We start from the raw sequence: 69,228 nt of genomic DNA, 5'->3' as shown, positions 1-69,228 counted from the left end.
CCCTGTTGGCTGACCACATTATCACAGATGAGGCAATTGTGAGAAATGTAATGAAACTCACCAATGATGAAAACGAGCGAGCACGAAGATTGGGTCCAATAACCCATCCCAAGCATAGTAATGCAAGCTCTGCCCAACTTGACAAACCTGACAAAGGAGTAAAAGAGCTACCTGTTCAGAAAATCAAAAATGATCCAATCATACAACTTACTGCTCGCAGATGCCATGCGCCAGTCAACACTGAGGCTACAACCTGAACATACCTGTCAATGCTTTGCAAGAGATCACACCCCACAGCGAGGAGCAAAACTTCGAGGTTGCCCCAGGTGTGTCTAAGCTGGACAACAGAACTGCACTCATTGTTTTCTCTGCGGCGAAGAGGGGCACCGGGCTCGAGGATGTCTCTGGAAGCAGAAACTGCAGGGAAACGGGAGACGGCCACTGCCAGGGGACGACCAGTGACCGAGCCTTGTATGTCCCAAAACCCCGAGGACTCCATTTTGGGGATCAAACCTGACTCTGTAAAATGTAAACACTCAACAGTATATCCCTGCTCTAAAGATCAAACCCTCTGTAAGAAAGAAAAGCAAATTGACAGTCCATCGCCACCTGGAACTAAGAAAGAAACTATAATTAAAACTCTGGGGTCGACTGCGGTGCGGGCGCCGCAAACTCTTTATTTTTCAATTACTCCGCAAAGAGACTTAGATTACTCTGCTGGTTTTGGACATTCAGATAGGATTTATACATAATTTAAAACTTTAAAGTGTCTAGTTTTTTTCTGTCCACTGCCAATAAAAACAGAATGTTGTGCTTTTCGCAATATTAAGAAAATAAACATGATGCGCGTTTTGTTCTCTCTCCCACAGTAAAGTCCTTTCAGAAACGCGTCAGAAAATTAACTGTAACTTAACGAATTCTTGTCATAGAAACAAAATATAAATGTCTACATAATGCTTGGAATGTCTCCTTTTAAATGCTGTAAGTGAGATCGAAAACAGATATTGTCATTCGGTGTAAACTGTATGAGAAGGAGGAGAGGAGAGGTACCGTCTTTCTCCTGTTACCTGTTTAACTGTAATGAGATGAGATCGCCACACCCCCGCGCCATTGAAGTGAACAAGCAGAAACATCCATATGCATAACTCGTGTCTCCTGCAATCAATGGATACGCAATCCACAACCCAGTCTCTCCATTCCTTGTTGTTTCATCCGATTGCACCAAACATGACATCTAAATCCTTATTTACTTGCGTATGTGTATCAGTATCTCCAGACACGAGTGTTTTCTACAGTTTCAAACAGTTCACGCAAGGGGAAACGCACATACACAAACACACGAGTCTGGAAATTCGACGCGGTTTTTAGAATTCTTATAAAATAGGCAATTGCAAACAGTACAATCCTTATTTAGTTGTGTCCAAGCATTTATCTCTGCACAGCAAGTTTATTAAACACAGGATCACTCCCATGTGCACACATTCATTTGTACTGCTTTCATGATCAACCCGTGAGGGAGAAATGGCGGTGGCTGCGGCTGTAAACAAACATTGATAAGTTTATCACGTGTGTCCCTTGTTGTGTTTCTACTATAATGATTACAAAAACACAAATAAGGGTCCAGACAACGATAGGCAATTCTTCTTTTGAGCTGTGTTTACTGCACAAAAGTAAACCTCTTGCTGGCCAACCAAACACTAACCCTGTGTTCATTTTTATGATAGCCAAACAGTACCTTCACCATGATTACTATGGTTTTTAAAGGTATACTTGTGGAATATATATATATATATATATATATATATATATATATATATATATATATATATATATATATATATATTGTGTGTTTACATTCTATTGAAATCCCAAGTAAACCTCATCATGGTTTTACTACAGAGAAAGTTACATTCCTGTTGAACATTCCTACAAGGCTCATTATGTGGCTCATTATTCAACTCTTGTGTTCCTCAGCTGTCAATCACTGATTATTCAGGAGCTTTCCCGCCTCCACGCATACAGCCTTTCCCAAGCAAAAGTGTCTTAGAAATTGTAAATCAATATATTGTTTTATGTGAATGAGCAGGCCAAATGGTTTTCCCATCATTTTAAAGAAAAAACTCTAGACTACTAGATCCTGTCTTGTAAAGTCTTGGGAAAGCATGTTTAAAATGAGTTTTGTGGACTTTTTGTGGATATCAGTGACTTAAAAATTTAACTTTTGCAAAAACCACGCATAAACATTTTTCTCTCAAAAATACAAACATGTACATAGATGTTGATCATATAATATTGTAGCCCAGTTTGTGCTGAACACAGTGTTATGAGACTTTTGCCATTAATATGCTTTTAAGCAACTGAAAAAGCACATATGTCAGTGGATGTCAAAACTTCCCCAGGGCCCTAAAACCCCCTTAGACCCCAGAGGGTTAAATTGATAGGAAAAAAAGCCCTGGCTCAGTGTAACTTCAATGGCCTCGCGGTAACTGCTCTGCTTGATACCGGGGCTCAAGTAAGCATGATCGACCGAATCTGGAAAGACAAATACTTACCCACTGTAGACGTGAGGCCTCTGGTGGAGCTAATGGGAATGACAGAGCATTTAGAAGTGTATGCCATCAATGGAGATCAAATACCCTTTGTTGGGTGGGCTGTTATTACAGTCAACTTGCAAGGAAACAACAACCCAGTCCTCTCAATTAATGCCCCTTTTCTGGTAAGCCAGATCCCAATCGAGAGGCCGTTGCTTGGCTTTAATGTAGTAGAGGAGCTAATTCAGGGCCAGCCAGAGCATTTAGTTCCTACCTTAGTTACATCGCTTTCCAGTACAATCGCAGTATCCAGTGAGGAAGCCAAGAATCTGATTAGTTTTGTACAAACCCCTGAGCAATGCGGACAGTGGGGGCGATTGAGAAAACAGAGATAGCGTGTTGATACCGGCAGGTCAGGCAGCATGGGTAAAGTGCAGAGTATCACCCAAAATGGATCAGTCTGGCACTGTAGCCCTTTTTGAGCAAGATGTAGACAATGTGCAGTTGGAGCAGCTGGATATGGGTGAGGGGCTTTTGGAGATCCAGAGTTCATGCGTTGCACTCCCTATCGGCAACCCCTCTACACGTGACATTACCCTGCCTCGAAACAGAATCCTAGGGTATGTCCACCCCATTGAGACAGTGTTGGAAACAGACATGCCCAATTAAACAAAGACTACTGGAAAGGTTCATGGTGCATCGGTGACAGCGGTGGATGGAAACTTGACCCTGTTGCATCCACCTGTTGATCTCAGTCATCTAAATAAGGATCAGCAAGCAGTGGTTAAGGAAATGTTGTATGAGGAGTCTGCATCCTTTGCCCGAGATGGAAGTGAGATTGGCTGCATCCCAAGTCTTAAAATGTCCATCAACCTTAAAGACGACATACCAGTGCAACGTGCCTATTCCTCAATACCCAAACCCTTGTTCAAGGAAGTAAAGGATTACATCCAAGACCTCCTAGCAAAAGGGTGGATTGTGAAATCTAAGCCCCCCTATTCAGAACCAGTAGTCTGTGTTCAGAAAAGGATGGTTCACTGCGTTTGTGTGTGGATTACCGCCTCCTTAATAAGAAGACCGTACCAGACAGACACCCTTTGCTGAGGATTTAAGACCTGATCGACACCCTGGGAGGGTATTCTTGGTTTAGCCTCCTCGACCAGGGAAAGGCTTACCACCAGGGCTTCATAGCCGAGAGTTCGAGACATGACCACCTTTATCACCACGTGGAGCCTATATGAGTGGGTAAGAATCCCTTTTGGCCTGTCCAATGCACCAGTGGCATTCCAGCGCAGTATGGAGGGGATGCTGGACAATCATAGGGATGAGTGCTGTGCTCCATACCTTGATGATGTGTTGTGTTACGCCAGGTCATTTGAGGAACATGTAGGAGTAATCAGAAAAGTCCTTCAGACTCTTAGGCACCACCGAGTAAAATTAAGGCCTGAGAAGTGCAAACTATTTCACCAGAAAGTCCGGTATGTGGGTCGCCTGGTGTCGGCCAACGGAGTAAGGATTGACCCTCACGATCTTGAAGCGGTAATAGCACTGAAGAGTCACAGACCCCAGACAGTTGGAGAGGTGCAGAGGCTCCTTGGATTCCTTGGATATTATCGCCCATTCATACAAGAATTTTCACATGTGGCCAAGCCAATCTACGAACCACCCCAGACTCAGCCAGGGGCAGCAAAGAACCAGTACAGTCAAAGAAAGAGAAAAGGTCCTCTGATGCCTTTGCGTACGGCAGTGGAATGGACCAGTGAACACCAGGAAACCCTCGACCTGCTAATAGACATGCTGGTAAACCCTCCAGTCTTGGCGTACCCAGACTTCAACCTTCCATTTGTGCTACACACTGATGCATCAGAAAGGGGCCTCGGGCCATCCTATATCAGCACCAGGATTGGAGGTTGCGGGTCATCGCATATGGCTCCAGGACCCCCTCTCCAGCTGAAAAGGGTTACCGACTGCATAGTGGAAAGCTGGAATTTCTTGCTTTAAAGTGGGCGGTGTGCGAGAAGTTTAGGGATTATTTGTTTTACGCCCCTCATTTACCATCTTCACAGACAATAATCCCTTGACCTACATCATGAGCACGGCAAAATTGAATGCAGTAGGCCATCGATGGGTGGGAGAACAAGCAGATTTTCACTTTGATATCAAGCACCGACCTGGCAAAGCCAACATTGATGCTGACACCCTGTCACGCCTTCCTCTTGATATGGAGAAATATGTTGCAGAGTGCACAGAGGATCGCTCACTAGAGGTGATATGAGCAATCTGGGATGGAACTCATGCAGCTAGGAAGAAGGATGTGGCTTGGATTGCAGCACTGAATATGGCTAATGCAAACATGGACGAATCTTCCTCCACCCCCTTGTTGCCGCTTGTAATCAAGGATGAACTCGCCAAAGCTCAATGGGATGACCCACTGATCTTTAGGATAATGGAGATGAAAGAGACATATAAGATGCCGGATGAAGAAAGTAGAAGTGTGAGGGGTCCAGCCAGGAAACTCTTAAGAGAGTGGAGCAAGATGTCGTTGGCAGATGGGTGTCTGTATTGGCACATGGTCGGAAGAAAACAGCTTGTTCTTCCAACAAAGTACAGACAACTGGCTTTAGAACACCTGCATGATAGGATGGGGCATGTAGGCCAAGAAAGAGTAATCCACTTAACCCTCTGGGGTCGGACCCTTTTTGGACACAGTCAGAGGTTCTGACATGCTCTCACATTTGGTCAGTTGCTTTAAAACACATTAATGGCCAATATCACATAACACTGTATTCAGCACAAACTGTGCTATAATAATATGTAAGATAAATGTATGTACATGTTTGTATTTTTAAGTAAATGATGTTTATGCGTGGTTAGTAAAAACAAGAAAACAAAAAGTTGCTGAAATAAGGCCAAAGAACACATCCTAAACATTTGTTAACAAGCAAAAACGTTATCTGCTCTTGTAGAGTAGAGAATTTGCTACAAAAAGATGTAAAAACCATTTAACCCACTCATTCGCATGAACAAATACATTGATTTAACTTTTGTAAGACACTTTTTGCTGTGTAAAGGCAATATGCAAGGGAGGGTCAATGGTCATGAATATTGATGTGTTTCACACCTGAGGAGACCCAACCCCCTAATGGCTCAGTGAGGAATGTTGGGACAAAAGAACTGTGACTTCTTTTGCTTGTAGTAAAAAAATAGGTTAAAATAAAGTACAAAATACTTTTTTAGTAAAATAAAAGTCTTATAGGCTTGCAAAAAAATGCTAAAAACATGAACAATACAATAGATTTAAGAAGCTTTATTATAATTATAAATGAAGAAGCTTCATTGTAATTATAAATAATAAAGTAACAATATGTATACATGTAACAATATTCTATATGACCAGTACAATATGGCTCTAATTAAAAGAAAAAGGATTCTAAATGGTCAGCTGTGAAAGTTTGGTGTGCATCTAAAAATACTTCCAAATATAAAAAATAAGGTATACATTTGTAAACCATCACACACTGTAACTCTTTGGGAATGGAGTTAAATGTTGTCGTGCCATTGTTCAAAACGTGCGGGTACCAGACGAAGTTGGTGTAGCAGACACATTCCTGAAAACATATCTTAATTAATATCATGTATTTTCAAAGTACAAAGCAACACATCAGTATTACTAATATTGAGAACTTTTTTTAATAATTAATAGGGGTGACCCCGAATAGTTGAAGATTCGATGCATCGGAGAAGCCGGATTCGACTACCAATCTCACAGTCGAATCGTTGCAGATGTGCTATGAAATGAGGATCATTCAATTTTGGCCGTATATGGGTGCACACATTATCTGATTTCACATATAACAGCTTTCTCCCAATATATTAATATACAGTATATTATTATAATGCTGCAAATAATATGTGATGTAGCAGCTTTCAATAAATATTTTTAAAATGCGTTAAATCCAACTAACAAAGCCTGTGATGGGGCTCCACGTCCATAAGAGGTTTCTATGTTAATAAACCATTGCATCTTTGTTTCTACATTTAAAAGACAAAGCTGGCAATTCTGGCAATACTTTCGTTTTTATTAATTTCTTTATTTTATTTATAAATCACTCTGGGTTATCTGATTTATCTATTTGGCTTGTGTTTTGTTTCCGTGCACTTGAGGCATTTTGCACATTTGTTCTGCACGTTGTTACTTCTGACCTTATTTTATTTAAAAAATGTATTTATTATAAACGTAAATTCTGATATAATTTAAGTCTGTACATTTTGGATTGTTTTTCGTTCTATCGACGTTGCGCTATTGCGTTCTGGCCATGTTTGCGCATGCAATTTAGCCGAAAGTGCTAGGTGCTCTACGTCTCATATTTAGAAGTTCATCGAACTAAACATTACAAAACGGATGTTTTTCGACGGGTATACGTTTTAAAATGTATTTAAAACCGAGTGGTTATCTATTATGGTCGGTGTTCACTTTCAAATGATAGCAAAGAGATTCCTGAAATAAATAATATCATCAGGTCTTTCTGTATCTAAAGTGAATACAGAGATGATCAAAGTCAAAGCAAGCAAGCATTTCTGTGCAAAATAATAAAGCGTAGTGTCTATAAATACATTAATTTCAGTATTTTTTCTTGTTATTAATTAATGTTTAAGGAATTGTATAAAAATAAGTTTTTATCATTTACAGTAACAATCACAAATTGTAATTTGTCTTTTTTTTGGTCATGGCTTTGACGCGCTTAATCTCCAAATTAAATAAAAATACTAAATTGTAGCCGGGGTTTCCAAGGCAGGATCACCATTGTTATTTTTTAGGTTTAGTTCTCAAAATGTTTTTTTGTGTGATGTTCTGTAGATCGTGGCATTAAAATGTTATGAGGAATAATTAAACAAATGTTGCCTTACATTTTACCGTATATAAATGCATCCACAGTCAAATATATACTGTTATATAACTCAGGAAGTAAAGCAGAAAATAATTGGGTACAGAGATGCGCTGTATATGTTTGTTAACGGGCCATTACCGGACATATTTATAGCTAAAAATTAACACATGACATATCTCCGGGCACATTTACAGCACATCAATACTAGGCTACATCGAAACATTTACACCCGAACAGACATGCATATTTGAGCATGATGACAATCTCCGTGCACATTTACTGTTATCATGTAAGCAACATGTCAGTAATACAAATATTGTGAATGCATAAGTTCTATGTTTATGCATAGTTTTATGCATTAAAAAATCAAGCAACACATCAGCAATACTAATATTGAGAACAGAAAAGCCGGTAAATGTAACTTTATGAATTTCGGGTTCGTTTCTGCATGCCCCCGTGCGAGTAAATGACGATGAAGCCACGTTACTAAAAAAAAAATTATTTGTATCATGTATTTTCGGAAAATACAGATATGTTTTTATATATATATATATATATATATATATATATATATATATATATATATATATATATATACATCTTGTATTTTCCAAATTACTACGCAAAACATCAGTAAAAGTCTACTAATAAAACAGAAAAGCCTGCAAATGTGACTTACCCTTTATGAATGTCCGTCGCATTTCTGCAAATGCCCGCTGAAAAGGAGAGTGATGCTGCCACACAAAAGTTTTTAATAATTAATATAATGTATTCTTCACAGTAACAAACTTATAAAAAACGTGACAGGGCCACGCATACTCGTAAGCACACATTAGACTTAATTCTGTCACTCGGGCTTAATATTAATGACATCAAAATATCACCTCAGAGTGATGCAGTTTCTGACCATTACCTTGTGTCATACACTGTACTTCTAGATAGGATCACTCAATCCACAACATGCTACAGATTAGCCAGAACAATAATTTCCACCACTAAAGATAGCTTTATTAGCACTCTTCCAGACCTGTCCCAAATTAAACATGCAGATAACTGTGATGATCTAGATATTGTAATAGAAAACCTGAACAATGTCTGTTCTAACACATTGGATGCCGTTGCTCCCATTCGAAAAAAGAGAATCAAAGAAAAGCCGCCAGCTCCATGGTATGATCATCACACCGCAGCTCTTAAAAAGGCAACTAGGAAAATGGAAAGAAATTATAGAAGCACAAAATTAGAAGTATGGCGTGCAGCATGGAAAGATAGTGTTAAACACTACAGACAGGCTATTAAAACCGCCAGATCTACCTATCTTAGCAAGCTTATAAATGAGAATCATAATAACCCTCGTTTCCTCTTTAGCACCGTTGCAAAACTGACTAGAAACAAAGAACAAACAGAAACCAATAGTAAACTCCAACACAATAGTAACGACTTCATGAACTTCTTTTCTAACAAAATTACGGCTATAAGGGAAAACATCGTAGCTACACAGGCAGCCACCACTCTACCCGTTAGTTCACTTAACACTAGACTACCACACGAACATCTTGATTCATTTAAACCTACTACAATAGAAGAGCTCTCTAAACTAGTAACGTCATCCAAATCATCGTCCTGTATATTAGACCCCGTTCCCACAAAACTACTTAAAGAGGTATTTCCTGTAGTGTCAACCCCGGTTCTAAATATCTTTAACTCATCGCTAGAAATAGGATACGTTCCAACATCTTTCAAACTAGCAGTTATTAAACCGCTGATTAAAAAACCACAGCTTGATCAGGGAGAGCTTAATAACTTTAGACCAATCTCAAATCTCCCTTTTCTTTCTAAAATATTAGAAAAGGTAGTGGCAAGCCAGTTACGCACATTTTTGACAAATAATAGTACATATGAAAAGTTCCAATCAGGATTCAGGCCCCACCATAGCACAGAGACAGCGTTGCTTAGAGTTACAAATGACCTCCTATTAACATCCGATCGTGGTGAAATCTCAATTCTTATATTATTAGACCTTAGTGCAGCCTTTGACACAATAGATCATACAATCTTACTCAATAGACTAGAAAACTATGTTGGTATCAGTGGTCAGGCGCTAGCATGGGTTAGGTCGTATCTAACCAATCGCTATCACTTTGTTTATGTAAACGAGGAAGAGTCATATCACTCCCTGGTTAAATACGGTGTACCGCAGGGATCGGTTTTAGGTCCTATCCTGTTCTCGTTATACATGTTACCTCTAGGAGACATTATCAGGAAACATAACATAAGTTTTCACTGCTATGCGGATGATACCCAGCTTTACATCTCCTCACATCCCAGCGAAACACACACGTTTTCTAAGCTAACAGACTGCCTTAGCGATGTTAGTGACTGGATGGCACATAACTTTCTTAAGCTGAACTCCAATAAGACAGAGATACTTATTATTGAACCGAATCGCTACAAACATAATATGTCAGATTACACGTTGCACATAGATGGCTGCACTGTGGTGCCATCTTCCACGGTAAGGAACTTAGGTGTGATGTTCGACATCAACTTATCCTTCGATAGTCATATCGCCAACGTCTGCCGTACAGCTTTCTTCCACCTTAGAAATATCTCGAAAATACGCCATATACTGTCTACATCTGACGCAGAGAAGCTTATCCATGCTTTTATGACCTCTAGAATAGACTATTGTAACTCGCTACTCGGGGGATGCCATGCAAATCAAGTAAACAAGCTTCAGCTAGTTCAAAACGCTTCCGCAAGGGTACTTACTCGATCTAAAAAATATGACCACATAAGCCCAATTCTGGCATCTTTACACTGGCTACCAGTTAAATATCGCATACAATTTAAAATATCACTACTCACCTACAAAGCTTTAAATGGCCTAGCACCCTCATACCTTAGAGAATTACTATCAGAATACAATCCATCACGCACACTACGGTCACAAAATTCTGGTCTCTTGATTATCCCTAGACTATCAAAAGTGTCTAAAAGTGGAAGGTCATTTTCCTACTTAGCCCCTAAGCTCTGGAATGATTTACCAACCGATGTCCGAGAATCAGACACAGTCGATAATTTTAAATCTAGACTTAAAACTTTTCTCTTCAACAAAGCATTCGCATAATTTGTCTAGTAAAAGTACTTAACTCGAAATAGTTATTTGTACCGAACAAAGCACTCGCGGTCATAAAACAGACCAACCAAATAAATAAATAAAAACCTTATCTTAACGTATAGTCGGATTGCGATTTTGGAACTTTCGTGTTCTTGTGAATAGTATGCCATACAAACCCGTTTGCCACTGAACCTGCATTAACGACGACAGTGGGGCATCCGGCCTTAGTCAAACGGGTTGGCACGTACGGTTGGGTTGGGCTTTTGGCGCTTTCTTTATATTGCGAATACTATGCCATACAGACCCGTTTGCCACTGAACCTGCATTAACGACGACAGTGGGGCTTCCAGCCTTATTCAAACGGGTTGGCACGTATGGTCGGGTTGCGATTTTGGCGCTTTTTTGTGTCTTGTGAATAGTATGCCATACAGACCCGTTTGCCACTGAACCTGCATTAACGACGACAGTGGGGCTTTCAGCCTTAGTCAAACGGGTTGGCACGTATGGTCAGGTTGCGATGTTGGCGTTTTCTCATGATCTTGTAAATAGCATGCAATATAGACCCGTTTGCCACTGAACCTGCATTAACGACGACAGTGGGGTTACAGGCCTTAGTCAAACGGGTCGACAGGTTTCATTTTCTCTTTCTCTTAAAAATCAGAAGGTGACCCTTAGTTACCATATATACCGTCGCAGTGGGCCCCCAATTTGCAAAATCCTCAACTGTGGATAATATAATTATGCCGCAATAGTTAGTCTGTCTGAAACTAAGCTGATTAAACCACATCACTGTGTGACACTTGCATTACATGTGAACGGCCCCTACGCTAATATGATTTTGTTTTTCTCTCCCTGTCCTGTCCTCGACCCTGAGGACAATGGGACAAACAGACCCAGTTCCGGTAGATGTGAAAGTCGACTCACCTCTGATCTACTGGTCGTCCATCACTGTGATGCCCAGCTGATGCCTGACCAACAACCACCGGCAGAACCCGCTTAAACCCCGCTTAATCCCCGCTTAATCTCCTTATCCGTTTATATGTGTTTATATACATATATATCTCCCAAGGGTTTTTCCCTCCTAGGACTTTTTATTTTTTTTTCCTCGGCTCAACAACCCGGGGTTTTTGTTTTTTTTTCCTCCTAGGGGGTTTTTTACCCCGGGGAGGTAGCCTGCTTGGGCTTAATTTAGCTTCTTCTCCTAGACGTTACATTAGTAATACGCTCGTTCATAATGTCGAGTCATAGCCTCAGCAAATTTGACAGCTTATGCTATTGTGTATTATGTTGTGCTATCTGTCATTTTTCTGTGCTTTTACTGCTTCTATTAATGTAAAGCTGCTTTGAAACAATTGAGTATTGTGAAAAGCGCTATATAAATAAAATTGAATTGAAAAAATTGAATTGAATAAAGCAATACTAAGGCGGTAAAGCATAGTTGAGATAAGATAATTGGGTACATAGATTCGGTATATCTTTGTTAACGGGCCATTACCGGACATATTTATGGCTAAACATTAACACATTACATATCTCCGGACACATTTACAGCACATCGATACTACATCGATACATTTACACCCGAACAGATAGTCGCGTAAACAAGACTTGTTGAGGCATAAACAAGACTTGTTGAGGCATAAACACTAGTCAAAATATATTCTAAATAGTGATATTGTTTTATGACATATTGTATATTTACAGCACACCATACAATCATACTGTTTAACGCATGATATCTCCGGGCTCATTTACAGCACAATGTTACACCCGAGCAAATAAAGAAGCCTTATTGATAAGTCGGCATGGACACCAGTGGCGGAGCCAGAGGGGTGTCCAGGGTGGCACTGGACACCCTTGACATGTCACTGGCCACCCCGTGTGCCACCCCAAATTTAATGCGCTACTTTCACTTTATCGCTATGTTTATTTTCGACGTGCGGCAGCGCAGCACATTGTTAAAAACAAACACTATGAATATTAATTCCCTGCGGCACAAACTCTTTATTTTTCAATCACTGCGCAAAGAGACTTGGATTACTCTGCTTATTTTGGACATGTGTCATTGTGTCATTTTTTGTGTGTCTATAAAAACTGAATGTTGTGCTTTTCACAAAATTAAGAAAATATACATTATGCGCGTTCTGTTATCTCTCCATCATGACGTCTTTTCAAAAACGCGTCAGAAAAATTACTGTAACAAATACTTTTCATATCATCAGAAGATAAATGTTATGTCTATAATGCTTGGAATCTCTTTAAAATTATGTAAGTGAAGTCATACATTGCTAATACTACATGATTTCACCGTATATGCTGGAAGTGTGGTAATTTTCTTGTGGACTGAATAAAGTCTAAGATTTCCAATTCTTTTTACATCAAATCCCAGCACCATGTTTTCATTCTTGATGTGATCTTTATAGGCTACTGTATGATTGTTAATTCGACTGGATTGCCACATTGAACTTGAAAGAGCGACGCGCATATCCGATAGTGCGCGTGCACAGCCAGAGCTGTGTTCGCGTCTTTTTTGCTTAAACGGACAAATGCTAATATGTCAAAATAGCTGTCTTGGTGATTTTCATACTAAACATTTGGTTACTGTACGTCTTAAACGAATAAACATTTTATTGCATTCGGTCTTATCCTAACGTGTTGAAATATGTCATTAAAGTTAATTAAATATCAAAAGAAAACTTTTGCATCTTCTGTATCTTCGTAAATAAAGATTAATCCAATTTGTGTTGAGCACTGCTATTTGAAGTAAGTTTAAGGTTTATCATGGAGTTTAGATTTCCTAAACTCTGGTTTCATTAAAGGGATACTTCACAAAATGAAAATTCTGTCATAATTTTTACATCCTTATGTTGTTCTAAACCTGTACGAATTTTTTTTTCTGATGAACACAAAAGAAGATATTTTGATGGTATGCACACAGCTGTTAACCATTGACTTCCATAGTAGGAATAAAAACAACATGATGGAATTCAATGGATTGTGTGCTAACCATCATTTATCAAAATATCTTCTTTTGTGTTTATTAAAATAAAATACAGGTTTAGAACAACATAAAGGTGAGAACATAATGACAGAATTTTAATTTTTTTTAACAGACAGTAAATCAGATGTAAGAAATACAGTAGAAAGATTTAAAATTCACCCTTATTATGTTTACATATAATGCGATCAAAAGATTTATTTATGATTACACGTCATTTTCTTTTATGGACTATGGACCCCCTAAAGTACCTTTGGCCACCCCCTGGCCACCCCATTAAAAATATTCTAGTTCCGCCACTGATGGACACTATAGTTATAGTAGTGATATTGCTTTATAACATATTCACATTACACTAATCAGCATACGGTTTAATGTAAGAACTATCATTTTAATGTAAACAAGTTGCCAATTACGAGACGTTTCTATAAAGTCATTATGAATATTGTTGGACTTTAAGGCGTCCATCTGCATGTTCATAATTAGAGGAAAGGCACGGTATTAAAATTAAACTATTTATTGATCAGATATGAAAAAGTTTTACAGCGCTGGGCAGTCTCAAGGCCACAATAGGCAATCGACTAACAGCCAGCATTTGGAGAAAACAGTTATTTATAAAGTATGTGACGTCGATCTTCTTCTTAGAATCTCCACCCACAAAGGGCGTTCCCCTCGTACATCTGACTCCATCACCACACACATAGACACACACATACAAAGAAAAAACAAAGTCTGTTCTCCGCTCATCCCTGAGAGCCATGCAGCCCGTCACCTTCTCCCCAGTACTCCTCCACTTCACATATGATTGACTTCAGATAGCATATTATAATGCTTTCTTAAAAACAAATCATTAATGAAACATTCATTTATTCATAAAAACATAAGCTGTAAGATGAAAGTGATTATTATGTAAAACACATTTCAATATCATGACATCATTTCATTATTCGTAAAATTGGTTATATGAATAAGGCACACATTAACTTCTTTAGATAGATAAACACATATTACATCTTTTACTGCAATACTACTTCTAAGCAAAACACTTTAATCATTATTCAAAAAAACATCTGTTAGGGAAGAAAACACACACACAAAGAACAAGCGCAGGAGATTCTGTTCTTCCAAGTTGAGCTGCCATCCCCCCATTAGATTATTCTGTATGCAACCTTCATTTCATTGGTTAATACACATTTATCAAAGACAACATCTTATATTTATTACATCAATTATTCACTGATTAATACTGATTAAGTAAGAAATATATTGCATATTTTATCCTATGAATATTAAAGCATTGGTTAATACATGGTTGTCTGTTTGCTTTTCCCACTCTGGTCTCTTTCTTATCTTTGACAATGTCCAGACATACATTCCTAGTTAATTCTTCTTGCATTTTTACACACACACCCAAGCTGGTAGCTTTCCACTCTCAAACTCAAACACCTAATTTTTACGTAATAACTCAATGCATATATGAAACACACAGTGTTTGTAGAATAAAATGATTAATTAAAGAAATATAAAATGGAACAAAATCAATTTCCACAGTCCTTATTTGGACATCTTTGTAACTTTAACACGTTTGGCAATCATCATGAAATGTAAGCAGTAAATATATTAAACATAATTATTCAACAACACAACAATACTCCATTGTTCATGAATTGGTTAAATGCATTCATTAGTTAAACATACTACTTTTCACTTTCTCTAAATATAACATAGTTATAAAGCAAACAACTTGTTTATTGAAACCATCTGTTCTGTGTGTTTTCCCTCCAGGGCTTTTTCTATAGCCCCCCTGGCTCCCACACACATATCAGCCACCCCCTCCTTGGTAACTTTCCACACACACAGACAACTTTCTTGTGGTCATCACAGAAAACATTGTTGTAACAATACACATTAATTAAGATTATAAACAGCACGATTAATACAACAAAATCAAATCCCACAATATCTGCGTGCAAATAGTCAGTATACAGTTTATAAAAGTTTACATCACACAACATTTCAACAAATGTAGGTAAAACTTACTCTTCAGAAATTATATCCTCAGCTGGATCAAGTCGCTCTTCAAAATACAAACGTTCATCGTCGGAGTCCTGCTCTTCATCTGAAGAAACAGTGAACTCTTCCTCGCTGCCAGGAGCATCTGTAGAGCTTCCTCACCTGTAAAGCGTGTCATCTTCCCAGCGCGTTGATAAGTGAATGAAACTGTCAAAACTCGCTGCTTCTTAAAGCATTGTTTGGGGCGTTGATCTTGTTTGCATAGCCCGCATCAGGTAATTTCCATATGAATGGCGCGCACAAGGTAGGTGGGAACACATTAGCGCTAATGAGGTCGAGACAGAAAAACTGTACCTCTCTTTACTTACATGTCGATTACACAAACAGACAATGAGTTCTTCAGATTTTAATTACAACATGTAAAAGTAGACATTTCAGGCTTTCTTTAGACATATGTATCATGTTCGTGTGACAAGTATTGGCGGAGTTATCAGTTCATGTTTGAAACGTGTTTGAGGAAAATGGTCAAGGAGACAGAGATGTCGAAATGCACTCCCTGTTTATTTTCTTTATTTGCCAAAAGCACACAGTTTTGTTGTTATTATGAAGGCACTCACATTAAAGTAGAGACTTCACAGTTTCGAATGATGTATTACATGTATGTGTATGATTATGAATGACGGAGTATTTTAAGTGGATGTCACAGGAAACAGGAAAAAAATGCGTCAAAACGCGGCCCCGCGTTTTTGGACCCCAGGGGGTTAATGAGGGAGAGGTTCTACTGGCCACACATGAAGAAAGAAGTAGAGGAGTACATTACCAAAAAGTGTCCATGCATCAAAGCAAAAAAAACAGTGACACATGCCCAAGCACCTATGGGGAGTTTAACTTCCAGCTCACCAATGGAACTTGTCTGCATCGATTTTCTGCACCTGGAACAGAGTCAGGGAGGGTCCACTTTACACGATTCGCTCAAGCTTACCCTACGAGAAATAAGTCCGGACGGACAGCGGCTGAGCGATTGTTCAGTGACTACATCTCTCGCTTTGGCTACCCTGGAAAGCTACATTACGACCAGGGCAGAGAGTTCGAGAATGCACTGTTCCAGAATCTTCGACAATTGGCTGGAGTGCGTCACTCGAGAACGTCTCATATCGCCCAGTACGACCTTAAAGTCAGAGGTGTAGTGCTAAAACCTGGAGATAGGGTATTGGTCAGAAATCTCAGTGAGTATATTCTTAATTTCTTTATTTTTGTTTCCTTATTTTCATAAAAAACTGATAAGTGTGTCTGCTGGTGCACCCCTATCCAAAAAGCACAACCAGTTTTATTAATAATGTTACCCTGAGTGAGAAGGAAAGGCATCCTATGTTCACAGAACAGCAAGAGAGGGAGATAGTAAACATGGTTTTGGCCAACAATCATAAATTAAAGTGAAAAAAATTCTTCTGACTGAAATTTTTTTCAGGCCAAGTCATATTCCTTGTAAATAGGCGACACAAATAGCATTCTAAGGGGAGATGTTTTTGCCATTAATGCCATATTGAAGTCTACTGTGGCATTTATAGGGTTGCCAACTGTCACTATGAAATACAGCAGCAGTGCGAGTATGTTTTTTTGTGAATAAACAGTGTTAACACTTAATTACAACATGTGATAGGTTTATTAATTGTTTGTTAATTTACAGCTTTACTTTTAACACAGTCCTTTAATTGAACCATTACCTTTAATATCTGTCTAAAACAAAACACTTGTGACTCCTGCACTAAGGGTTAAAAACGTTATCCCGTCATGTTAATCTACTTGTGACAGACTAAAAAAATTGATTCTGTAAGATGTAGTTTGCAGGGCATTTCAGATTAAGGTGAAACAGCTAAATAACTCACTATATCAAAATAAATATGAATATCACCACATTAAATGAATCTTAATTGTTTATTAATTGTAAATCTTATTAATTTTGGCATTTACTTATACATTTTTTTTAAATCAAGGTTGAAACTGTTAACATTAGTTAATGCACCATGAACTAACATCAATTACTTTAATGACATACACATGATTTAATAAATGCTTATATACTCTATATTTTTCATAGTTTTGTTCATGTTATATAATGCATTTAATAATGTGAACAATACAACTTTTTTAAAAAGTGGTATAGAAATGTTTATATCATATTATTCAGTGCACATAAACGAACAATCAAGGGGCTGTTCTGCTCAAACAACAGCTTACAGTCACAGCTCTAATACAGTAACTTTATTTATGAATATAAACCCTGAACGAGCAACTCGAATAAAACTTGTGTACAATTCACACAGGACGCCTGTAATCATAGTGACAGTTGTACATTAAACCACTGTACCCTTTATCAACAAATTATTATTTTACAATAGAGGCAGAGGTGAGGTGCTATTTTAGGCGCAATGTTATGCACTTAAAGGAATAGTCTACTCATTTTTAATATTAAAATATGTTATTACCTTAACTAAGAATTGTTGATACATCCCTCTATCATCTGTGTGCGTGCACGTAAGCGCTGGAGCGCGCTGCAACGTTTTGATAGCATTTAGCTTAGCCCCATTCATTCAATGGTACCATTTAGAGATAAAGTTGACCAAACACATCAACGTTTTTCCTATTTAAGACGAGTAGTTATACGAGCAAGTTTGGTGGTACAAAATAAAACGTAGCGCTTTTCTAAGCGGATTTAAAAGAGGAACTATATTTTATGGGGTAATAGCACTTTTGGGAGTACTTCGACTCGCCTGAAAAGTCCGCTCCCCTTCTCACTGTCATAATGGGAGAGGGAGGGTGTTACTGCGCCGAGTATGCGGATACATGTACAAACGTCAAGATTTCCTGACCACGCGCACATGCAACTGCAAGAACTGACAGGTGGATGACATCAAAGTACTGCGAGAGCATTTCGGAAGCAGTCTCGTCTAATGAGTTCTCAGTTCGCTCTCACGGGACTTTGATGTCATCTGACTGCCTCTTGGTTCTTGTGGTGCCACGTGAAGTTTACCCATGAGTTTAACAAACTCGTTGAATCAGCCACTGGTTAGATCAGCGTAGCAGTCAAAAACGATCACGTAACGTGATTTCGCTCCACTCCAAACTTTGATCACATTCCACTTAACAAGGTGAATACACAGTGTCTTCATGAAAAGTTAATTTAATAATTTTGCAAATGACGGAAGTCCGTCGTAGACTCGCTGCAATTGACGGAAATCCGTCTCTACGACGGAGAACTTTAATCCATGAACAATGCTACTCAATCAGCTCCAAGCTAACATTGTCAATAACCATCCCAGTTTCAACGATACCCATCAGGTCTCAACATCAACACTGGCACGCATCCTAAAAAAACATATTCAAATGAAGCAAATTTATTGAGTGCCTTTCGAGCGCAATTCCGAAAGGATGAAACGACTGCAGCATGATTATGCAGAGGTATGTATTCACTTTAGCAGTGTGATCTTGCATACTGTCTCATAATCTTTTAATGTACTGTAATATGTATACTAGATCTACATGTCACAGGTCGGAGCGGACCCGAGATGCTAAAGGGCCACGCCCCTTCCTAGTTTCCACCTTCGAGGAGGTCCCAAAGCCACCCCAATGACCAGACACACGAGTAGAAAGTTATAATTAAAACAAATCTTTATTAAATTACTTAAAATCAGGGGGAGAAGGGGAAAGGGGCAATTTAAAACAATGTTTCGTTGCGCCTCCAGGCGGGGGTCCACGGGGACGGGGGGTCAAGGTCCTTGGACTTTCCTCACTTGCACCCGTGGCACGCTCCTCTTCTCCTGGAGGCAATCACAAGAAGAGGTAGTTACTGTACTGTCTACAAGTCTCACCCAGTGCCAGGGGGTATTCCAACAACTAATGTTGACAAAATGTCTAATCCTCTTCTCTCCCTCTTCTTAGGCTCTTGGTGGAGGCAAGTAATATGCACGTGAGGACACTTCTTCCTTCTAGGTCCGTGCTATAAGCAAAGGTAAGGGTTACACAATACTAGGACTTTCCTTCCTTCTAGATTCGTGCTGTAAGCAAAGTGGTTCACGATGCTGGGACTTTCCTTCTTTCTAGGTCCGTGCTGTAAGCAAAGGTAAGGGTTACACAATACTGGGACTTTTCTTCCTTCTAGATTCGTGCTGTAAGCAAAGGTAAGTGGTTACACAATACTGGGACTTTTCTTCCTTCTAGGTTCGTGCTGTAAGCTAAGGTAAGTGGTTACACAATACTGGGGCTTTTCTTCTTTCTAGGTTCGTGCTGTCAGCAAAGGTAAGTGGTTCACGATGCTGGGACTTTCCTTGCTTCTAGGTTCGTGCTGTAAGCAAAGGAAAGGGTTACACAATACTGGGACTTTTCTTCCTTCTAGATTCGTGCTGTAAGCAAAGGTAGCAGTGATTACACAATACTGAGACTTTTCTTCTTTCTAGGTTCGTGCTGTAAGCAAAGGTAAGTGGTTACACAATACTGGGACTTTTCTTCTTTCTAGGTTCATGCTGTAAGCAAAGGTAGCAGTGATTACACAATACTGAGACTTTTCTTCTTTCTAGGTTCGTGCTGTAAGCAAAGGTAAGTGGTTACACAATACTGGGACTTTTCTTCTTTCTAGGTTCATGCTGTAAGCAAAGGTAGCAGTGATTACACAATACTGAGACTTTTCTTCTTTCTAGGTTTGTGCTGTAAGCAAAGGTAAGTGGTTACACAATACTGGGACTTTTCTTCTTTCTAGGTTCGTGCTGTAAGCAAAGGTAGCAGTGGACTGAGCATCGAGGAGACCTACAAGATGTGTTTCAACTCACGGCCTCCAAGGGTAGGGGGGACAGGACGTGGAGAACAATAGCGTGGAGCCGAACGCTTCCCTGGATCCTCCTTCACTCACGGCGTCAAAGACGCAGGACCGGGGCGAACCTTTGAAGAGGCTCCACACAGAGGTAGTTACTTCTCACAGCCGTCAACCCAATGACCCTTCAGCACAACAGATTTTAAATTGGTCTACTCACTTTGATCGTCCAGATGCCTCTTCCTATTTGTTCATGTTTGTTTTTAACTATACAGTTCAACTACCAATGTAACACTCCATAAATTTTATAAAGTAAACTTTATGTTGTGATATTCAGATGTGAACATCAAATGAAACATTAAATACATTTATATTAAAATGAAAACTATAAACAAATATAATTTAGAACTTAATCAGAATTTTGCATTTAAAGCTAAATAACAACATGAGTCATCCCAGAGTTATGGATGTGACATTTGCATTGAAAACTCAATAGAATGCAGTCATTATCAATACATTTAACAACCTTTTAAAAAGTTTTCTAAACATCTAATGTTAAGAGTCCAGACAACCGCTATCAGTCTATACTCAAATTTTCTATTTTAGATGAGGGAAACATGTATGTGTTTTGGTTGTGACAAAAAAGAACACTGGTTTTGGGAGACAATACGCTGTAGGAATTCTATAAATTATAAGGCATAACTCAGGAGGAATAATACCCCAAAAAATGGAGAAGGGATGGATCTTCAAAGAACAAACTATATTTATTTAAATTTTTGTATGCACATTTATGAGGAATAAAAAGATTTACAGACGTGACAATTATGACATTTTCTTTGAAAATATCAAAGTATGGGGGAAAATGCTTAAAACTTTTAACAGACATTGCATGGGTATTTAAACCATGTATATATTGACATATGAGTAACCAGTGTGATTAAAAACTTTACTTTTCGTGATAAGTTTAACATTTGCAAGGAATTGCTCATATACAAATCAGCTAAAGTGAAATAATGAAGAATCCACAATTTCCACAATTTTACCAATTTTAATTGTTTTTGAGTAAATACAAAAACCATCTTATGCTATTTTAACAACATACATGAACTTTAAGTGACCACAAGTGTTAAAGTAAAGACACATTGTGCCTGCACAAACTATTCTGTCTATGAAGCAATCCCAGTAGCCAGGGTGGTCATCTGAGGAGTAAAACCCCAAAAGCACTCCACGTTGTTCATTTCCCCAGAAGCCAGCCCCATAGTCTTTGAAAACTTGCTGCACTGTAGGCGGCTGCACCTAGAGATGATTTACGGTTTTCTGTACATTCTCCGGTGTCTCTTTGACAGTCTATTTCAATTCACTACACCTGTTTAGTATCAAAACACAATCATAACAGCACATTAAGTCACACAATTCAGACAATGAATTAACACATCTTTAACAGTCAAAAATGTCATGTTATGGAAATGAAAGGAAGTGTGATTAACATAACCTAATTGTTATACCCACAAAAAACAAGATGGAGCAACCACACTTATTGAACTCACTATAAGGCCAGCGTAAGTGTTCCTCCTGCTGAAAATGCTCCTGGCTGTCAATGTTTGCTGAATCTCTGTCTTGTTAAAGCCAGTCGGATTGCAGAGCAGCCGTCTTCTAGAACAACAAAGACCTCTGGAGAATATCATCTGGCAACTGCAGATATAAAACATGATTTATTATAGAGACATTACAAGCAATTTTCATCAACATTAAAGTGATTATAAACACATGCCTGCAAAATGTCAGTAGCCACTGCAACATCGTTTGCTGGGAGTGTAGGTACCATCAAAAACTGTCAAATATCTGCATCATGCTTTCCACATAACGTTACCTATAAAGGAGTGAGAAATTAAATGTGAAAACAGACTCCTCGTATTACTTTTTACGTTAAACAACAAACGCAACACACACGTATACAAAACGACCATGTACTTCAATTACTACTTTGTTTTAACACAATAAGCCACCAAACATAGGTTACGAATATGTTTTCATGATCAGCAAACGTTAACATTCGGATGACATAAATTGTTCGTCAGAAAAAAATAAATATTTAAATTGTTTATTCATTCGTTTGTGTTCTGCTTACATTGCAGGTTACAATAACGTCAGTTTCTCAGTGTATAAAGGTAAATTACCTGAATTAAAGTTCGAACTAAGAGCTCCCGGCGACGCCATCTTCATCTCATAAATTCAATTGGAGGTGACGTATTTCCGCTTGCCCGCTAGTGGAGGTGACGTATTTCCGCTTGCCCGCTAGTGGAGGTCACGTGTTTCCTGTTTGAGAGTGGAGCTCCACTCGCCCATGGTCTGCAGCCAGACCCTCTTGCCCCCTTGTGGTGATTCCGATGCTCCCTGGCTCGCCCACGCTTCCTCCTTTCTAGTGGGGCCACAGCACTACAGATTAACTCTCACACAAGGCCGGGTAATACTTTGCATTTACAAGCACAATACAAGCTGCAATCCTACTCACGCCGGTGTCTTACTTTCAGGATGGTCCCTCGGCTCGCCCACGCCTCTCTCTCTCTCTTCGGTGGGGCCGCAATGCTACGTGGCTACTCACAACACAGGATCAGGTGATTTGTTTCATTCACAATACACACCACCAACTGTAGTATTACTCGCGTATCTGCTTTACTTCCAGAACGGTTCCTTGGCTCGCCCACGCCTCACCCTCTCTTCCTTCGGTGGGGCCGTAGTGATACGTAGCTGCTCACAACACAAAATCAGGTGGTACTTTGTATTCACAATACACACCATAAACAGCAATATTACTCACATATATGCTTCACTTCCAGAATGGTTTCCTCGGCTCGCCCACGCCTCTCTCTCTCTCTCTTCGGTGGGGCCGTAATGATACACAGCACAAGATCAGGTGATACTTTGTATTCACAATACACACCATAAACAGCAATATTACTCACATAGATGCTTCACTTCCAGAATGGTTTCCTCGGCTCGCCCACGCCTCCCTCTCTCTCTCTTCGGTGGGGCCGTAATGATACACAGCACAAGATCAGGTGATACTTTGTATTCACAATACACACCATAAACAGCAATATTACTCACATCGATGAAGTTTCCCAGTTATCCGGTTTCAAAACAGGAACTGTCTTCGCTTCGCTGGCTAATCCAACTCACTTTAACGATCTTCCTTCACCCAGTCCTTCGTCTTCCAATCCTCCGTGGTATCCACAGTAAAACAGCACAACACGATGTCACCAACGGACCGCAACACCACCGTACAGCAACCAAGCACACCGTTTGTGTTTTCAAAGTCCCTTTTATATTCCTTCCCTTCTTCTCTTCAGCCAATCGCTAACCGCTGCGTTAACTCTACGCACCTGCGTCTCATCTGGCCTGATTTGCGGTTGGAAAGACCACAGGAAGTTCCGGGGTTTCTGGTAAGTCATCCGGGCGGAAACTATCTCCGGGCGAAACCAACCTTCTTGAATTTAGGTTCCGCCCATGGCCAAAGCTCACACCGTGACATACACTTAAAGGAACAGTCTACTCATTTTCAATATTAAAATATGTTATTACCTTACCTAAGAAGAGTTGATACATCCCTCTATCATCTGAGTGCGTGCACGTAAGCGCTGGAGCGTGCTGCTACACTTCGATAGCATTTAGCTTAGCCCCATTCATTCAATGGTACCACTCAGAGATAAAGTTAGAAGTGACCAAACACATCAACGTTTTTCCTATTTAAGACGAGTATTTATACGGAAAAGTTTGGTGGTACAAAATAAAACGTAGCGCTTTTCTAAGCGGATTTAAAAGAGGAACTATATTGTATGGCGTAATAGCACTTTTGGGAGTACTTCAACTCACCTGAAAAATCCGCTCCCCTTCTCCCTCTCATAATGGGAGTGGGAGAGTGTTACTGCGCTGAGTCGAAGTACTCCCAAAAGTGCTGTTCCGCCATACAATATAGTTTCTCTTTTAAATCCGCTTAAAAAAGCGCTACGTTTTATTTTGTACCACCACACTTTTTCGTATAACTACTCGTCTTAAATAGGAAAAACGTTGATGTGTTTGGTCACTTCTAACTTTATCTCTGAGTGGTACCATTGAATGAATGGGGCTAAGCTAAATGCTATCGAAGTGTAGCATTGCGCTCCAGCGCTTACGTGCATGCACACAGATGATAGAGGGATGTATCAACTCTTCTTAGTTAAGGTAATAACATATTTTAATATTGAAAATGAGTAGACTATTCCTTTAACTACACAATTTTGCCTGACACTGTTCTTCATAGAGTTTTACGAATGGATGGACAGGAGATCCAGCATGAGTTCATTTACGTAGATGAGGCTGGGTTCAACCTGACGAGAACAAAAATCATTGGGCACAGGGCTATAGTCAATGTCCCAGGGCAACGTGGGGATAATATAACACAGAATATTACACAGAATGGGGTTATACAGCAAAAAGCAAATTTTAGAAAATGTTTAATTAAAAATATGAACATCTGCGTCAATGACTTTTATCCTTTTCCTAATCTCACGTGGCATGACGGGCCAAATTAAAGGTCTATTGTGGGCCAACTTTGGGCACCTCTGGAAGTACAGTAACTGACAGTATCTGCAGATATGTTTACCTGAGTTTGTCAGTCTGTATCACCCAACATGTTTTGCACTCACATGTGAAAGACTGTCTTTTAGATTGTGGACCTGTCTATTGATATTTTTGTTTCTATTTTAAAAGATTTAATGAAATATTAGGGTAGAATTATAATAAAAACAGAAACTGAACTTCAAATCATGAGACATCAAGCGAAAACAAGCAGCTTTACATTTCCCTGACTTATGAATATGGTACTGAATTTATCAACATCCTAGCTAGCAAAAATCTGTTACATAATGTTTTTGAAACAAATGTCTCATTTGAACTACTTCTTTTATACGATGTATGCAGCAATGAGAGATACTTCAACAACATCCTGATATAGGGCAGTCGGAGACATGTTTTCAAAGTGTTGGAAATATATATTCTGAAATAACATTTGTTGCATTCCTCTTGAGTCAGAGACATAATTTTCACACATTAAAATAGTAATTGTGTCCATTGAATTTCAGTTATTTTGAATGATGCTAAATTTCTTAAATAAACAAATTAAATTATATTAATAATAAACGTTTTTAACAAACAAAGTTTTTATGTATCACAATACTGTATGTGCTGTCTTAAAGAGACATGGTTAACCCCCCACCACCCACCACCCAGCTTTGAAAATAGAGAAGGCACCTCTACCTGTGGGCATTAACATATAAAAAGCCCTTCACACCTCACACCCACCGCTCCTCACAACCAGCTGTAAGGATTCCTGGAAACTTCCACCAGTTCCTACATACATCCACATACGTAAGGTTTCTGGATGTTTGACGAGTTTACTTCTGTGTATCACCTCTCCACCCTGGTGAAAAAATAGTATGCTAAATATATTTAATTTTGATATACTTAAGTATACTTGCAGTCACACTAATGACCAGTATACTTAAAGTGTGCTATTGATTAGTTTATTTAAAGAGTGCTATTTTGGAACAACTAATTTTGTACTTAATATATTTTAGTTGTATATTAATTGTAACAAAGTACAACTTTAAGTGTATTTAGTGTACTTTTGTGTGCTAAAGTGGAACAACTTTAAGTGTATTTAGTACAATTTAAGTACATGACTGTTTTTGTGCTAAATTCATGCTTGATAAGTGGATTTAGAGTGTGTTTTATTTATGTTAGGAGTACATTACAAATGTATTATGAGTGTCTTGCAAACATACAATCAGTATACCTTAAATAGACTGTTTGCATACATTCTATATATTTTTGGCCAATCCAAAATTCTAAAAACTGCCCTGGTGAAAAATGAATATGCCAAGTACATTACATTTTGTATACTTTTACATACCTGCAGCTAGATTAGTAATGAGTATACTTCAAGTGCGTTAATAATTAGTTAACTTAAAGAGTGCTATTTTGGGAATAGATTACTTGCTGGTAACATAACCAAAATAATTTTTTCCAAATAAATAAAAGCTGATTAATACAGTCAAAAACAAGTCATTTTAAATATATTTAAAATATAGTTTTATTCACAGCATTCAAAGTGTACAGTATTTGCCTAAAAATTGAACAATTACTCATTGAAGAATGTCAAGATGATTGAGTTTACAACGTCTTTCTCTCCCAAATCAACTTTAGTCTGGCAGGTTTTGGTTCAGGCTTAGGAAATCTGAAAAAGATAGACAATAAGCTCAATTAAAAAGTGTTTAATATTAAAACATTACATTTAAGACTTACTGTATTAAATCTATAGTTTACTGGCAGAGATTGTATAGCAGATATATTTTTACCTAAACTAGAGCTTGACTAAAATGTCATCATATATATTAAGGGCGGTTTCCCAGACAGGAATTAGACTAGTCCTAGACCAAAACAAATGCAAGAGCTGTCCAAACTGAAAACAACTTCTGACATATCTTAAAATACATCAGTGCCCTTTGTTTTACATCGTAATGCACATAAGTAATGCCTTTAGTAAGGCATGTTTGTTAAAACTATCCTTATTAAACCAAGGTCTAGTCCTGGATAAAGCCAATCACTGTCCGGGAAACCACCCCAAAGAGTTTTCATTATAATGACTTGCCTATATGGGCTGCAAAATCCTTACATAAAATACTTCAGCTCCTAAAGAAAGATTTTATTGTATTAAATTTAAATGTAAAACTTGTCAGAAAGAAAATGCAACAAGCAGACAATTGGGTGGTTTCCTGTAAAGGGATTAGCTTAAAACAGGACTAGGCCTTAGTTTAATTAAGAAATATAACTAGTTTCAAAAAACATGCCTTAATAAAAACATTATTTGTGTGCATTTTGAGGCAAAACAAAGGACGCTGGTGTATTTTAAGATATGTCAGTTCAAGTTGTTTTCAGTTTGGACAGCTCTTACATTTATTTTAGTCTAGGACTAGTCTAATCCCTGTCCGGGAAACTTCCTCAATATGTATATAACGTTATCTAAACTGAAGCTTGATTTACTACTACGAATGAATTATTATATCTTAAGAGTTTAAAATGACTTACCATTAGCTGCAAAGTCCTCCCTACAAATGTCTTTGAAAAACTTTAGCTTCTGAGGAAAGAATGAAGCATCATTAATACTAAATACAGTTAAGTTAGGTAAAAGCCTTACGCCTGTTTCACACATACTCCGTATGCAGTGCGTTTGCGGTGCGTGTTGCAGTACGTATGCGGTGCGATCCGTCAAGCATCCGTTGTGCTTTCACACATACTCCGTTTGCAGTGCGTTGCTAACCGCTGCCTCTGCGTATCAAATAATCATGTGATTGACACTTTCTGTTGAAAAGCGCCTCATCAATAAACGATATAATATCCTGCTGTGTTTTTTCTTCACAAAACAATATACTTTAGATATTATTTGATAGACTAGGATGTTTAAAATCTCTAGTGTAATGGTCAGGAAACATGAAAGGATCAAAGGTCTATTTATCTCCACATATATCATAAATATAAATTAGCATTATAACTTTTGAAGAGAAAATATAGGTGACATGCATGGTTACATTATAGGCTACATTTCCTATACTATTTATATATTTGCATAGACGAGAGTATTTATATAATGGCAATGAAGCTCATATGGCAAGAAATATTCTCAAATAATTAAAATAACAGCATAATGACATGAATAAACAGACAAGGAAGCAAGATTGACATGCAAATTGTATTATTATTACCGGAAAAACAGCAATATTACTGAAACAAACTCTGAGGTAATACGCCAAACGCTGTTATAACTGCAACATGTCTAAATAAGCTCAATAACAATTGAAAAAAAAACATTATTATCTCCCAAAACGTTGTATGAAAAACATTATATTTAAAGCAAATGTATTCTTACAATCATTCAAGATCAACACATTATTCCATATTACTGAGCACGTTCGTCTCTCGCCTCGCTCTGTTATAATAGCGCTGATTGACAGGTGCGCTTCCCCGTCTATCAAACAGATCATTTTGTATAGTTCTCTTTGGAAAAATTAACCATAATTTTAACGGTTGACAAAACGGTTTTTGTCAGATTGATTATGATTTGTATTACCTTAGTTTAACTAAAAATTCCATGGTTATGGATATTGTTATAAGACAATATAAATTTGGTTACTGTTGTTTTACAAATAAAAACTAAAAGGCTATGTTAGTATAATTAAACAATGGTAAAATTAATAGCATACTTTATGTATATGCAATGTATATAAACACGGTAGAATATTTAACAAGATGTTATTAATATCATTTTTTAACTCGTGGTAAGTGCTTTGCCTTAATTGCTTCATACTGAGATTAAATAAATAAAATTACAGAAAAAACTACTGAAAAACTTTATTTACATCCATTTAGAGTGAAATTACTGCATATTTGTGTAAATCCGTGTTCATTCTGACCACAAAACATGCGCTATCACTTTAAATCAGCGCGTGCAGCTTGCGTGCCGTACAGCAAAAATAGACTCGCTGCCGAAACGATCGCAGCACTGCTGCACCGCACCGCATCTGCAACGGACAGGACTGACCGCATACGTATGCTGTGTGAAAGCTCTAACCTGTTAACATGGCTACGTAAAAAATTACGCACCGCAAACGCACTGCATACGGAGTATGTGTGAAACAGGCGTTACAACCACTAAACAGTCAATAAAGGGTTAACTTTCACGCTACATTAAAAAAACAGATTTTCTGACGCTACCTTTTTTCATTAACATATACATACACACACACACCAATACATATATTTAACAAAACAATCGGGTGTACTAATTCGATATAACAGGCTAACAGTGCTATCTTTCAAACCTTTAACATTAGCTATAAGCTAAGCTAAGCTAAGCTACACAGCAGCAGCTTATCACTAATAGCGAGTTAGACACCGCGTTATTGACAACATTTCGCATTCGAAATATGATAGTCTACTGATAAACTTCAGAATGGTCAAACGATAATCAAATATATTAATTTTAAGATATTTTAACGTACCTTGGGACTGAATCCGTCTGTCTTGAGCGACTGGTAAAAATCAAAATACGTGCGTCGTGACGTCATCCCACACGTCAGATGCATTATTCAAATCTCAGAATTCACTTTTCTCTGAAATGCATTTACGAAAACTGTTTAAGTTAATTAATGTGTACAGCTAAAAGCGGTATGCAATTGACTCAAAAACTACAAAAAAACAAACACTCATATTCCCCTTACGAAAATGAATGTTTTTTTGTGGTAAAAGTTTAGTAACCATGGTTTTTTTTTTTTGGTGTATTGATTATTATTAGCAAAACCATGGTCATTTTGTGGTAAAACACAGTTCATTGGTTTATCCAATGCTTGACTATAGTGAAGTTAAAGTGTACCTTATTATGTTAATAGTATATTACAAATGTATACATCAACAATATAAAATGTAACAGAACATACTGCTCTCTCGTAATTTTAAGCCCACGTTATTTCTCCATAAAATAATATACTTGTACACCCCATATACTTTCAAAATGTGCTTAAAATATACTGTTTCTAAAGAATACTAAATAATGTATTTTAGAAATATACTGTCAGTGCATTATTATAATGATAACTTTAAGCATACCGATAAAGTATACCTAAAATACATTTTAAAAAAAGTTTAAATTTAGTATACTTTAAAAATTGCACAAAACTTTAACTTTAAGTATATTTTTCTAAAGTATACTTTTAGAAAATATACTAAAGTATAATTATTTTGAAGTATGTTTAAAGTTTAATTGTAAAAAATACGCGCAAATATGTTGTAAGCATACTTTAAATATGTTTAAAGAAAGTACATTCCTTTGTAAGTATATTTGTAATGTACTATTGCAAAGTTAAATATACTTGAAATACAATAAAGTATATTTGTTTTTCACCAGGGCAAGCACTCTGCCTAAAAAATCTGGCCAAATATAGTTTAGCAGGGATTTCCCATCCCATATTTGTCAGTATACAGCTCTTTTCATGCAGTGTTAAGTCGATCACATACTAATACGACTGCATGCTTAACCACATTTAAGTGTCATTTGTGTTCTTGCAGTAATATAGTGTCAGAACAGGAATACTTTTGTCATATCTTCAAACACCTTAAAATGTGTTGCATGTTTGAGAATTGCTCTTTCCATACAAATGTGTATGGCACATTCAAGTCCCATAAAAATAGGAAGCACAATCCATATTCTCTTAAAGATTTCAAACAAGGGGTCATCATAGAAAGTGGGGCTGAAATTTCCACTGATTAATTCAATGAGAATGAATTGCCAGTTGAGGAGGAGAATGTAGAGGAGGAGAATGTAGATGTTTCAAGTAATGTTGAAATTGGCACACAAGGACAAGATCTGTCTAAGATCATTGAGCATAAATTTGCAAGTATTCTTCTAAAACTGGAAAATTACTGTCATGTTCCCAGCAATGCAATTGATGAACTTCTGACAGATTTACGGTACTTGCATTCTGCATCAGTGCCCGTATCAACTCAAGTTTTTCTTGAGACCTTTCAAAAGCATGATCTCCATGTAGATCAGCAGGTTGTTCAAGAGCTTTTCGGTTCATTATCAGTGCACAACCCTCTGTTGAAATCAACATCACGGTATGGCCCTTTAGCCACTGCTTTCAAGCACACCCTGCTGAAAAAAACAGCATCAAACCAGCATGGACCAGCATGGGAATTATGCTGGTCTATGCTGGTTAAGCTGGTGGTCACCAGCATACCAGCACCAAAACACAACATATGCTGTTATGACAAGCATGGGATGCTGGTGCTAATGCTGGTTTAGCTGGTGCTAATGCTGGTTTGGTGCTGGTTTAGCTGGTGCTAATGCTGGTGCTGATGCTGGTTTGATGCTGGTTTAGCTGGTGTTCACTAGCAAACCAGCACCAAAACACAACATGTGCTGGTCTTGCTGGTATGCTGTTTTTTTCAGCAGGGCATATTACAGAGAAAATGTTGATTTGATCATTGTCATTTGTCATTAATCCACTGGAATATATTGTTCAGTCAGAAACAAACCGTTCTGTTCAATATGTGCCAATCTTAAAATTGTTACAACTACTACTCAATCAGAAACACATAATTTGGAAAGTTGTTGATGGTCATAATGAGCAACACAAAAGAAATGGGGAAATTTACAGATCTTTCAAAGATGGTCAGCATTTTCAACATAATGAGTTTCTCTCAGACAATGAGCTTAAATTATCTGTGTGTCTGTACATAGATGAATTTGAACTGTGCAACCCATTAGGGACCTCTCACAAAAAGCACAAAATCTGTGCAGTTTATTGGATTTTAGGAAACTTGCCATCAGGTTGTCATTCATCATTGTCCTCAATTTATCTAGACTAGCACTGTTATGCAAGAGTGATGATGTGAAGACCTTTGGCTATCAAAAACTTTTGGAACCTCTCGTGACTGATCTCATCACTTTAGAGCAACAAGGAGTGTTTGTCAGTCACCTAGGAGCTTTCCTTAAAGGTACAGTGCAATCTGTTGCTGCAGACAGCCTTGGAGCACATTCTTTGGCTGGTTTTGTTGAGTTTTTCGGGGGAGTATTTTTGTAGGTTTTGCACTGCTACACGCACTGAAATTCAGACAAAAGAGGTCAAAGATGGTGTTTTTCCTCTCAGATCTGAAGAGCAACATGGTGTACCCCAGCTAACACACGACATACTAGTTAGGGATGGGCATTTTGTTTCGTGATACTCTCTCGTGTCGTGACGCGAGTCGAGTGACAATGACATATGAGCGCCGCGCCGTCAGTCAGTGAAGTGTTGAATGTGAAAAAACAACATGGAGCGCGGAAGAGAACAAGACTATGCAGTATTTAATGCTTGGAAGTACCGACATTACTTTGAGTTTAACCCAGTTAAAGGCGACAAAAACATCAGCGTCCGCTGTACACTCTGCGTGGGAAAAAAACTTTCATCCACAGCAAAACATTCCACCTCAAATCTAAGCAAACACCTAGCAAGCCGGCACAGGAATGTGAAACTTTCTGAAAATATCCCTGAACCCCCAGCTGACATGACCGCTGCGGCTCCATCTCATACACGTTCATGCGAAATCTGATGTAAACAACAGACTACTATATTTCATGGATTATACGCATTTGTGGACAAAAATTGTCATTTGATGAATATTATTGACTGATTTCATGGGTTATTCACACATCTGAAACAGGCCGGATTCGACTCGCGATCGTTATAAGGTAAGAAGTCCCGTTTATATTTTGCATGTTGTCATCTGGACTTCTGTATCAAAATACTACATTTATGATGCCAGAGCATCTGTATCTCAAAACAGAGACCATACACTGATGCTTAACCCGTAGACCTTTTAAACGATGTATAGTTATGTTGATATTAATATTATTAATGTTTGTAGACAGTCGGCTATATAGATATTGTTAGCAGGCTTAAAAAAAACGAGTCCATCACGCCCACAAATTAGTGCGCGTCGAGAGGTTAAAATAGAGAATGTTTCATTTGATTCAATTTTAGATGATGGAATATGCAGAAAGAATAGAATTAGGCTGAAAGGTCTTGGCCCGGTTGCATAAAGCACCTTAAGTTTTTCCCTTAAGTATGACACTTAAGGGGTAAATTCCCCTTACCTACTGTAAGAGAATAATTTAAAGCATTAGTCCATTTTCTTAAAAGAAAAATCCAGATAATTTACTCACCACCATGTCATCCAAAATGTTGATGTCTTTCTTTGTTCAGTCGAGAAGAAAATATGTTTTTTGAGGAAAACATTGCAGGATTTTTCTAATTTTAATGGACTTTAATGAACCCAACATTTAATACTTAATTCAACACATAACAGTTTTTTTCAACTGAGTTTCAAAGGACTATAAACAATCCCAAACGAGGCATAAGGGTCTTATCTAGCGAAACGATTGTCATTTTTGACAAGAAAAATAAAAATATGTACTTTTAAACCACAACTTCTCATCTAGATCTGGTCTGTTTACTGGCAATTCACTCACATATTTACTCATATATTTACGAATGTTTCATGAATGAGACCCATTGTGCTTTATGCCAGTGTTTCCCAATCCTGGTCCTCGGGCACCCCCTCCCAGAAAGTTTTAGATGTCTCCTTATTTAAAACACCTGATTCAACTCATCAGCCTCCTTCCTAAATGGTAAACATGTGTCCCTAACAAGCTGATGAGTTAAATCAGGTGTGTTAAATAAGGGAGACATCTAAAACTTTCTGGGAGGTGGTGCCCGAGGACCAGGGTTGGGAAACACTGCTTTATGCAACCGGGCCCTGTTGCTTTATACTGTAGCATATTCAGGTCATGCATCATGTTTTTGAAAAGTAATTAGTAAAGTAACTAGTAAAGTAACTTTACTTTTGAAAATAAGTAATCAGTAAAGTAACGTGATTACTTTGTTAGGGAAGTAATCAGTAATCAGTAACTAATTACTATTTCCAAGTAACTTGACCAACTCTGATCATTTGACATTACTGTAGAGATGAGAGATAGAGGGAGAGGTAAGAGTGGTGCCCATGTCGAAAAAACTTAACAGAAGTCTAGAAACAAAGGATTAAAGTATGTATAGCCATGTCACTCATCTCATTACACTATGTTAACTAGATAACTGGAAACAACTTATTGTATAGTTTAATAAAATAATGTATTTTGATTATACAAATGAATTACTACCTAACTTTAGGTATTTTTTGCTAACTGCTGAACAGCTTAGGGAATATCTATGGCTAATTTATAAAACATAGCCTATTGCTGAATCAGTATGTTGTTTTTCTTGTTAATTGAGTCTTTTTGGGTAGCCTATCTTATGCCTAGAATTAGTCAAGGATTTTGATTCTTATAACTTCCTTCAAAGTTTGATCAATTGTGCATAATGACATGTGCACCAAATGCATATAGACGGTTTCATCGGACGCACGTGATACACGTCTGGATCTGAATCTTACTTCCGGTTTCCTTTTTTTAATGGTCTGACTAGTTGCTAAACTGATCTCTTGAACAAATGCCTCGTCGAAAATAACTAATGTTTTTGTTTCCTAGGTAATCTATGTGTTGTTTTTTGTGCTTGTTATTAGGGTTGTGCCGATAGACGATATCATCGTCCATCGTGATGGTTGACTGACATCACGATGGAGAGACACCATCGTGATGCCACGCCCCCTCCCCACTCCGCTGCGAGTCGACATACACTTACTCTCTTCTATATAGACTATAGTTAACCTAATATCTTTGCGTGAATTGCTCTATACATTAAATAGAAAATATAACTAATGCATATATGCTATTTTAAATACTGTAGTCTATGCCTGAGACGTGACGCGTGTTAGTCTGTGAAAATATCCTGTCAGGCATTTGATCTTGACTAGGGATGGGCACGGATATTCGAATATTCGAATGGCAATAATAATTCGAATTTAAAAAATGCTATTCGAATGTTTGTTTGTTTTTAATGTGCCACCAAAGGGTAACAACTTATTTAATGCTTTTTCACCTCATCTATACTGTCTTTTACAGACTTAAATGTAAAATATACATGAACATTAATTTGTATGTATTTCTGATTGTTTGGCAATGCAGATTGCAGACGAATTTAAGTTTTTCCTTTTATCTCCGGGTTTGTCCGCGCCGCGCCGTATTTGGCCACTGGCTCAGTGAGGGCTCACGTGTTATTAAACGTGCTTCTCCGCCGCCCGAATCAACACATCATGAGAGATTTGTAAGCTTTCTAATATAAAGTCTACTTTATTTTGTTAATAAGGAGACAGACACGGAGAACGAAATGTAACGGAGAACATTTATTATATGCGGTGCTTTTTTGAAAATGAACCGGATAACTGCACATGGCAGTTTAAAGCAAAGCATTATTGTATCTAGTCAGAAGAACGGGCTTTCACCGAAGCAGGTAGGATAAATACGGTTTTCTTTATTCACAAATACATGTCAAACTAAACTGAGAAGATATTTATATGGCGACTGAGCAGTCGGTTATGTAGATGTGTTTTTTCATTTGCTCCGGGCTCTTGGTGTTTTGAGTCTGTTTAAATGATGATAGCCTACTTTGTCAAGTCCTCAAACTTTAAACTTCGCAAGTCCTCAAACTTCGCTTAGATTTGGGGTTAGTGTATAATATTTGGTATAATATAATGTATGTAAGATCAAACAGTAATGAATTAATACTAACGACCGACTTGAAACTAAGGATTTGACTAGACTTCGCTCCGCATTAAGTTTTAACGCATTTTTTTCTGTAGGATATTTTTTAAGAAGAATTTAAAATATATATAAATAAAATATATTTTTTTACAATGTTTTCAACTTAAAAATACATACATATATATATATATATATACATACAGAATATAAGTTTAGCTTGTTGTGGATATTTCCTAATTAAGCCTTCTGTGAAATTATGACAAAATGAAAAATACAAAACACGCATGTCTTAATTAACATAATTTAAATAAACGAATATTCGTTCTTTAAGAGCTTAAATATTCGAAAAATTAAATATTAAAAGTAATAGTAAATTACTGGTAATAGTAGGTTACTGGAAAATGCCCATCCCTAATCTTGACATTGCTAGAATCTTGTCTTTTTACATGTTGTACATTTATCTTAAAATAATTAATTTTGTACAAGAAAACAGCCCATATTAATCATTTATTAGTAGCCTATTGTAGTGTCTCGGGAGATCGTGCTCATTGTTACATTGAGGCTATACTGCACTGAAGCGGCAGATTAGGATATAAACCCAGAATTCAGCGAACGTCAAGAACAAGAAAACGGGAACAACACTCCGACCGAAACGCGGGATTTACATACACAGACCATGTTTAAATTTCGATGTGTCTGGCCCTGTTCACTTTGTCTAGTTTTAATAAGCTGCGGATTGAAGTGCTGGCTGCTCCCCGCGGTGCTGAAGACCCGCTCTCTGACGGAGTACTGGTGGCACATATGCACAGATATTTACGTGCAAAATTTGGAAAGCGCGGAGGAGTCGTTGGGTTAGTAAAATAACGAAATTATAGCTTTTAAATAGAAAAAAATAGTTATGTAAAGAGATTAAAAAGTGCTTAACAGTGCACAACTCTTCTTCAGTGGATTGAAGCTACTTTTTCCCCTTATGTGCAACCTATAGGAAAGAGACATTAGTTGGGATAGTAAAATAACAAAATTATAGATTTTAAGTACAGAATAGTATTCATGTAAAATATATATTAAAATAAAAAGTGCACAACTCTTCTTAAGTGGAAGTAATAAAGTAAAATAACGAATAATAATTATATAATAACGAATAATAACGAAAAATTAAAATACCCCCCCCCCCCACACCTAACGATATCATCGTCCATCGCGATGGTTTACGTAACCATCGTCAACTGCCAATTTATGGGGACATCGCCCAACCCTACTTGTTATATAAATAAACTACGTTTAAAGAACTTTGTTGTTATTTATTCTTAGCGGAGTTTACCGGAAGTTACGTGCGGATCGCGACAGCAGCTTGTTTATGTTGTTACTGCTGAAACCGTCTATTGCATAATTTAAAGTTCAGGTTTTAAAGTTTGGTTTAACCTGTGGCACAGCTTTAAAACTAAAACTTATAAGTACAAAATGTCACTGAAACACACCAGTGGCTTTGCTGTCATCAGGTAGAAACATGTTACCCCTCGAACCCTCCCTCCCAACAGAGCCTCCCCACAAAACAAATCCCAATTTAACCCCTGTACTATACTATATATACTCTCATTATTTTTTAACACATCTATAGTTATGCGCTGGCACAGAGTTAGACTCTTTTGACTCCACACAAAAACAGCAACGCGTGCGGCATGACATAAGGAGTATCAGATCGTTATTTGTGAATAAAGAAAACCATATTTATTCTACCTGCTTCGGTGAAAGCCCGTTCTTCTGACTAGATACAATAATGCCGGTGTTGCGGAGAAAACTCTTCCTCGTGATAGTGGCTATCCAATAAAAACAACAAACGGATTGAACAAGATTGAATATCTGTATTTAACATTATTTTACAAATACCATAAGCTGGCTCGATACCTTATTGTTGACTGTGCAAAGTTACTAACGTTAGCTTAATTTAACAACATTTCACAAAGACTGAGCTTTTAAACTGCCATGTGCAGTTATCCGGTTCATTTTCGAAAGAGCACGACATACAATAAATGTAGGGATGCACCGAAATGAAAATTCTTGGCCGAAACCGAAAAAAGGAAACCAAGGCCGAAAAACCGAAACCGAAACACCGAAATAAATTATTATGCCAATTATTAGTACAATTCCATTTATGGCAATCACTGTGTACTAACTTTACTAGGGGTGTGTGACGAATAAAAAAAACTCGCAGTTCGGATCACATTACAGTTTTTGAAGCACAGATCAGATTATTTTTTGAATCAGCAAAAAGGTGGGAAAAATCTAATAAACAATAAAGAAATTGCAAACATTTTTAAAAAAGAACAAAGTTGTACATTAATAAGGTCTGAAATTAGCATTTTAACACAACTGAATGCTATTTTCACATATTATCTGTTCTGTTGTCAGACATATAGTGGCGTTTTTCCAGACAGGGATTAGACTAGTCCTAGACTAAAATAAATATAAGAGCTGTCCAAACTGAAAACATCTTGCACTGACATATCTTTAAATACATCAGTGCCTTTAGTTTGTCCTCAAAATGCACACAACTAATGTTTTTAGTAAGGCATGTTTGTTTAAACTAATTATATTTCCTAATTAAACTAAGGTCTAGTTCTGGCTTAAGCTAATCTCTGTCCAAGGAAACCACCCCAAAGACTATTAAAATAGTGACTAAACATGACCCAATAACCTTGCACATAGACACAACAGAGCACAAGCACATAGAGAACCAGTGTGTGTGAGAAAACACTGCTACCCTTTCATGATAAACTCGAATCAGTCGTCTTCTCTGTTAGTAACATCTGACGTTTACGTGAAAATGCAACTACACAGAGGAATCCGCATGGAAAACACATCCAACATTTAATTCTTTCACTCAGTGTCATGTATGAGAGGCGCTGTCTAGGGGCTTCACGCAGAGAAAGAGAGAGAGAGCGCGTGCACAAGATAGGCACCACCGAGCGCTCACAACAATAAATGAAGCCATTTTAAATGAAAATAAAAATGTAAATGTTGCGACCATTGTTGATTTTGTGGCGCACACAAACAAATAAATGTATGGATAACACTGCCAGGAGCCGAAGCCGCCATTACGCGAGATTAATGTAAACAGCGTGACGCGTCGCATAGTCGACGTAATCGATGACATCGACGCGTCGTTGCAGCACTATTGAGCACGAAGGGGAGGGGTGGGAGACGACTGATCACCGTGAGTGAAACCCAAGCGCTAGCGCACAGATGGGAGGGGCGCGGTTGACATTCATTTTCGGTTTACATTTTCGGCTGGATTTTTTATTTCGGCCCGAAACCGCTAATGCCATTTTCGGCCGAAATTTTCGGCGACCGAAATTTCGGTGCATCCCTAATTAGAATTGAGGCATCATGTCATGCAACTAAATTCACCCATAGGCAACAGTTTGTGTTTGCAACACAAAAAGTGCAAATTCACACAGACCTCCCGACTGTGTAATTTTTTATTGCTTTACGCTATATGTTAACTTATATAACTTCTAATATACATTGACGTGGCATTTTGTAAGATACAGTGATATAACTTTTTTAACTGGTAAAACCATGGTTAATTTTCGTAAGGGATAGTAAAGGTTCTGTTTTGGCCATTGTAAAAATGAACACAGGGTAGTGTTTGGTTGGCCAGCGAGAGTTTTACTTTTGTGCAGTAAACAGCTCAAAATAAAAACTGCCTATCGTTGTCTGGACTCTTATTTGTGTTTTTGTAATCATTAAAGTAGATACACAACAAGGGACAAGTGTAAAAACGTATCAATGTTTGTTTACAGCCGCCGCCATTACCTCACGTGTCACATGCGAGTGATCCTGTGTTTAATAAAGTTGCTGTGCGGAGATATGCGCTTAGACGCAACTAAATAAGGAGTGTATTGTTTGCAATCGCGTATTTTATACGAATACCAAAAACCGCGTCGAGTTTCCTGACTCGTGTGTTTGTTTATGTGTGTTCCCCTCGCGTGAAATGTTTGACGGAAGAACAAAGAAAACACTCTGGAGATACTGACACACATACGCAAGTAAATAAGGATTTAGATGTTTCATCCGAATGCACGAAACACAACAACAAGGAATGGAGAGACTGGGTTGTGAATTGCGTAACCATTGACTGCAGGAGGCACGAGTAATGCATATGGATGTTTCTGCTCGTTCACTTCAATGGCGCGGGGTGTGGCGATCTCATCTCATTACAGATAAGACAGAGATGGTACTTCTCCTCCTTCTCATACAGTTTACACCGAATGACAATATATGTTTTCGATCTCACTTACATCATTTAAAAGCTGACATTCCATCATTTAAAAGCTGATATAAATCATATCTGTATGTCCAAAATCAGCAGAGTTATCTAAGTCTCTTTGCAGAGTGAATGAAAAATAAAGAGCTTGCGGCGCCCGCGCCGCAGTCGACCCCAGAGTGTTAAGTGCAATACATTTCTTCAGTCATGCATCCTTTTTACAGTAAATACATTACAGCATACTTGATTAAATGTGAGGACAGTGAAATTGTAAACTTATTATCAATCTTATAATGTACTTAAGTTACTCAGGCAGTCAGTACAGGACATCGCTGGTTTATTTTGGCATATATATTGTAAGTTATATCAAGTTATGTACCAGCTCAGGTTAGCTGATGAAGTAGCATCAGTATATAAAACATTTGTGTTTGTCTTTGAGTTGCGGGATGACCCTCCTGCAATTGCGCTCGTTTGTTTTGATTGTAGCACCACAAGTTTAACAAAGGGTCCCTTGACAGAATCAAATGTGATATGCATCCATATAACTGCTCTTTATCTCTTCTCTCAGACCAGACGTTAACTTTTCTGTACAGTTTATGACATACGCAGCAAGTAGATTTTTACCTCTGCCCGTGTTATATTTTGTGCTATATTTTCACGCGTCGGATTTTTAATAGGTTTATTATGACCAAGCCGTATTAATAAATGCTTTTTACTTTTTTAGAGAGTGGCTTTGGATTACCCAGGTAAAAAAGTAGTATACTTTAGTGTATTAGAAATATGATTAAAGTACATGAAGTATAAAACAAGTATGCTTTTACTTGTTGTACTTAATTTAAAGAGTATTTAATATGTACTTTTTAAAAGTATACTTCCAAAAAGATATAATTAAGTTCAACTTAACAGTCCAAAAAATAAGTATACTAATTTACCAGTAATTCAATTATCTTTTAAATGTACTTTTTGAAAGTATACTTCAAAAAAGATGCAATTAAGTTCAACTTAAGAGTCCAAAAAATAAGTATACTAATTTACCAGTAATTCAATTATCTTTTAAATGTACTTTTTGAAAGTGTACTTCAAAAAAGATGTAATTAAGTTCAACTTAAGAGTCCAAAAAATAAGTATACTAATTTACCAGTAATTAAATTATTTTTTAAATGTACTTTTTGAAAGTGTACTTTGTTGTCAATGTATTTTAAATTGTATAGAAGTTTATTTTTTTTAAGTGTATTAAATTTGACATACTTAGAGTGACAATTCAATATACTAACGGGAAGTATATTTTTTGGAAATTAATTGTTAATTTACTTTTTTTAAAGTGTACTGTGATCTCACTTCATTAGAAGTGTGACTTCTGTCCACTTTATACGGTACACTCTAAAATAAGTGTATTTTTAGTGGCATATCAGAGTACTTTCATAAAATACGTTAGAATAATAAAATGTATACACCAGAGATGGGGACTCGAGTTTGAGACTCGGACTCGAGTGCGACTTAAGTTGCACACACAGTGACTTCAGACTCGACTTGAGACTCGACCCTCAAAGACTTCAGACTCGACTCGGATTCGAGCCGCGCGACTCGTGAACAATGTTTATTTTTAGGAAACGTCTGATGAGCTCGCTGTCATAGCTCCATCCGTTACCTACAACCTGCCCACGACGTAACACATGACGTTTCTGCTCCGCGCGCGCGGCCGCGAACATATGTCGACTGTACCTGCAGGCAGCCGCTGCTGTGGCATTCATCTGAAGCTTTGGGTAGTGCTGTGACAGATCCGCGGTTCGGCTCGCATGCGATTTAAACAATTTAACCGCAAAAAGGCGCTCAAGTGACCAGTCAGGTCCAGAGTTGCGCTACTTTGTGTAATACTGTAGTCCATTAACATACATTTGCTGAATAGAGCAATGAAAAACAACGTAACGTTTTTATGTGAAGCGACTGCTGCATCTTCTTCCTGAATTCGCCCTCTGCCTGTGTTTGAGCACGCGTTTAAGTGCCCTCGGTAGTTTACATACAGAGAGAAATGTTTCAAAAGTTAAGCCAACATAAAATCTTTCTTTTCTTGACAAGGCACATACACGCAAAATGATCTCACAGTATTCTTTTTCTAATAAATTTTCTTGTTTATGTCTTAAGAAACCAGTCAGAAACCATGCAGTCTGGCCTTATTTGTTCTTAATAAAGAGACAGTAACCTCAATTAACCTACCAGGGTTCCCGCGGGGTCTTAAAAAGTCTTAAAAAGTCTAAAATTCAAAAAGTTAAATTTAAGGCCTAAAAAAGTCTTAAAAACGCACATATTTTTATCCAAGGTCTTAAATTTAATTCATCAAAGTCTTAAAACTCTTATCTTCGTTCAGAACTCCGCCTGCTGCAAACATCTCTTACTTTTCCTTCAGCTTTTAAGAAGGCAGCGATTGGTGAACCGAAAGCAAGAAATTACCGTAATAAACCATATTTTCACTAAAAACACAAAAAAGTGCAATTTGTCTTTTAGGATTTTTTTAATAGCGCAAATGGTTGAGGAATTATGGTAAAATAAGTAGTGCTTGAATATGTCGGCGCCAACATTCGCCGATTAATGTATTTCTAATAATCTGACTGGATGGGCGGCTGTCAATCTCAGGCCCAACCGTAGATCCGCCCCTAGAACAATCATAGGTTGGTTGTATTTTTGTGATCTGCACTGGTGTCTAGTCTACGCGCGTTTTCTAAGAACATGGGGAAGTGTGTGTTCCACGAGACTTGGCTCGACAACGACGATTTTTGCAGCTGGTTACAATCTGTCCCCAGCAGTAAATATGAAGCTCGCTGCAAAGTGTGCAAGAAAATTATACAGTTAGGGACATTGGGTGTGAAGGCGCTTCAGTCTCATGCCAAAGCAGACAAACACCTGCTTGCGATGAAAAGCCTTCGGCGGGGTCAAACTATAACACAGTTTTGTACCCCATCCCAGCAGTCTACATCATCGCCCATGCCTGCTGCCGTTGGACTTCACGGCAATAACGGTAACTGTACAGCCTCGTCGAGTAACGTTAGACCTAGTAGTGATCTTAGGGCTACTTTCGGGTCCATCGAGACCTCCAAATCTGAGGTGATTTGGATACTTCACACCGTGACAAAACACATGTCATATAACAGTAGCGATAATATAAGTGACCTTTTCCAGGCAATGTTTCCCGACTCGAACATTGCGAAAACGTTTACGTGCGGACCAAACAAGATCGCTTATATAACAAGATTTGGAATAGCTGACTTTATTAAGAGAGAACTAATTAAAACCATAAGTGGACAATATGTCTTAATGTTCGACGAAAGCTTCAACTCGTCCACCAAATCCAAGCAGCTAGACCTCCACGTTCGTTTCTGGAGCAATGGAGAGGTGCGGTCGAGATACCTGGGATCTCAGTTCATGGGACATGGGACAGCGCAGGACCTTCTAAAGCATATCGAAGTAAGTGATAGCCTACTTTACTTATGGGCTTCTGACTTTTTATTATCCTGGAATTATGCTATTACAATATTTAGTGTGCAAAATGTGCATGTCGTATTATCTATCTATGTAATAACATTGTAGCCTATGGAAATTAAAGCCTAATGATTTTTGGGCATATACAGCCTACACATGGTGTAAAAACGAGTAGTGTTTTTACATTTTAAATTATATTCAGCATGCCAGTTTTATATTTATAGTCAGCATTCAGCTTTCAACATGTTCGTTCCATTGGGATAAATGATAGGCTACATAATGTAGAGGGAGGTTGAAATGCTAACTTAAAATCTTTTAATAGTTTTGTTTGTTACCTCTTTCCCCGCCATAATTGATGAGTTATCTTGTCAATTAAGACAAAACGCTTCCTTGTCAATGACGAGTTTTTACGGCATTTCCATCCATTATCCACTAGGTGGCGCCCTTCTCTAACTTTACTCTAAGGCAACCACACTAAGTGCATGTTTTGATAATCATTCTGAATCATCTTAGCTTTTCTCTTAAAATTTGTAACTTAAACCATATGAGTTTTTTCGTTTGAAAGCAGAGGGACTGTTCTTTCATTTGACAAATTGTGTTCATATATTTAAAGAAGAACATTTTCTGGAAGGCATTACACTTTTGTGAAAATAATAAAAAATGCTGGGTCTGGCTGGCAACTTAAAAAAAATAATGCTGGCATGGAAAGAGTTAAGGACACCCGTGGAGAGAAACTCCTTCTTGGCCTCTCTATAATTTCTATTAATTTTGTGATTTAATTTCTTTCAGTAATGTAGCTATTGTTGAATGTCTGTTTTATCTAGAAGAAATGATGATTTTTATACAATCAAATGTATGTGTGTGATCATTAATTTAATCTTTTTATTTATTCTTATTTTCCAAAAGGAGGCATTGCATCAACTAGACCGCAGCAGGCTTATTTCAGTCTCTATGGATGGGCCCAATGTCAACTGGAAGCTTTTCGACCTACTCCAACAGGAACATGCACAACTGGTGTCCGTAGGCAGCTGTGGACTCCACACACTTCATAATGCCTTCAAGGCTGGATTTTCAATGTGGAATGTGGATAAAATTTTAAAGGCCATGCACACTCTTTTTCACAACGTTCCTGCAAGGAGGGAGGACTACGAACAAGTCACAAAGTCTACACTCTTTCCCAAGCCATTTTGTGGCCACAGGTGGCTTGAAAATCTTCCAGTAATTGAACGGGCTCTGGCAGTCTGGCCATCTCTCATGCTGTATGTGGACGCTGTGCACAAAAAACAGCTACCAAACCCCAAGACTGCATCTTTTGACACCATCGAGGCAGCCATTAAGGATCCCCTTACAAAAGCGAAGATGCACTTTTTCATGACTGTGGCCAGGACCTTCCAACCGTTCATGAAGAAATACCAGACCGATGAACCTGTGATGCCTTTTTTTGGCAAAGACTTGGCTGATTTGATTAAGGTAACTAATTAACTATATATGGCTAGTATGATTTGTTGGCATGAGCTTCTCATCTCATTTGTTTGTTCATTTATGCATGACGCTTTAATCAAAATTTTGTGGATTGCATGTAAAATGTTGAAGGGTCAGTCTCCTATTGTAAGTCCAGGTTAATTGCCTTCTTAAATTAATGAACTCCTCATGAATTGGATTAAAATGATGGTGTCACTGTGTGCAAGATAAAAGGAAATTAAATTGGCAAATGGCACTTTTGCCTACTGACAGAGTCTACTGAGGCGCTTTGTGAAGAGAGAGGTCCTCCAGGACATCACTCCCCTTCAGCTTACCAAGCTTGATTTGTCCGACAAGACCTTGCTCCTCCTTCCCCAGAAGATTGATATCGGCTTGGGTACTGAGGCAGCAGTCAAGGTATGATGTTTGGCAGTTTTAGATATTAATTATGAACAGTATGTTTGTTGCAAGTGTAATTCTGCTAAGTTTACTAAACATATTTGCCAACTGTATAAGGCTGTATTTAAAAATGCTGGACTGGCTATAAAGTGTATAGGATTTTTGCTATTCTGTGCATTTCCAAGGTTATATATGTGTACTGACCAATATGGAACCTATTTTTTGTCTGATTTTTCCTTTAAAGCAATGCATTTTGCATGGTGATTCCACATAATGAAGTGTAGGTTTACATAGATCATGTGAAGCAAGTATGGTGCTGCTGAGGCATCCAGAACACAGCAATTAAGAAATTGTATGACCTAATTGCATGAAGTCACTTAATTGGCCTACAGTATGACTTCATGTCATGTGGTACTTAAAGGGATAGTTCACCCAAATCATTTACTCACTCTTATGTTGTTACAAACCTGTATGAATGTCTTTGTTCTGATGAACCCGAAGGAAGATATTTAAGGAATGTTTGAAATCAAATTGTTTGTGAGCCCCATTAACTTCCATAATAGTAAAAAAAGAGTACTATGAAAGTGAATGGGGCTCATGAATAGTTTGATTACAAAAATCCTCCTTCAGGTTAATCAGAACAAAGACATGTATACAGGCTTGTTACAACATAAAAGTAAGTATATGATGACAGAATTTTCATTTTTGGGTAAACTATCCCTCTAAACTACATTTTGATATTACTGACATTTATTTTTTGTATTGTCCAGGACAGTAAAAGTGCAGAGCTAAGGGTCCTTGAATTTAGGAGGGATTGTATACAGGGCCTTTCAAACATCGTAAGAAAAGCACAGGAGAAGAGCCCCTTGAAATATCCAACAGTTAGGCAGATGGAGTGTCTGGACCCATCTCTCATGTTCAGGGACCCAGACAGATGTAAAAATCAAATGAAGGCTCTTGTCCAGACATTCCTGAAGAACAAGCAGCTGACAGGAGGTGTACCTGCTGGTAGGAATAGTTTTGGAAGGGGTTATGAACCAAAGTTTCAATACCATGCTCAACTATCCTTTTTTTTTATTGGACTTTATTCAGAGCATTAGTTGCACACATTTGCTCTGCCATTTGACAATTTTCCAATGTCCTATCAGAGTATTAGTTTTGCATGGATGTTTCACTTTTGTCATTGCCTCTTCTGATGGTCCTGTACCTGTTCTGTGTACAGTGGCTCAGATGCATTGAATAAGTTCCATCATTTTATACATGTTTTTGTTGTTATTGCAGGCATTTAGAGAGTCTATAGCTAACACACTGATTTACAGCCATGGCCAAAAATATTGGCACCCGTACATTTTTTGCATTTAAAATTGGTTTTGATATACACTTTTATTTCCTTGATTGCACATCTTTCTTGTTTTCTCTGCATTTTGTATTGTTCCAACACACATATTTTCAGTCATTACTGTGCATATTTGACTGACTTCTTATTTTCTTGCACTTTGTTGTAGGGGATGCCATTGTCCAACAATTTGAATCTTTCCTGTCTGTTGAGGCAAGAAATGAAGAATTCCTTGCCTACCAGCCTTTTGTGAGACGCTTAGACACCTTTCTGAATGAGAGATTAAGCCATCCCTACCCTGCTGCTTGGGATTTTTGCCAGAACTTACTGCTGCTTTCACATGGCCAGGCCACTGTTGAAAGGGGATTTTCTATCAACAAGGAGGTGGAGACTGAAAACATGCAAGAGGACACAATTGTTGCCCATAGGCTCATATGTGACTTTGTTGCAATGCATGGAGGTGTTACTCAGGTTCCCCTCACCAAGGAACTTATGGCATCTGTGGGTGCAGCCCGGTCAAAATATCGACTCTTTCTTGATCAGGAGCGCATCAGAAAAGAAAAGGAATCCCAGAGCCAGAAAAGAAAGCTGGCTGAGCAGTCTCTGCAGGACCTTAAGAAAAGGAAGACAAGCTTAGAAGATGTGTCCGTCTGTCTTTCCAGGGAGGCAGATGCACTAGCAGAAGAAGCTGAGAGCAAGGCTGGCTCCAAGATGGCTCAGCTTCTCTCCAAGTCCAATGCCTTGAGAAGGGCACACAAAGAAAAACTTGCTGAACTAAAAGCCCTTGAAACTGAGATCGGAGCTAAAGGGGAAGAACTCAGACATATGTAGGGTTAAGTTGTCTGTACTAGTGTTGTGTTGAGAATATGGATGTCAAGTTCTGTCATCCATAAGTATTTTGATATCTGTTCCAAGATGGCTCAGCTTCTCTCCAAGTGCAATGCCTTGAGAAGGGCACACAAAGAAAAAATTGCCACACTAAAAGCCCTTGAAACTGAGATCGGAGCTAAAGGGGAAGAACTGAGACATACGTAGGGTTAAGTTGTCTGTACAAGTGTTGTGTTGGGAATATGGATGTCAAGTTTTGTCATACATAAGTATTTTGATATCTGTTTTAATACTTAGTTTATTTAATGTTTATTTAATATGGTTCTATGACTGAATCAATAAAAATATAATGTTTTGAGAATTTCTGTGATCATTTCTAATGGTTTTAGTAATGTGTCGTGTTGGTCTAAAATTTCACTCATAATGGTCTTAAAAGGTCTTAAAAAGGTCTTAAATTTAACTTACTGAAACCTGCAAGAACCCTGACCTACTTAAGTCTGTGTCATTTATGTTAATCAAACAACCCAAGACAAACAGAAAATCACTTCTATTGCTCAAAAATAATAATAATAATAATATTTAATTTGTTCAATAAAGACAGTGTTATTATCCATTTAATTTAATTTCTGTACCTAATGCTAATTTTAGACCTTACTTAATGTGCAACTTTGTTTTTTTATAAATGTTTATAATTTCTTTATTTGTTATTAGAGTTTTATTTTTTACAACGAGACTTGAGACTTGACTTGAACTCAATCCCAGAGACTTCAGACTTGACTTGGACTCAAGCTCAAAGACTTCAGACTTGACTTGGACTCGAGGTCAAAGACTTCAGACTTTACTCGGACTCGAGCTCAGAGACTTGTGAACATCTCTGCAGGAAGCTATTTGGAACCTTAACTTTATGTGTTTTAAAGACACTCACAAATATTTTAACAGTTTACTTATTCATTTTCAGCTTTTAAACATACAAATCCACTATTATATTGTTCAACACAGCACGAGTAAACAAACAAACAAACAAGTTTATCAAGGCAAATTGGTGACACCTGCACCTGTGTATGTGTGTATGTGTGTGTGCCAGTAATTTACCAGATAATATTACAGTTATTTTCCTTAAATGGTGCAAAGAGTAATTTACTGTAGTTTATTATTAGTGCAGCATAACTGCACCTTATATTACAGTAAAATACCTTTCACCGATGTTAAAGCTAAATACTGTCAATTTTACAGTTATTTACCCAGAAATCTACAGCAAGGTTTAACAGTGTGACTGAAGCCTATTGGTTAACATCTGTACAAAGTACAGACCAATGACGTTTGAACCCGCGCGCGGGATGCACACGTCCTTATAAGCGCGGTTCAAGCGTCAGGAGCTCATTAATTTCTTCTTCAGTGCGAACCTCTCGCTGCTCCGAAGAAGAAGAAGCCTTACCTTGCCGTCGACAAAAGCCCTGCAGCGGAGTCCAGGCCTAGCGTCTTCCCCTGCCGTTTCCGGCTGAGAACCGAAGACAGCAGAATCCAGGTCTAGCGTCTTCCCCTGCCGCTTTCCGGCCGAGAACCGAAGATAGCCTTCGCTTGCCGTGGTACGAGCCCTGTGCAGCGGACACATGCCTGACGAGGTCTCCCCTGCGGCCGCCCGGTAAGATCAATATTTTTAATATAAAGCTATTAGCTAAAAGAGCAGGCGCTGTTGTAATAGCGTCCAGCACAGCGGCTTGAGTGAGCCTCCCTGCTATGAATTTCCCCCGAGCGCGTCACCGGTCTGGCACCTCCCACGCCGGGGCCGCGCTTATATGCTTCGGTTGTCTTATCCATGTTTCGTGCTCCCCCTGCTGTTCCTCTCTCGCCGGGATGAACACATGGCGAGCCATGAGACTAGATGGATGCATATACAAGCACACATCGGGTGATACCGTTCATAAGACGCATGGCTGTTCTGTCTGTGTTGCTGCTCCCCTCTGCCGTTCCTCTCTTGTTGATATGAACAAGCGGGGGAACCGTAGAACTAGATAGATGCATACGTCAAGCAAACATGGGCGGGTCTGCCCCTGTTCCCTGTCATAGCACAGCCACTCGTGCTCCACACTCGCGGAGTCCCTCGCTCCTATCCCCGCAGTGGTGAGGTCTCTTAACGGCGTAGTTAGCACGCGGTCTTACGGCTCGCTGCCTCTAAATGCAGCTGTCTAGTGTTCAACGATTACAGAGCTTCATGCCCCTCCCCCCTGGAGCGGCGCAATCTCATTCGTCTGCTCGATAAGGCGGACACGCCTCTATTGGAGCGCTAAAACACTTATTATAGAGCTTAACCGGCCTGAGTCTATCTTACTTCGGAGAGCTCACTACTTGTCTGCCCGGTCATTTCTCTCTGGTTTAGACGGAATCAGAGGCAGAACGAATTTGTTTAATATACTGAGGCCCGAATACCTCCCTTTATTCAGTCCCGTCCTATATCAGTGCGCTGAATATTGGTACATTCTTATATACCCGGTTTTTCTGCCCTTTTAATAAACTGCAAAACGGCGGGCCTCACTGCAGACTTCCTCTCTGCGATGGGTTCAGTCTGACATTAAACCACCTAGACATACTGCTCTGCTCCGTGAGCCGTTCGGGTCACCGTCACTACTGAGGCTTGTGCACCTGAACGGCCGAGCTCTGGTCTTTGCAGCACAGCTGCGTCGACAGAGAACGAACTTTGTGGGGGAGGAGGGGTTAAGTCGCGCCTCGGCTGGACTGCCCTGAAATGTTTTCTGTGTGCTGTTTATCCAAAACATGCTGTGTAATACTGTTGGTTATGCGACCTCACTATAGTGGCGAACGGTATTGAATTCCTCTAAAAAGAGTAATTTTCGTGCTTACTATACTGTGTATTGACACCCCATGGCTGTACGGTGTCTCTAAACACTTTCTCGCCTTACTGACAAGCAACCAGTAATACCCACACATGGCCCGCTGTCCATAATTCTATCGACGCTTGCCGAAAAAACCCCGGTTTGGCCATATACTGTGTATTGACACCCCACGGCTGTACGGTGTCTCTAACACCTTTCTGCCAAATTCGCACGCAGCCCACCTCAGTTTCTCCGCTACGATGCTGACGGCGCATACGAGCACGGTCTTACGGCTATCATTATCTCTTCCTAGAGGGACGGCAGCCTCAGACTTTTGCATGGCTCCAAGCGTTTGAATCGCGCCCTCTCAGGACGGCTACTCAAAGGCTTACAGCCAAGCGGTTTATGACGTTTTTCGGCCATATAGCTGATTTATATCAGCGGATCCAAAGACGCTCACACCTCCGCTCCGCTCCAATACTCGGAGATATTAAGGGTAATATCAACCTCAAGTGAGCTTGCTACCCGCCACAATAAGTTTCAAAGCTTAAAGCACGCACACAGTCAGACGCGCGGCATCTCGTTTAAGACGGGCTCACGTACCCCTCTAACGAGCCTCAGAAAGCTGAATATCGTGGCATTCATAGCTTTAACATAAGTCCACTTCAGTTTGACTAAGCAAAGGTCCCGCCCCGAGCAGACGGCCGGGAAGCTTATGCTTAAGTTACACACAGCTGCGTGAAGTGCTACCATTACGAGATCGCCAGCATCTGCTGTGGGTTGAACACGCTTTACGACGGCAATCAGCCTTTGGCGCGTGGAACTCCCGTTTGTCAAATCGGTGAAAATATGTAACACAGAACATTTCATAGAAATGCATTTAGATACATTTGTACATGTCTATAGTTCTATGGGGTTGCATGTATATTTGTTACTTTGACTTTTACTACGTGTGCTTCAATATTTATACCCTGTTGTGAATCGGTTGTAAAAGGACGTCACTAGGTGACGTCTTTTACACGTGCATTTATAGTCCATCATGACCCTCTATAAAAAATCATAAACCTTCTATAAAGTCATTTTGAAATATGCAAATGCTGCGCCTACACCTTGGTTAATACTGCAATAATTAATTTAAGTGCAAAAAGTATTTTTTAAGAGGTTGTGAATTATGGAAGGTTTTTTGGTCTTTTTTAAATTAATTAATTAAATTATAAAATAATTAATTAAATTAAAAAAATAATTAATTAAATTATAAAATAAAAAATAAAATCGCAAAATATGTCCCAAATTTGAAAATGAAATGCTAAAATAAAAATTAAAACATTATATTAAATTATTTCATTTTCATTTTTAACGTGATGAAGCATCATTCCGGCCAAATTGAAAAATTTAATTAAATTGATGATTTGACATTTCATTTTCAATATAATCTTGAGTCAATACTGACAATATTAAAATAAAAAGGCAAGCTTGAAAAGGAATCTTTAAAAACATTTTTTAAAAGGCTTTTTATTCATGCCCAAGCAATAATAGGGACAAAATTAAAATCTAAAGTTCAGTTTTAATTTCATGTTCTGTTTTTCTTTTTCATTTTCGTGTTCATTTTTATTTTCAACTTGTATGCAAATTCAATGTTAGTCAGATGAGTCTAAAAGTCGCTAGATGTAGCAATAAGGTCGCTAAGTTGGCAAGCAACACAGTCACTGAGTTGGCAACACTGAACACTGCTTCAGCCAAATTTCAATTTTGAGAGCATATGATACACCAGTCCTTGCATGTATTGCACGATTATCACACTGCGTGATACTGTATGTGTATGCATATGAGAATGACTGACGCCTAACCGGATCAGATGTGTAAAAATATGCACATACATAACAGCGGACCAGCTTCTTTTAATGTTTGTTCCTCCTTTGAAATGTAAACAATCCACGCGTCAGCTCGTACAGTCTAAATGTTGCGTTGCCCAGCTCCATGCACAGAGGGTAGACGGACATTTCACCGTGACAGCGCCACCCGGCACTCGTGGGCCAGTACAATCGACACAGTAGCCTATCTGTACAGATGTGAAGCTAAGATTCATCCAAACAGTCGCTAAGTTTGGCTAAATGAGTCTAAAAGTCGCTAGATGTAGCAATAAGGTCGCTAAGTTGGCAAGCAACACAGTCACTGAGTTGGCAACACTGCTTCAGCCAATCCCCTTTTTTTAAGCAAGTAAGCCCCACCCACTGAATAACATTGAATTTGCATACAAGTTGAAAATAAAAATGACCACGAAAATTAAAACGAAAATGAAAAAGAAAAACAGAACATGAAATTAAAACTGAACTTTACATTTTAATTTTGTCCCTATTATTGCTTGGGCATGAATAAAAAGCCTTTTAAAAAATGTATTTAAAGATTCCTTTTCAAGCTTGCCTTTTTATTTTAATATTGTCAGTCTTGACTCAAGATTATATTGAAAATGAAATGTCAAATCATCAATGTAATTAAATTTTTCAATTTGGCCGGAATGATGCTTCATCACGTTAAAAATGAAAATGAAATAATTTAATATAATGTTTTAATTTTTATTTTAGCATTTCATTTTCAAATTTGGGACATATTTTGCGATTTTTTTATATTATTTTATAATTTAATTAATTATTTTATAATTTAATTAATTAATTTAAAAAAGACCAAAAAAACCTTCCATAGTGAATAGACGTCCACTGACGTTTTTTACACGTCTAGACTAGACTAGTAGGAAAAAAACAGAATTATCTTTATGAAATACATGATTTGTATACAAAGTAAATATATTAACTTCTTGTTTAACTTATCTTGTTTAAATAAATTATAATCACAAAGTGCCCAGTGTGATTGCAAAGCCACAATACATTTTAGTCATTATTTCAACCTGCTTTATTATATATTATCGCGAGAGAGTTGTCACGTCACATGTTCTCCCGGAAGTACGTCGTGTGCAGCCAGCAAGCCACGAGGAGAGGGTGAATTTACGAAGGAGTTGTGTCTATATATTATATAAAATCTACTATTGGGTAAGTACATTTTGTATTATTTGATTAACGTGCTTAAGTTTTACTTGTTGACGAAGGAACCGAAATAAACGTTGCCAGAATTGTCCACACGTAAAATTAGCTAATGTAGTAGGCTTAAAGTTACTCTGAACTTATACATGTTATACCATAAAGTATGTTTAATGATAGTCAAAGTTATTACTTAACTTATTTATGTAGCCTTTTGACAGTTTCTTTCAGAAAGTAAATTATCTGAAAGAGAAAAGTCATTTTTGGCATGATGGTAATGATTAACATTGCAGATGTAAAATGTTAAATACTGTTCTGTATTAAAAGCTCAGTGTAAGTGTTTTAACTTCCTTTGCTTTTGTTTTGTACAAAGGAAAAGCAGAACCTAATCCAAATAAAAATAAACAAGCTGTTAAAAGGACTGTGTCCTACCCAGATCCTCCTCCAAAATATAACCATTCAAAATCCAATCCATTTGAAAATACACTTAAACAAATGTGAGATGTTATTTGTGGTGTAACTATCATTAATTACAATTTCATTTTATTTACAGTTGAAGATCAACACAAACCAAGTGAAGATGTTGCAGATTCTACAAACAATAAAAAAGAAGGTATGGCAAACTGTAGATATGAATTGTGTAGATATGGCTTAAACAGTCTACACATTTGTTAATGTTCTAATTTGTCATATGTCCTTGTTTGTTCTAAAGATCAAGTTTTGTGTCCAACACACTTGGATGAGACGTGCCTGACTTTGACTACTCCTGTAAGTTGTAAGTTTTTGACTGCTTTGCTTAATACCACAGATAATAATCATGCTTTCAAAAAAGAATTTTATATATTTTGATATGAAACTAAAAAAATGTATATAAATTGTTTTGGTGTTTTTTTTTTGTTTACACAGGTGATGGCACACGTCATGACAGTAAACATCGGTATCAAGATGGTGTGATTGATCTATACCAGGGGTGTCAAACATGCGGCCCGCAAAGGTGTCCAAAAATACAGTTTTATTAAATATTAAATACATATTTTAAAAACCTTTTCAGGCGGGTGTCTATGGGGTGCCAATTGTAAAGTGGCGCATACTCAAAATATCAGCAACATTTTGTCACATTTAGCTTCAAACAATGTTTTAAAAAACTGGTATTAATTTTTGACTTTCACTTTTTAGCACATTTACAAAATTATTTGTCAACTTAGAGATATTTTAAATAGTTAAATGTAAATATTAAATGTTACATCTAAATGTTAAATGTTAAATCTAAATATAAATGTAAAATCTAAATGTTAAATCTAAATGTTAAATCTAAATCTAAATTTTAAATCTAAATCTAAATGCTAAATCAAAATCTAAATATAAATGGAAAATCTTAATGTTAAATCTAAATCTAAATGTTAAATCTAAATGTTAAATATAAATGTAAAATATAAATGTTAAATCTAAATCTAAATGTTAAATATAAATCTAAATCTAAATGTAAAATCTAAATGTTAAATATAAATATAAATATAAATGTTGAAATTAAATGTTTCGGGTGAAACTAAATATTTAACTAATATGCAAATTCAAAATGCCGCTAACCGGAAGTGCCAAAATAAAAGCTCGAGGTCAGTTTGTGTGTTTATAGCATTGTGTCAAATAAGTAACGAATAAAAACCATCTCATCCGAGGAAATTGACTCTTGGACATGGATTATCGTGATAATAACTACTTAAAATAATAATCACGTTTGAAGAAACTGTATTTGAGGAGTAGGCAAGTGTCATTTTTATGAAAAGTGCGGGACCTGTAGCAATAATAGCCAGCCACGAAGGGTCTCACTTTGACTGAATTTTATGTCCTCACTCATCCCCAGCCAACATTTGTATATAGGGCCCATATGGGTATGAACTGGGCTGAAAAATGGGCCCTATATAGGATTGTCCGCGGGTTCCATAATGGCCTCATGCCAGTTGCCCACATGGATTTCATGCAGGATTGCACTTGCTACTAGGTGGGCCCCACCTGGGCAACATGCACGACACCCATATTGGGCCCAGATTTGAGTTTTATATGGGTACTACATAGGGACAACATGGTCATGAAGTATGGGTTGTAAGTGGGATTGTCCACGGGTTCCATATTTGCCCCTTGTCAATTACCCATGTAGGTTATCTGTAGGATTCCACTGGGTGTTTGGTGGGCCCCAATTGGGCAATATGCATAATGCCCATGTTGGGCCCAGATTTGAGTTTTATGTGGGTACTACATAGGGACAACATGGTCATGAAATATGGGTTGTAAGTGGGATTGTCCGCTGGTTCCATGTTTGCCCCTTGTCAATTACCCATGTAGGTTATCTGTAGGATTCCACTGGGTGTTTGGTGGGCCCCAATTGGGCAATATGCATAATGCCCATGTTGGGCCCAGATTTAAGTTTTATGTGGGTACTACATGGGGACAACATGGTCATGAAATATGGGTTGTAAGTGGGATTGTCCACGGGTTCCATATTTGCCCCTTGTCAATTACCCATGTAGGTTATCTGTAGGATTCCACTGGGTGTTTGGTGGGACCCAATTGGGCAATATGCATAATGCCCATGTTGGGCCCAGATTTGAGTTTTATGTGGGTACTACATAGGGACAACATGGTCATGAAATATGGGTTGTAAGTGGGATTGTCCGCGGGTTCCATGTTTGCCCCTTGTCAATTACCCATGTAGGTTATCTGTAGGATTCCACTGGGTGTTTGGTGGGCCCCAATTGGGCAATATGCATAATGCCCATGTTGGGCCCAGATTTGAGTTTTATGTGGGTACTACATGGGGACAACATGGTCATGAAATATGGGTTGTAAGTGGGATTGTCCGCGGGTTCCATGTTTGCCCCTTGTCAATTACCCATGTAGGTTATCTGTAGGATTCCACTGGGTGTTTGGTGGGCCCCAATTGGGCAATATGCATAATGCCCATGTTGGGCCCAGATTTGAGTTTTATGTGGGTACTACATGGGGACAACATGGTCATGAAATATGGGTTGTAAGTGGGATTGTCCGCGGGTTCCATGTTTGCCCCTTGTCAATTACCCATGTAGGTTATCTGCAGGATTTCACTGGGTGTTTGGTGGGCCCCAATTGGGCAATATGCATAATGCCCATGTTGGGCCCAGATTTGAGTTTTATGTGGGTACTACATAGGGACAACATGGTCATGAAATATGGGTTGTAAGTGAGATTGTCCGTGGGTTCCATGTTTGCCCCTTGTCAATTGCCCATGTAGGTTATATGCAGGATTTTACTCGGTTTTAAGGTAGTTCCCAAATGTACAACATAAGCAAAACCCATCTGGGACCCATCTTACAGCTCTAAATGGGTGCTACACGAAGACTACCTGATCTAAAATCTGGGTTGCTGGTGGGATTGTATGCGTTTCTGCTACATCTACATGAGTTTCAGCTTTGAAAAGCTGTGGCAGAGGTTAAACCAAAAAAATTAAAATGTTAGTCTGAACTTGCATTAAACTACACAAGAAAAACTTTTTGAGTCTGTTACCATAAATACATTTGTTGCAGAATTGATCAAACTTTCAGAATAGGAAGTTGTGAACCAAAGAATCATACAACCCCCTTGACTATATTTAGACAAAAAATACCCCAAAAGACACAATTCACAACAAAAGGTACAGCAAAATATAGATTTCTTTAAAATTATAACTATAAATCCTAGGTCAGCAGCTAGTAAATACAATAACTATAGTTAGGCTGTAATTAATTTGTTGCAGGTAAATACATTATTTTAGTAAACTGCATATTCAATAAGACATATCCAGTGTTATCCAGTTAGCGTATTGTAATGAGAGGAGTGTGATGACGCCCTGTATTAACAGGGCAGAAAGAAGTAAAGCACACAGTGACACTGAAATCCTTTCAAATTCCATTTTTATTTAACTAACCATCATGCCACATTTGTTACAATGGCACAAAACTATTTTAGAACCTTTTAGAGTCTTGAGTGTTTTGAAAAGAAGTATGTCCTTCAAGAAATACAGTAACAAGATAAAGTATATTAACCTTTTGGAATTTCATAGCTTTCTAAATAAATTTGTCATAAAATGTGATCTGGTCTTCATCAAGTCAAGGGTATTGACAAACATAATGGTTCTAAAAAAACAAAACAATAAAGACATGAAAGAACAGAATTATTTAAGAACAACCTAAAAACTCATAGTGCTTGTGAAAAAAGTATGTGAACTTTTAAGCGAACGAGACCTCGAAAAAGCAAAATGGAGTCAGGTTTTATCACACCTGGAGTCTCTTTAAGATAATGTATTTGGAGGTGTGGACTACAGCTACTTTAAAGTTTACTTTTGGAGTTCATTTTTTTATATGGGCCATGCCTCACCAAAAAGAGCTATCAAAAGAGCTTTAATCAAGAATTGTTGCTTTACATGGAGCTCGAAAGGGTTAAAAGTTATGTCAAAGACTGTAGAAATTCACCAGTCTACAGACATACAATCTACAAATGGAGATGCTTTGGGACTGTTGCTACTCTACCAAGAGATGGACACCCAGTCAAAATGACACTAAGAGCACCACGAAGACTCATTAAAGGAATAGTCTACTCATTTTCAATATTAAAATATGTTATTACCTTAACTAAGAATTGTTGATACATCCCTCTATCATCTGTGTGCGTGCACGTAAGCGCTGGAGCGCGCTGCGACGCTTCGATAGCATTTAGCTTAGCCCCATTCATTCAATGGTACCATCCAGAGACAAAGTCAGAAGCGACCAAACACATCAACGCCCCTCCCATTTAAGAGGAGTAGCTAAACGAGCAAGTTTGGTGGTACAAAATAAAACGTAGCGCTTTTCTAAGCGGATTTAAAAGAGGAACTATATTTTATGGCGTAATAGCACTTTTGGGAGTACTTCGACTCGGCGCAGTAACACCCTCCCTCTCCCATTATGAGAGTGAGAAGGGGAGCGGACTTTTCAGGCGAGTCGAAGTACTCCCAAAAGTGCTATTACGCCATAAAATATAGTTCCTCTTTTAAATCCGCTTAGAAAAGCGCTACGTTTTATTTTGTACCACCAAACTTGCTCGTTTAACTACTCGTCTTAAATAGGAAAAACGTTGATGTGTTTGGTCACTTCTAACTTTATCTCTAAATGGTACCATTGAATGAATGGGGCTAAGCTAAATGCTATCGAAGTGTCGCAGCGCGCTCCAGCGCTTACGTGCACGCACACAGATGATAGAGGGATGTATCAACAATTCTTAGTTAAGGTAATAACATATTTTAATATTGAAAATGAGTAGACTATTCCTTTAATGAGGTATAGAAACAACCCAGAATGACAGGCAAAGATTTGAAGGCATTATTGGAACTCTCTGTATTTGAGTCTACAACACGTAAAACACTGAACAAGCAGTGTATTCACGGCAGGACACCAAAGGAAGTCACTAATTACAGTACTAAAAAGAACATTGCTGCACGCCTGAAATCTGCAAAAGAACAAATTGACATTCCAACAGTGGTATTTGGCAAAATGTTTTGTGGACTAATGAAACGAAGATTGAACTATTTGGAAAAACACACAGCACTACATCTGGCATAGAAAGGGCACGCAATATCATTATGAAAACATCATCCCAACTGTAAAGTATTATGGAGAAGACCTGTTGATTTGGGCCTGCTTTGCTGCATCAGGGTATGGCCAGCTTGCAATCATTGAGGGGAAGATAAATTCCCAAGTTTATCAGACAATTCTTCAGGATAATGTGTGAATGTCTGTAGGAGGAATGTCTGGGTGATGCAACAGGACAAAGACCCAAAACACCGGAGCAAGTCCAGAGGAGAATGGCTTCAGAAAAACAAAATCCGCCTTTTGGAGTGGCCAAGTCAAAGCCCAGACCTCAACACAATAGAGATTTTATGGATTGACTTGAAGAACGGCATACACATGAGACGTCCAAATATTGAAGCGTGAGCGCTCTTTTGCTGTTAACTGTCATATTAGCAGAAACTTTAAAAAGAGGGCGTTTACTGTGACCTTGTTTGAGGGTGAGAGGTGCACAAACACGCAGGAGAGAGTGAGAGAGTCCGGTTCTTCAAAGCACTGTAAACTTCCCTCACCACACCGTAAGGCCTGCCTCTCCCCTCATTCGATTGGAAAATGGAAAGACGCGAATGACGTCGTGCGCTTTTCCGCTCTCAGCGCTCCTTCAAAAGCGAGTGCTGCGACTGGCAGCAAAAACCGCAAGCCGTTCGGCACGCATAAACGCTCCCTGCCCAAAAAATATCATTCAAAAAAAGGCGCCTGCAACTTCCATAAACACGTTTGATGTGGTTGGCCACTAAGTGTGTTCAATAAAGACATAAAAGATCAGAAGTTGTGTTATTTTTTTAGACACATTATGTTAGATGGAGATCAGATCACATTTTATGAAAAAATTATTTTAAAAAAATGAAAATCTAAAAGATTCACATACTTTTTCTTGCCACCATATATAGTATAAGGAGGTATGTACTTTGATAAGTATATTGCGAATACAATTAGAAAAAAAATTATATTTAAAGGGCCCATAGCATGAAAACCTGGTAAAATGTTCGCTGCAAGCATGTCAAAAATAGGTAATATAAATGTGGCTCCCCTTGTGATATCAGAAGGGGATCTTATTATAATAATAACACTCCTTAATCTGCACTATCCAAACATGGCACTGCCATTTAGTGCAGAGAGTGAGAAAAAATAATTGACAGAACAACTGAGTTTCAATTTCAACAAACCACCATCATTGTGATCTGTGTTTGCATTTTAAAGGACACGTTTAAAGGACGCAGTTTTGCTTGGACCTACAAAGTGGCAATTTCAACTTGCTATAACAAATTATCTATATATACGATATTTTGAGCTAGAGTTTCATATATGTACTCTGGAGACACCAAAGATTTATTTTACATCTTAAAGGGGCCATTTCACAAGACCTTTTTAAGATGTCAAATAAATCTTTGGTGTCCCCAGAGCACAAATGTGAAGTTTTAGCTCAAAATACCATATAAATAATTTATTATAGCATGTTAAAATAGCGACTTTGTAGGTGTGTGCAAAAATGTGCTGTTTTGGGTGTGTCCTTTAAAATAGGGGTGCACCGAAATTTCGGTCGCCGAAATTTTCGGTCGAAAATGGCATTATCTGTTTCGGCCGAAATAAAAAATCCAGCCGAAAAAGTCAACCGAAAATGAATGTTAACTGCGCCCCTCCCATCCGTGCACTAGCGCTTGGGTTTCACTCACGGTGATCAGTCGTCTCCCACCCCTCCCCTTCGTGCTCAAGCAGGTTTCACTCACGGTCGAGCTGTTTGCACGCGTCTGCAAAGATTAAGCATGTCTTGATGTGTAAACTTTAGAGAGAGTCGCGCTAATATGTCTCATACTGTAATCCATTAACATACATTCGGCGAATAAAGCAACGAAACACAACGTAACGTTTTTATGTGGAGCGACTGTTGCGCTGTTTGGGATCCACCCTCGTTCTCTATGTGTGCGCGCGCGTTTAATAGTGCACATACGAGAGAAACGCGTTTAAAAAAAAAAAAACAAGCAAACATAAAATCTCTCTGTTATTGACAGGGCACATATAAACAAAATTATCTCCACAGTATTCTTTTTCTTATAAAAACATTTGTTTATGTCTTAAGTGTATGTATAGATTACAGTCAGATTAACCTACGTAAGTCTGTGTCATTAATGTTAATCAAACAACCCATGACAAAGAGACAAATAGCTCTAAAAATAATAATACATTTAATTTATTGTGTTATGATTCATTTAATTTGATTTCTGTACCTAATGCTAATTTCAGACCTTATTAATGTACAACTTTGTTCTTTTTTGTAAATGTTTGCAATTTCTTTATTGTTTATTAGATTTTTTCCCACCTGCTTTTTGCTGATCCGAAAAATAATCTGATCTGTGCCTCAAAAACTGTAATGTGATCCGAACTGTGAGGTTTTTTTTATCCATCACACACCCCTAGTAAAGTTAGTACACAGTGATAGCCATAAATGCAATTGTACTTATAATTGGCATAATAATTTCTTTCGGTGTTTCGGTTTTTCGGCCTTGGTTTCCTTTTTTCGGTTTTGGCCAAGAATTTTCATTTCGGTGCATCCCTACTTTAAAATGCAAATGAGCTGATGAAATTCAAACACTGATAACAATGATGGTGGTTTGTTGAAGTTGAGGCTTAATTGTGCTGTGAATTTTTTTCTCTGTCTCTCCCTCTCTGCACTAAATGGCAGTGCTGTGGTTGGATAGTGCAGATTAAGGTGTGGTATTATTATAATAAGAGCTCCTTCTGACATCATAAGGAGAGCCAAATTTCAACCACCCACTTTTTCACATGCTTGCAGAGAATGGAAGTTACTGGGTTGATCTTTTTCACATTTTCTAGGTTGATAGAAGCACTGGGGACCCAATTGTAGTACTTAAACATGGAAAAAGTCAGATTTTCATGCCATGGCCCCTTTAAAAAATTATTGAAATGGGGCCCTTAAAAGTAAATGAAAGTAAGATAATTACAAACACAGTTTTTCAATATTTTACTATGTTCTTCCATCAACTTAGCCGAATAAATACATATCTCTCTTTTCTCAATGCGTACACTTAAACTTAACTTGATATTTCGCAGAGTCTGCTCAATGTACTAACATTAGTACAGGCGTGTTGGTTATGTTGACTGTAGTTTAAGCAAGAGGGGGAGTAGTCAGGAGTGATGATGTTACTGTGCCCAAGGTCGAGTGCTACAAACTAAGTGCTCTTCCGCCATTCAATATAGTTATATTTTTTACCATACTTCCTCGTGTAACTACTCATGTAACAGTCTTTGAATAGGGAAAACATGGAAGTGTTTGGTGGCTATTAAATTCATCCCTGTTTGGATCCTAATGAATGAATGGTGCTTGGCTAAATGCTAACACATTCACGCCACACTTTACAACAAATAAAGGCAGGGTGCATGAAAGCCAATGTTGATATTTGAAATCATCTAAACAAACACACCCTTACCCTAATAGAATCTGGACCTTCTTTTGATAGACCCGCCCCACACATACGCAACCCAGGCAACGATGTCATTTAGTAGACATGCTGCTAATTGGCTACAAGTGTGTTTTGATAGTCGGCCTGTCTCCCTTTTCCAAAACGTTTTTTTTTAGAAATTGTGCACCCCACCTTTAAGTGCACACATTGAGAAAAGAGAGGTCTGTATTAATTCATCTAAGTTGAGGGAAGAACATGGTAAATATTGAAAAATGATTGTGTTTTCCTTTAAGAAAAATTAAAGAACTACAACAGTTCAAATCAACAACTGTAGTTTTAACCTTTCTCAAACAGACATCCTTTTCTGCATTCTTGATGCTCTCTGTCCTCCTCTGTCCCTTGCCCCAGTAAACCATTTTGGCAGTGCCTTCTCAGCTTCTTGCTGGTTGACCTTGGACATCAGGGCGTTGTTCTTAAGAGCATCTGCAAAACCAAATACATTTTTAAGATAAAGAAATATTAAAAATGGCACATTTGTACTTTTTACAATGACAGTCTTTGGCATACAGTAGGTATTAAAGGATGGATACTCGAACCGAGCCAGCGGGACCCGACGGTACCCGACGGGCCGGGTTCGGATAGATATTTAGAAATTATGTTCGGGTTGGGCTCGGTGCAATAAGGCATTGAACATTTGAAATTTAAAACAGCTTATTATAATATGTAGGCAGCCAATGGGCCTGTTTATAGCGATAGTTCATCTTAAAATGAAACACGCGCATTCACACATCACCTTCTTATTCATCTAATGTTTAATAGCGGGTTGCAAAACAACTTCATAGGTGCATACTGCCACCTACTGTATCAGGTGCACAGAATGAGGGCGTAGGGGCTGCTGTTTCTCTGGGGATAATGTTGTATTAGAGGTAAAAAATGATATAAATACTGTTCGGTTTCTCGCACAAACCGAAGGTTTTGTGTCTTAAGTAGGACACGGATGTGTCGTCACGAGCTGCAGGGTTTTATTTGGATTTGTCTGTGCATGTTTTTTTTCTCTTTCGGTTTTTGTTACCATCCACTTATACAACTGACAGACTGAAACTGTTGGAGTTAAAAATCTACATTTGTGTTCTACTGAAGAAACAAAGTCACCTACCTCTTGGATGGCCTGGGGGTAAGCTGATAAACATAAGTTTCATTTTAAGATGAACTATCGTCATCCATCTTCATGTGTGCGGAAATGTGTTTATGTTGAATAACAGCTACTCAGGATCTGAAAAAAATCCATAAAAATGACAAAATTATATGAGTTAACAGCTACTGTTAAAGTTCACTAACCAAGTCTATACTATACAGTATGTACGCTAAAAAAAAATTCATGTAAAGGTAGGCATAGAAGTCAACAGTCTTGTTATAACGCTGCACCTAATTGCTTCCCTACATCCAAAATGACATTAAAACTTGTAATAGATATCAGTGATCAAACTGAGCAAACAAAATAGTGCTCTTACTAGATGCAGCCAAACGAAAACGTGATTTCCATAGGAGGGGACAGCAGTCAATATTTTACTTGAGTAAAAATACAGTAATTCGTGTTATCTAATATTATCAAACTAATGTGTCACAAAAAGCACTCACATCTGAACAAACATTACTTTTTAGAGCGAATCAGACGCCAATCGTCGATGGATTTTCTTCCTGCTGTGATTCAAGTGAACATTTCTGAAAGCGCGTTAACTTACTTTGTCAGCTCGCGTGCGTTTATCCGGGTCTGACGCACAGGTCGCGCGAGCATTTTCGTCTTCGAATACATTTCCCGCTTCTGTTTCAGTAGATTGATAGTTCACTTGCATCCACTCCTTGGCGTGTTTTTAAGTTTCACGTTACGAGCGAGAAGTGCTGCAGCCTGCAGATGTACAGATGATTCAGATCTTGCAGCAAACGGAACAAATCATTCAAACTGATTCAAACCGTTCAATCAATAGCTAGTTTAGAATCGACCCGGTACAAAACAGTAATTCATTTGCAATATTTTGTGAAGAACCGACTCGTTCAAAAGAGTCATTCATTCACAAATCAAATGCTTCGGCAAATTATGAAATAATAATAATAATCTGAAGTTCGCATTTCGTACTGCATTAAAATAAAGTGCGTCGTGCAAAACTGAGGGCATGTCAATAGAAATATCATCGAGTTACGAGTAAAAGTAAAAATACCCACTATAACTGTTATCCTAAAGCGCTTCTTAAGTAAATGTTACGTTAACAGAGTAAATGTAATGTTTTAAAACTCTAACAATTTAAACACAAGGTTGATTTTCGCAACCTCGACCGTACGCATTCACCAAACGTTATCCCGGCGAGCTTCGCCACTGATTTAGAATAACATCCAAGAATATTTTAATGTTTGACTACTTGAATATACTTTTTATCAACAGTTTAATGTCATATATTGTAATAAAACAGATCTACTCACCACACTTCGAGCTTGCAGCACTCCAGTGAAGACAGCAATGTACCAGCTCTACGTTAACTGGCTCAGGAGGAGAACAATGCGCATGTCCTTTCTTTCTTGGCGCCGTTTTTTTAAACGAATACAACATAGTGATGATGCAGGACAAATCACTTTTTAGCATTAATACTGCATTTTCTGTAGGATACACATATAATTCGAGTTTATTGCAATACACGTACACACACACACAAACACACACACACACACAATGTCTACGGTTTAGAATTTGTATGGGCCTGTATCTGCATAAATATACCCCAAAACACAATGTGCATATAGCCCTTACGAAAATTTACCATGGTTTTATTGTGGTAAAAGTGTAAACATGTTTTTTTGGTGTATTGGTTACTAGCAAAACCATGGTTCTACTATGTTTTTTGTTTTTGTTTTAACTATAGTAAAACCATGGTTAATTTTCTACATGAAAGTATAATAGCCCATTGAAAAAAGAGACAGCCTAGCTAACGAAAATTAAGCATGATTTTTGTGGTACAGTAAAATGTTTTTTGGTATTGATTAGGCCTACTATTGGCAAAACCATGGTTTTACTAGAGTATGTTTTTTTTTTTGTTTAAACTGTAGTAAACCATTTAATTTAATTTAATTATTTAATTTTCATAAGGGTATATTTTGGAAAACTGTAGCCCATAGACCCCAAATAAATAAAATCCAGTAGCCATTCACGCAGTGACGGCCGCGTGGTGACTTCTTTATCGAGGGCACATGATGCAAATCTCATCACAACATGTAGCCTGTCATGTGTGTGGCATGAATTTAGTGTAGTGTCTTGCAAGTATTTTGTGAGCGCCTCTTTAATTACAAATCCTTTCGATGTGTGTCCAGCAGGCACGATGCATGATGCACATGGTTCACATGACGCAACAAACACATATTTTGACATGATGAGCAACACACATGACACCCCAAACACAAATTTTTGAATCCTTCACAAGAGAAGTCACCAGCCACCCCTGCACCACACCATAGTTGGTGAAACAAACTGTAAACTTATTTCTGAAATCTGATTGGTTGATTGAAATGTTACCCCCGGGTCAACATAAAGTTGCCCTGAGGACATCAACCACTTGGCAAAATCAGGAGAGCCTAGTTGCTCAATGCTCTTCTCATGGACCTAAACTCATGGACTCAGCATGACTCAGCTTGTCTCAATGTTGGCTAAACATTCTAAACACTTTCAGTATTGAAGGTCTGGCCAGAGCATGATAGAGGCCTTTGGTGTATGGTGATAATTCACTTAGTATCTATCAAAACATAAAATCAGTTCTACATATGAACAAATCCTCTCAGTATAGCAAACATTGGAGACAATGTAAATAAAAGATTTTTGTGCAGTTTTGACTGTTTAATTTATTAAAATTACACTCAGACATCCCACCCTACAAAAACTGATTGGGAAGGAAGCTCACCAACAAGCCCCCGCAAAAAAAAACATACATTTAAAATAATTAAATCATCAATATAAATTATATATTATTTTGTGTTATATTGTTTATTAGCCTACTTTAATATGGTTGCTCTTTTAACAGCTATAAAATATATGTACAATTATGAAGGACACCTTAAACTCCTTTGAACTTATATTTATAAAAAACTACACATATTTAAAATAAGATAAAAAGGAACAAATAAAGATAGGATCAAATGTTTTTGTTTTGTTTAAAAGCAGAGGGTTTACACACAGATACACTTTTATGTACTTGAAAAATAAAGTAAATATTGTATTATTTTCCAGTGTTTTTTTTGGACACTCTGTCATTTACTGTACATTGTAAATAAACTACTGTACAGTGGTTTACTGAGCTGAAGAGAGAGGTTGATTGTAAGCCTGCCCACAGTGAAAACTGATTGGTCTAGATATCAGAATACGGTGAATATGGTCTGTCACTTTCTCACTTTTGCTAATTATGTTAGATCGCTTTAGACTTGCAGGAAAATTTTAACCTGAGCCTGAACCTAACTAATTTTTGCAATGTTTTGTCATCATATTACAAATAACATTTTAAATGCACTAATACCCATGCAAGCTTTGGGTAAAAAATGCAAGGCTTCTGTTACATTGATGCAGCCGTCTTTACTTAGAAGTTATCCTGCAGTCCTTTGGGACTTCATAAACTATTAGGCTACATGTCTTGCTTTTAGCGTCACCATGGTTTGTGAAGTAAGACAGTCTGAAAACATAGGCATAAACCTTTCAGGATCCCTGTTTAAAACAGGGCATGAAATGACAATTACATATGGGGGTCCATGTCGGGAGCTTGTATGGGACTGATTGTGTTTGCCCATTTTGGTCTAATATGATTTGACAGAAAGGGTCCCATAAGTGTTTCCTTATTTAGAATCCATATACTCATGACCTATGTGGGTCCCACTTTGGGCCCATATAAGGAGTCTTTATAGGAATTATTGTGTTTGCCCATGTTGTACCCATATGGTTTGGCCGAAAGGGTCCCAAATGTGTATCCTCATTCAAAACCCATAAACTCATGACCTATGTGGGTCCCACTTCAGACCCATATAAGAAGCCTACATGGGAATAATTGTGTTTGCCCATGTTTTACCCATATGGCTTGGCCCAAAGGGTCCCATATGTGTTTCCTTATTCAAAACACATATACAGGTGACCTATGTGGGTCCCACTTCTAAACCATATAAGAAGCCTATATGGGAATAATTGTGTTTGCCCATGTTGTACCCATATGGTTTGGCCAAAAGGGCCCCATATGCGTTTTCTTATTCAAAAGACATATACAGGTGACCTATGTGGGTCCCACTTTCGGGCCATATAAGGAGCCTATATGGGAATAATTGTGTTTGCCCATGTTGTACCCATATGGTTTGGCCAAAAGGGCCCCATATGCGTTTCCTTATTCAAAAGACATATACAGGTGACCTATGTGGGTCCCACTTTCGGCCCATATAAGGAGCCTATATGGGAATTATTGTGTTTGCCCATGTTGTACCCATATGGTTTAGCCAAAAGGGCCCCATATGTGTTTCCTTATTCAAAAGACATATACAGGTGACCTATGTGGGTCCCACTTTCGGCCCATATAAGGAGCCTATATGGGAATATTTGTGTTTGCCCATGTTGTACCCATATGGTTTGGCCAAAAGGGCCCCATATGTGTTTCCTTATTCAAAAGACATATACAGGTGACCTATGTGGGTCCCACTTTCGGCCCATGTAAGGAGCCTATTTGGGAATATTTGTGTTTGTCCATGTTGTAACCATATGGTTTGGCCAATAGGGTTCCATATGTGTTTCCTTATTCAAAACACATATACAGGTGACCTATGTGGGTCCCACTTTCAGCCCATATAAGGAGCCTATATGGGAATAATTGTGTTTGCCCATGTTGTACCCATATGGTTTGGCCAAAAGGGCCCCATATGTGTTTCCTTATTCAAAACACAGACATGTGACCTACGTGGGTCCCACTTTCGGCCCATATAAGGAGCCTATATGGGAATAATTGTGTTTGACCATGTTGGACACATATGGTTTGGCCAAAAGGGTCCCATATGTGTTTCCTTATTCAAAACACATATACAGGTGACCTATGTGGGTCCCACTTTGGACCCATATAAGGAATCTATATGGGGATAATTGTGTTTGCCCATGTTGTACCCATATGGTTTGGTTAAAAGGGTCCCATATGTGCTTCCTTATTCAAAACACATATACAGGTGACCTATGTGGGTCCCACTTTCAGCCCATATAAGGAGCCTGTATGGGAATAATTGTGTTTGCCCATGTTGTAACCATATGGTTTGGCCAAAAGTGTCCCATATGTGTTTCCTTATTCAAAAGACATATACAGGTGACCTATGTGGGTCCCACTTTTAGCCCATATAAGGAGCCTGTATGGGAATAATTGTGTTTGCCCATGTTGTAACCATATGGTTTGGCCAAAAGTGTCCCATATGTGTTTCCTTATTCAAAAGACATATACAGGTGACCTATGTGGGTCCCACTTTTAGCCCATATAAGGAGCCTGTATGGGGAATAATTGTGTTTGCCCATGTTGTAACCATATGGTTTGGCCAAAAGTGTCCCATATGTGTTTCCTTATTCAAAAGACATATACAGGTGACCTATGTGGGTCCCACTTTTGGCCCATATAAGGAGCCTATATGGGAATATTTGTGTTTGCCCATGATGTATCCATATGGTTTGTCCAATAGGGTCCCATGTGGGTTTCCTTATTCAAAACACATATACAGGTGACCTATGTGGGTCCCACTTTCAGCCCATATAAAAAGCCTATATGGGAATAATTGTGTTTGCCCATGTTGAACCCATATGGTTTGGCCAAAAGGGTCCCATATGTGTTTCCTTATTCAAAACACATATACAGGTGACCTATGTGGGTCCCACTTTGGACCCATATAAGGAACCTATATGGGAATAAT

At 38.1% G+C, this 69,228-nt stretch overlaps 1 protein-coding gene and 4 long non-coding RNA genes across 5 annotated transcripts; 2 read left to right on the top strand and 3 right to left on the bottom strand.

Annotated features, from left to right (window-relative positions):
- Positions 1–21,381: 21,381 nt before the first annotated feature.
- On the bottom strand, positions 21,382–23,611 carry LOC129443461 (uncharacterized). The gene is made up of 5 exons (XR_012360338.1): positions 23,172–23,611; positions 22,531–23,101; positions 22,125–22,223; positions 21,901–22,045; positions 21,382–21,719 (listed from the first exon to the last, which is right to left on the bottom strand). It is a non-coding gene; the product is annotated as an uncharacterized lncRNA (long non-coding RNA).
- Positions 23,612–26,455: 2,844 nt separating this feature from the next.
- On the bottom strand, positions 26,456–29,827 carry LOC129434197 (uncharacterized). The gene is made up of 3 exons (XR_012360337.1): positions 29,449–29,827; positions 27,479–27,527; positions 26,456–26,627 (listed from the first exon to the last, which is right to left on the bottom strand). It is a non-coding gene; the product is annotated as an uncharacterized lncRNA (long non-coding RNA).
- Positions 29,828–43,820: 13,993 nt separating this feature from the next.
- On the top strand, positions 43,821–47,866 carry LOC141353306 (uncharacterized). Its single transcript, XM_073859794.1, has 3 exons — positions 43,821–44,832; positions 45,097–45,240; positions 46,728–47,866. Exons 1-3 carry the CDS (start codon positions 44,170–44,172, stop codon positions 46,809–46,811), a joined length of 891 nt encoding a protein of 296 aa, XP_073715895.1. The 5' UTR covers positions 43,821–44,169; the 3' UTR covers positions 46,812–47,866.
- A 5,276-nt stretch (positions 47,867–53,142) lies between these two features.
- LOC141353325 (uncharacterized) lies at positions 53,143–54,132 on the top strand. Its single transcript, XR_012360372.1, has 3 exons — positions 53,143–53,261; positions 53,803–53,862; positions 53,962–54,132. It is a non-coding gene; the product is annotated as an uncharacterized lncRNA (long non-coding RNA).
- Positions 54,133–61,580: 7,448 nt separating this feature from the next.
- On the bottom strand, positions 61,581–64,883 carry LOC129422533 (uncharacterized). Its single transcript, XR_008637432.2, has 4 exons — positions 64,756–64,883; positions 64,023–64,186; positions 63,437–63,553; positions 61,581–62,763 (listed from the first exon to the last, which is right to left on the bottom strand). It is a non-coding gene; the product is annotated as an uncharacterized lncRNA (long non-coding RNA).
- Between the last annotated feature and the right edge of the window lie 4,345 nt (positions 64,884–69,228).

Source organism: Misgurnus anguillicaudatus, chromosome 21 (assembly GCF_027580225.2).
Source record: "Misgurnus anguillicaudatus chromosome 21, ASM2758022v2, whole genome shotgun sequence".
NCBI lineage: Eukaryota > Metazoa > Chordata > Actinopteri > Cypriniformes > Cobitidae > Misgurnus > Misgurnus anguillicaudatus.
Note: the sequence above shows the minus strand (reverse complement) of the source record. Positions and strands in the feature narration are given on the sequence as shown.

Coding starts and splice junctions, on each gene's coding strand:
- LOC141353306 (XM_073859794.1), top strand. CDS start 44,170: ATGTCTGTTTTATCTAGAAGAAATGATGATTTTTATACAATCAAATGT. Junction 44,833..45,096: donor ACTTGGCTGATTTGATTAAG/GTAACTAATTAA, acceptor GCCTACTGACAG/AGTCTACTGAGGCGCTTTGT. Junction 45,241..46,727: donor GTACTGAGGCAGCAGTCAAG/GTATGATGTTTG, acceptor ACTTTGTTGTAG/GGGATGCCATTGTCCAACAA.